We start from the raw sequence: 69,150 nt of genomic DNA on the forward strand, positions 1-69,150 counted from the left end.
GGCATGAAGCACCCACGGGAGCCGGAGCATGACGATGCAGAGTCTCGGTTCACAGGAGCCTGGGAAGAACATCCCGTACGGAACCCTTTACCCGAAAACATCCGAACCGCACATGCTCGCGACAGTCCTGCCGTTAGAGAATGCACCGTGCACGCGACCGAGTAAGGCCACTCAGAGACATCCATTTCCCAGGTATATGCCCCCTACGCACTTTTGGTGGCGCAACTCGCACGAATAGTCCCACCTCGACCCCGTAAACAAGCTTTTTTGCCTCGAAGAGTTCGTCGGAGACGAAGAAGCAACCTTCAGTGCAAACGTAGCACTCTTTTGTGCAACCGCCCAAACAACGCCCCCTCTACCCTCTGTCGAAACACTCGGCATTGCTGCTCCCTAAGGTGAGCTTCTCCTCATAGGCAATTCCGCTCTTATCCGGTCACGTTTGTGTGCCCGAATTTCGCAAGGCAACCTCCATGGGACATGGAAAAGACTCGAGAAGAGAGCTCGCTCACGGGAGAGAGAAGCCAAGGAGACCACGAGAGTGCTGAGAGTGGGACAGCGCTGAATAGGCGGGAGAAGCCTGCGCGTATAAACGGAGATATATATCCAATTGCAACGAAGGAACGTGCCAAAGATCGAGAACAATGGCAGAAATGCTAGTAACGTGCACTTCGGGACCAACGCATCACCGGAAGACAACCGCCAAACATCGAAAGAGTCGCGATGCTCCGCAACCTACGTGCAAAGCGGTCGCACACCGGGTAAGGGAGTGAGAGCCCCAAACATAGCTGGGCGAGGCGCTCACTCCGCTCTTTAATATCTCGTTAATACCGCCAAGGAAATGGCACAAGCACACACACACAAGCATCCTCGGAAGAGGACAGTTCGAGTGACAGGTCAAATCCAAGAGTTCCGAAGACTACCTCCAGGAACAATCGGGAACAAGACCGATTACAAGTCGTCGAGTCTGTTACTGGGCGAACACGAGATGCGCACAGGAAATCGATCAGCCCTCACAATGGCCCAAGGCCAGAGATCGGACTGCTACGATTTACCCCAACAATCATCGTGCCACTCTTCGCAGAGAGGTGATAGACGCCAACGAGCCCGCGCATAGCAATCGAGGTGTAAAAAGGGCGTTGAAGGCAGGAAGCCTGGACGAAAGAGGCTACGAGGTCACCTCGAAGCGGTCTAAGAATCGGGCGCACTTGGGGCGACTACCAGTGCCAACCCCTTATCCCGCGGTGCGTCCGACACACAGAAATTTCCAAGGCGGCCAAGGAGCCTCCCCGCATAGCAATCGGGGTGTGAGGTTACGGATGCAGCATTGATAGCAATCGAGGTGTGAGGCGAAGGATGCAGAAGTGAGAGCCGAGGGATGTAGCAGAGATAGCAATCGGGGTGTGTGATGCAGAAGAGATAGCAATCGAGGTGTACGGTGGGAAGGGCCCAGCAGCCAGAATGCATGAAGCGACGGATGAAGCAGTGATGACAACCGGGCTGTGAGGAGAGGAGGGATGCAGCCAAGAAAGCAATCAGGGCTCGAGGCAAGGGATGCATCAAGGATAGCAATCATGTTGTGAGGCGAGATTCCAAAGGCTAAACGTGAGAGGCTGCAGGGTCGACTCAGAGAGGTCTATGCATGTGAGAGGCTGAAAGCAAGGTCGACTCGGAGCGGTCTATGCATCGGGCGCGCTTGGGGCGACTACCAGTGCCAACCCCTTATCCCGCGACGCGTCCGACAAAGAGAACGTTCCAAGGCGGCAGAGGAGGTTACCAGCCGAAGGATGCAGTAGCAATAACAGGTATAGTTCCACGGCGGCCGAGAAGACTCACCGCATAGGAATCGGGATGCGAGGCGAGGGATGCGGCGGGAAGGCCCCGACGGCTAAACGGAAGAGGCTGCAGGGCCGCCTCGGAATGGTCCAAGCATCGGATGCGATTGGGACGACTACCAGTGCCAACCCCTTATCCCGCGATGCGTCCGATACACAGATAGTTCCAAGGCGGCCGAGGAGCCTCACCGCATATCAATCGGGGTGCGAGGCGAGGGATGGGGCGGGAAGGCCCCAACGGCTAGACGGAAGAGGCTTCAGGGCCACCTCGGAATGGTCCAAGCATCGGACGCGCTTGGGGCGACTGCCAGTGCCAACCCCTTATCCCGCGATGCGTCCGATACACAGATGGTTCCAAGGCGGCCGAGGAGCCTCACCGCATAGCAATCGGGGGTGCGAGGCGAGGGATGGGGCGGGAAGGCCCCAACGGCTAGACGGAAGAGGCTTCAGGGCCGCCTAGGAATGGTCCAAGCATCGGACACGCTTGGGGCGACTACCAGTGACAGCCCCCTATCCCGCGATGCGTCCGATACGAAGATGGTTCCAAGGCGGCCGAGGAGCCTCACCGCATAGCAATCGGGGTGCGAGGTGGGGGATGCGGCGAGATGGCCCCAACGGCTAGACGGAAGAGGCCACAGGGCCGCGTCGGAATAGTCCAAGCATCGGACGCGCTTGGGGCGACTACCAGTGACAACCCCTTATCCCGCGATGCGTCCGATACGAAGATAGTTCCAAGGCGGCCGAGGAGCCTCACCGCATAGCAATCGGGGTGCGAGGTGGGGGATGCGGCGAGATGGCCCCAACGGCTAGACGGAAGAGGCTGCAGGGCCGCCTCGGAATAGTCCAAGCATCGGACGCGCTTGGGGCCACTACCAGTGACAACCCCTTATCCCGCAATGCGTCCGATACGAAGATAGTTCCAAGGCGGCCGAAGAGCCTCACCGCATAGCAATCGGGGTGCGAGGTGGGGGATGCGGCGAGATGGCCCCAACGGCTAGACGGAAGAGGCCACAGGGCCGCCTCGGAATAGTCCAAGCATCGGACGCGCTTGGGGCGACTACCAGTGACAACCCCTTATCCCGCGATGCGTCCGATACGAAGATAGTTCCCAGGCGGCCGAGGAGCCTCACCGCATAGCAATCGGGGTGCGAGGCGAGGGATGCGGCGAGATGGCCCCAAAGGCTAGACGGAAGAGGCTGCAGGGCTGCCTCGGAATAGTCCAAGCATCGGACGCGCTTGGGGCGACTACCACTGCCAACCCCTTATCCCGCGATGCGTCCGATACACAGATAGTTCCGAGGCGGCCGAGGAGGTGGGGGATGCAGCGAGATGGCCCCAACGGCTAGACGGAAGAGGCTGCAGGGCCGCCTCGGAATAGTCCAAGCATCGGACGCGCTTGGGGCGACTACCAGTGACAACCCCTTATCCCGCGATGCGTCCGATACACAGATAGTTCCGAGGCGGCCAAGGAGCCTCACCGCATAGCAATCGTGGTGCGAGGTGGGGGATGCGGCGAGATGGCCCCAACGGCTAGACGGAAGAGGCTGCAGGGCCGCCTCGGAATGGTCCAAGCATCGGATGCGCTTGGGGCGACTACCACTGCCAACCCCTTATCCCGCGATGCGTCCGATACACAGATAGTTCCAAGGCGGCCGAGGAGCCTCACAGCATAGCAATCGGGGTGCGAGGCGAGGGATGCGGCGAGAAAGCCCCAACGGCTAGAGGGAAGAGGCTTCAGGTCCGCCTCGGAATGGTCCAAGCATCGGACGCGCTTGGGGCGACTACCAGTGACAACCCCTTATCCCGCGACGCGTCCGATACACAGATAGTTCCAAGGCGGCCGAGGAGCCTCACCGCATAGCAATCGGGGTGCGAGGCGAGGGATGCGGCGAGAAGGACCCAACGGCTACACGGAAGAGGCTTCGGGGCCGCCTCGGAATGGTCCAAGCATCGGACGCGCTTGGGGCGACTACCAGTGACAACCCCTTATCCCGCGACGCGTCCGATACACAGATAGTTCCAAGGCGGCCGAGGAGCCTCACCGCATAGCAATCGGGGTGCGAGGCGAGGGATGCGGCGAGAAGGACCCAACGGCTACACGGAAGAGGCTTCGGGGCCGCCTCGGAATGGTCCAAGCATCGGACGCGCTTGGGGCGACTACCAGTGACAACCCCTTATCCCGCGACGCGTCCGATACACAGATAGTTCCAAGGCGGCCGAGGAGCCTCACCGCATAGCAATCGGGGTGCGAGGCGAGGGATGCGGCGAGAAGGACCCAACGGCTAGACGGAAGAGGCTTCGGGTCCGCCTCGGAATGGTCCAAGCATCGGACGCGCTTGGGGCGACTACCAGTGACAACCCCTTATCCCGCGACGCGTCCGATACACAGATAGTTCCAAGGCGGCCGAGGAGCCTCACCGCATAGCAATCGGGGTGCGAGGCGAGGGATGCGGCGAGAAGGACCCAACGGCTAGACGGAAGAGGCTTCGGGTCCGCCTCGGAATGGTCCAAGCATCGGACGCGCTTGGGGCGACTACCAGTGACAACCCCTTATCCCGCGACGCGTCCGATACACAGATAGTTCCAAGGCGGCCGAGGAGCCTCACCGCATAGCAATCGGGGTGCGAGGCGAGGGATGCGGCGAGAAGGACCCAACGGCTAGACGGAAGAGGCTTCGGGTCCGCCTCGGAATGGTCCAAGCATCGGACGCGCTTGGGGCGACTACCAGTGACAACCCCTTATCCCGCGACGCGTCCGATACACAGATAGTTCCGAGGCGGCCGAGGAGCCTCACCGCATAGCAATCGGGGTGCGAGGCGAAGGATGCGGCGAGAAGGACCCAACGGCTAGACGGAAGAGGCTTCGGGTCCGCCTCGGAATGGTCTAAGCATCGGACGCGCTTGGGGCGACTACCAGTGACAACCCCTTATCCCGCGACGCGTCCGATACACAGATAGTTCCAAGGCGGCCGAGGAGCCTCACCGCATAGCAATCGGGGTGCGAGGCGAGGGATGCGGCGAGAAGGACCCAACGGCTAGACGGAAGAGGCTTCAGGGCCGCCTCGGAATGGTCCAAGCATCGGACGCGCTTGGGGCGACTACCAATGACAACCCCTTATCCCGCGACGCGTCCGATACACAGATAGTTCCGAGGCGGCCGAGGAGCCTCACCGCATAGCAATCGGGGTGCGAGGCGAGGGATGCGGCGAGAAGGACCCAACGGCTAGACGGAAGAGGCTTCAGGGCCGCCTCGGAATGGTCCAAGCATCGGACGCGCTTGGGGCGACTACCAGTGACAACCCCTTATCCCGCGACGCGTCCGATACACAGATAGTTCCGAGGCGGCCGAGGAGCCTCACCGCATAGCAATCGGGGTGCGAGGCGAGGGATGCGGCGAGAAGGACCCAACGGCTAGACGGAAGAGGCTTCAGGGCCGCCTCGGAATGGTCCAAGCATCGGACGCGCTTGGGGCGACTACCGTTGCCAACCCCTTATCCCGCGATGCGTCTGATACACAGATAGTTCCGAGGCGGCCGAGGAGCCTCACCGCATAGCAATCGGGTTGCGAGGCAGATTATTGGGAAGGGAACCCCCTGGGATGCGGCTCAAGCAGTGCCCAAAGGGACTGGAATGCGGAATCACATCGAGAGACCCAAATGCTATACGAGGGCTCAAATCGAATTATCGATTTGGCCACGACATGGACGCATCGGAACGACTACCTTTGCCGAACCACTCGCAATTGCATCCATACCGAAACCAATAGACATTTCCGTTAGAGCCCTCGCATAGCATTCGGGAATCTCGCATGCCCCTCTAAATCGACCAATGCTGGCGCTCAATGAAAATCCGAGCGCTACCACCGTTCGAGCGCCAGCATTGGTCGAGTTAGAGGGGCACGGGGGAGAATGCTCCAGTCAACACCTCCCCTATATAAGTTATTTGTCCGATTCTCGCACAACCGTAGTCTGCCTCGTCGAATCAAACAACGGTCCCAGATTCCGACTTCCGTTCCGTAGAGACCCAAAAGCTAGATGGAGGCTCGCAAGAAAGAGAGTCGGCGCATAGCAATCGGGTTTCTCGAACGTTTAGGGACCGAGCTCACTTGCGGATAGGGCAAAATCCGCCAAGCAACCCAAAAGCTAGACGGGGGCTCGAATCGAATCGCCTAGGCGGCCACAACAACGACGTGTTGGATCGACTACCAGTGCCAAACCATTCAGCAAGACTAGTCTGTGTCGAGGCCGGATAGAGATTCTCAGAGAGCGCCCGCATAGCATTTAGGAGACCTGCCGCGTCCCTCACACTCGACAAATGGTGGTGCACGTTTATAAATCCGAGCGATCCCAACCCTTTCAAGCACCAACATCGGTCGAGATAGAGGGGCACGGAGGGGGCTGCGTGAGACAACACAGTCCCCTATATAAGTTATTTGTCCGATTCTCACACATCCGAAGAATGGTCATCAAATCGGACAACAGCCCAAACTTCCGACTTCCGTCCCAGAAAGCCCAAGAGCTATCTAAAACGTTCATGGCCGGAACTCGATCGCGGCTATACCAGTCCGCCAAGCAACCCAAAAGCTAGACTGGAGCTCTAGTCGAATCACCTCTGTGGCCATTGCAAGGACGTGTTGGAGCGACTACCATTGCCGAACCATTCCGCAGGTCGAGTCCATACCAAGGCCGCATAGAGATTCACGATGAGCTCCTGCATAGCAATCAGGAGACTTGCCGTGTCCATCACAATCGATAAATCCTGGTGCAAGATTTTTGCATCCGAGCGCTCCAACCAGTCGAGCACCAGCATCAATCGACATAAACGGGCACGGGGGGAGGATGCTCGAGAACACTACCTCCCCTATATAAGTTATTTGTCCGATTCTCAAGCAGCCGAAGTCTGGTCATCGAATCGGGTCAAAGACCACAACTTCCGACTTTACCCACAATGCAAGTCATCGAATCGAACATCGGCCCCCGAGTCGGACTCCATGCGTATGTCAGGTCATCGGACCCAAATTCCGCCTTCCTGCGCATGGCGGGCCATCAATATCAACTCGGTCATCGGACCCAAACTCCGCCTTTTTGCGTATGGCACGCCTTCAAATCGGTCATCGGACCCAAATTCCGCCTTCCTGTGCATGGCGGGCCATCAACATCAACTCGGTCATCGGACCCAAATTCCGCCTTTCTGCGCATGGCACGCCATCAACTCGGTCATCGGACCCAAATTCCGCCTTCCTGCGCATGGCAGGTCATCGGACACAAATTCAGACCTCGCCAATATGCCTACGTATCGAATCGGTCATCGGACCCAACTTCCGACTTCATCCATACTGTAGGGTCTTTGAGGTTGGCGCGGTGCGCTCAACCCAGGGAGTCGACCCATCGAAGCATACACCTCCCCTATATAAGCTATTTGTCCGATTCCCACACCTGTGTAGTTTGCACCTCTGACCAGGACATCGACCCCAACTTCCGAACTCGACTGCAACGACGGCACCAGCGCCTTGGTGCGCACCTTGCGACGCACAGTCCCAACATTCGCCTTCCTGCACATGGCAGGTCATCGGACCCAAATTCCGACCTCGCGAGTATGCCTACATATCGAATCGGTCATCGGACCCAACTTCCGACTTCATCCATACCGTAGGGTCTTTGAGGTTGGCGCGGTGCGCTCAACCCGGGGAGTCGACCCAACGAAGCATACACCTCCCCTATATAAGCTATTTGTCCGATTCCCACACCTGTGTAGTTTGCACCTCCGATCAAGACATCGACCCCAACTTCCGAACTCGCCTCCAACGACCGAACCAGCGCCTTGGTGCGCACCTTGCAACGCACAGTGCCAACATTCGCCTTCCTGCACGTGGCAGGTCATCGGACCCAAATTCCGACCTCGCGAGTATGCCTACATATCGAATCGGTCATCGGACCCAACTTCCGACTTCATCCATACCGTAGGGTCTTTGAGGTTGGCGCGGTGCGCTCAACCCGGGGAGTCGACCCAACGAAGCATACACCTCCCCTATATAAGCTATTTGTCCGATTCCCACACCTGTGTAGCTTGCACCTCCGATCAGGACATCGACCCCAACTTCCGAACTCGACTAAAAAGACCGCACCAGCGCCTTGGTGTGCACCTTGCAACGCACAGTGTCAACATTCGCCTTCCTGCACATGGCAGGTCATCGGACCCAAATTCCGACCTCATGAGCATACCTACTAATCGAATGGGTCATCGGACCCAACTTCCGACTTCATCCATACCGTAGGGTCTTTGAGGTTGGCGCGGTGCGCTCAACCTGGGGAGTCGACCCATCGAAGCATACACCTCCCCTATATAAGCTATTTGTCCGATTCCGACACCTGTGTAGTTTGCACCTCCGCTCAGGACATCGACCCCAACTTCCGAACTCGCCTGCAACGACCGAACCAGCGCCTTGGTGCGCACCAAAAGTGCGCACTTTTGGAGGGCACTTTTGTGCGCTCCAAAGGTGCGCACTTTTGGAGGGCACTTTTCTGCGCTCCAAAGGTGCGCACTTTTGGAGGGCACTTTTTGGAGGGCACTTTTCTGCGCTCCAAAGGTGCGCACTTTTGGAGGGCACTTTTTGGAGGGCACTTTTCTGCGCTCCAAAGGTGCGCACTTTTGGAGGGCACTTTTTGGAGGGCACTTTTCTGCGCTCCAAAGGTGCGCACTTTTGGAGGGCACTTTTTGGAGGGCACTTTTCTGCGCTCCAAAGGTGCGCACTTTTGGAGGGCACTTTTTGGAGGGCACTTTTCTGCGCTCCAAAGGTGCGCACTTTTGGAGGGCACTTTTCTGCGCTCCAAAGGTGCGCACTTTTGGAGGGCACTTTTTGGAGGGCACTTTTCTGCGCTCCAAAGGTGCGCACTTTTGGAGGGCACTTTTTGGAGGGCACTTTTCTGCGCTCCAAAGGTGCGCACTTTTGGAGGGCACTTTTTGGAGGGCACTTTTCTGCGCTCCAAAGGTGCGCACTTTTGGAGGGCACTTTTGTGCACTCCAAAGGTGCGCACTTTTGGAGGGCACTTTTCCTGTGCTCCAAAGGTGCACACCTAGGTGAGCACCTTCGACCACACCTTGTAGCACACCAAACTCTGACTTTCGACTTCATCCGCAATGCAGGGTCTTTGAGGTTGGCGCAATGCGCACAACCAGGGGAGTCGACCCATCAAACCCAACACCTCCCCTATATAAGCTATTTGTCTGATTCTCATACATGCGTAGCCTGCAGGAGCAATTAGGACATCGACCCCAACTTTCGGCTTCTAAACGAAAACAAGGTCTTTGAGGTTGGTGTAATGCGAACAACTAGGGGAGTCAACCCATCAAACCCAACACCTCCCCTATATAAGCTATTTGTCTGATTCTCATACATGTGTAGTCTACAGGAGCAATTAGGACATCGACCCCAACTTTTGACTTCTTAACGAAAACAAGGTCTTTGAGGTTGACGTAATGCGCACAACCAGGGGAGTCGACCCATCAAACCCAACACCTCCCCTATATAAGCTATTTGTCCGATTCTCATACATGTGTAGCCTGCAGGAGCCATTAGGACATTGACCCCAACTTTTGACTTCTTAACGAAAACAAGGTCTTTGAGGTTGGCGTAATGCGCACAACCAAGGGAGTTGACCCATCAAACCCAACACCTCCCCTATATAAGCTATTTGTCTGATTCTCATACATGTGTAGCCTGCAACAACGATTAGGACATCCACCCCAACTTCTGAATTCGTCTGCGTTGACCGCACCAAAGGTGCACGCCTTGGTGCTCACCAAAATCCGACTTCCGACTTCTTCTGCTATGCGGGGTCTTTGAGGTTGGCGCAGTGCGCACAACCAGGGGAGTCAACCCACCGAATGCAACACCTCCCCTATATAAGCTATTTGTCTGATTCTCATACATGCGTAGACTGCAGCAATGATTAGGACATCCACCCCAACTTTTGACTTCTTAAACAAGACAGGGTCTTTGAAGTTGGTGCAGTGCACACAACCAGGGGAGTCGACCCATCAAACGCAACACCTCCCCTATATAAAGCTATTTGTCCGATTCTCATACGTGTAGTCTGCAGCAGCGATTAGGACATCGACCCCAACTTCCGAATTCGTTTGCATTGACCGCACCAAAGGTGCACGCCTTGGTGTGCACCCTGGAGTGCACTTTGGTGCTCACCTCGGTGCACACTTTGGTGTGCACCTCGGTGTGCACCAAAGGTGCGCACCTTGGAGCGCACCAAAGGTGTACACTTTGGAGCGCACCACATAGGGTCTTTGAGAGGTTGGCGCAGTGCGCACACCAAGGTGGGTGTTGAGGTGCGTGCCGAGGTGGGTGGGTGCTAGGGTGCGCTCCATGGTGGGTGCCAGGGTGGGTGCGTGCTAGGGTGGATTCCAAAGAGGGTCATAGGGTGGGTGCCAAGGTGGGTTGGTGATATAGTGGGTTCAAAGGTGGGTACTAGGGTGGGTTCCAAGGTGGGTCACAAGTTGGGTGCCAGGATGCGTGGGTGTTAGGTTGGGTGCCAAGGTGGGCTCCTGCGTGGGTGGGTGCTAGGGTGGGTTTCAAGGTGGACGCGAGGGCGGGTGCCAAGGTGGGTAACAAGTTGGGTGTTAGGATGGGTGAGTGCTAGAGTGGGTGCCAAGGTGGGTGGGTGCTAAGGTGGATGCCAAGGTGGTTCACAGGGTGGGTGGGTTCTAGGGTGAGTTCCAAGGTGGGTCACAGGTTCAGTGCTAGGGTGGGTGTCAAGGCGGGTGTCGAGGTGCCTGGGTGCTAGGGTGTGGATGCCAATGTGGGTCATAGGGTGGGTACTAGGGTGGGCTGCAATGTGGGTGCCAAGGTGGGTAACATGCTCGGTGGGTTCTAAATTGGGTGCCAGGGTGGGTGTGCACCCACCTTGCCCGAGGTGGGTGCCAAGGTGCCAGTGTGGGTGGGTGCTAAGGTGGATGCCAAGGTGGGTGAGAAGGTGGGTGATAGGTTGAGTGGTAGGATGGGTGGGTGCCAAGATGGGTCACAGGGTGGGTGCAAGGGTGGGTAGGTGCTAGGGTTGGTGTCAGGGTGGGTGGGTGCTAGGTTGGGTTCCAAGGTGGGTGCGAGGGTGAGTGTCAAGGTGGGTCACAGGTTAGGTGCTAGGATGGGTGAGTGCTAGGGTGCAAAGGTGCCAGGGTGGGTGCTAGGATGGGTCGATGCTAGGGTGAGTGGCAAGGTGGGTCCACAAGTGTCAAGGTGGGTGCCGAGGTGGGTGCCAAGTCGGCGACTGCTATGGTGGATGCCAAGGTGGGTCACGGGGTGGGTGCCAAGTTGCTAGGTTGGGTTCCAAGGTGGGTGCCAACGTGGGTGCTAGGGTGCGTGGGTTAAAGGGTGTGTCACAACGTGGGTGCCAGGATGGGTGCGCACCCACACTGGCCAAGACGGGTGCGGGTGCAAGGTTGGGTTCCAAGCCCGGTCACAGGCTGGGTGCTAGGATGGGTGGGTGCCAAGGTGGGCACCAGGGTGGGTGCACCCACCCTGGCCAAGGTGGGTCACGGGGTGGGTCCTAGGGTGGGTAACGGGGTGGGTACTAAGGTGCGTGCCAAGGTGGGTCATAGGGTGGGTGCCAAGGTGGGCACCAGGGTGGGTGTGCACCAACCCTAGCCAGGGTAGGTCACGGGGTGGTTGTCGGGGTGGGCGTCAAGGAGCCAAGGTGGGTGGCAAGTAGCCAAGTTGCGTGCCAAGGTGGGTGTCGGGGTGGGTGCCAAGGATCCAAGGTGGGTGCCAAGGAACCAAGGTGGGTGTCTGGGTGGGTGCCGAGGTGGGAGCCAGGGTGGGTCCCAAGGTGAGTGCAAAGGTGGGTGCCAGGGTCAAGGTGAGTGCCAATGTGGGTTCCAAGGTGCCAGGGTCAGGGTGAGTGCCAATGTGGGTTCAAAGGTGCTAAGTTGGGTGCGAGGTTGGGTGCGAGGGTGGGTGGGTGCCAAGGTGTGCTAGGTGGAAGCCCGGGTGGGTCGGCATCCCATGGGTGTCGAGTTGGGTGCCTGATGGGTGCTTCTTGTCAAGTTTTAGTCGTCGGGACTCATTTCGAGCCTTAGAGGTCGTTTCTTGTCCGGTTGCCCTGTCTTCGACCTGGGAACCCAATTTTGGTCCTCGGGTCCCATTTTTTTTTGTCTCGCATCCCACTTTTGGCCTGTGGCCTTTTCGGGGTCGATTCTCGTTTTGGGCATCAGAGCATGTTTCTTCTCCTAAAACCCAATATTTGTTTATTAAGTCTCGGAACACATTTTTGTTCTCGTGGACCCATCATGGGTCTTGGAACGCATTTGTGGTCCTTGGGTCCCATTTTGCATCCCGAAACTTGTGTTTTGGTGCTTGATCCCTATTTTGGGTGCCCACCTTGCACCAAGTGCGCACCCGGGGCAAACCGAGCGCCTTGGTGCACCAGGGCAAGATCGAGCGTGCACCCGAGGCGCCCCGAACATGCACCAAGGTGCACTCGGCCCACATGTGAGCGCAGGTCGTTGCGCCCGAGGTGGTGTGTGGGCACCGCGTTGCAGACGGGACACTGCACGCACACGACGCCCCCTCCAGGTGCACGCACGTAGGCCGGGCCGGGTGCACACCCGACGCCCTAGCAAGGTGCGCGCACCCGGGCAGGGCTCACACTTGGCGAACGGGGCGCACTTCGCGAGGGAGGGTGTGCACCTCGACGGGGGTGGGTGGCCGGGGTGGATTCGCACGTGGGTCGCGGTTTGCTAAGTACACACTGCGACAAGCTCATAACGGGTGCGATCATACCAGCGTTAGTGCACCGGATCCCATCAGAACTCCGCAGTTAAGCGCGCTTGGGCCGGAGTAGTACTGGGATGGGTGACCTCCCGGGAAGTCCCGGTGTTGCACCCTTTTTTAGTTTTTCGCCGGGCGTCGCAATGCTATTTGAATAAACCTTTTGCCCGTTTGCGTTCTCGTCGGGGCCGGGCCGGGCCGGGGTGCGCTGCCCGCACTACCGCGCGCTGCGGGGGCGACACCGAGCGCGCACCCGAGGCGCCCCGAGCACACAGGCCACGGTGCAACCCGGGCGTTGTGCGCGCACCCCGGTGCGCCCGAGGTGCTGCGCGCGCACCCAGGTGAAATCGGTGTGCACCTCGGCCAGTGCGCGCTCGGTCGAGTCGCGCACGTTGGCCAAGGTGCACGGTGATGTTTCTTACTCTAAGGTTCCGCACCAGACGCCCGGGACAGGTGAGCGAAGCTGGGCGGGGCCGGGTGCGCGGCCGGGGCAGGTGCACGCAGCTGGAGAGAGCTTTGGAGCACACTTCGGAGCGCACCAATGATGCGCTCCATTCAAAAGTTTCCTGAAAAGGCAAAAAAAGTTGAGATTATAGAATTTCCCACTTGAGAGATTGTAAAAAAAAAAAATTTAAAATGAAGGAAACGCGGGTGCCAAGGTGTGCGCAGCCCAGCCAAGGTGTGCGCACCAAGGCGCCCACCCTGGCGAAGGTGCACGCAAGGTGCGCACCCGAGGCAAACCGGACAATTAACCCAACTTTCGACTTCGCGCGCACCTTGGAGCGCACTTCGGAGCGCTCCTTGGTGCGCACCAATCTTGGGCACCTCGGAGTGCACCATGGCGCCCACCAAGGTGCGCACCCGGGGCAAACCGAGCTCCGACTTCGTGCGCACCTTGGAGCGCACGAAAGGTGCGCACCATGGCGCCCACCAAGGTGCGCAGCCCAGCCAAGGCGTGCGCATCAAGGTGCGCACCCTGGCGAAGGTGCGCACCCGGGGCAAACCGAGCTCCGACTTCGTGCGCACCTTGGAGCGCACAAAAGGTGCGCAACCCAGCCAAGGTGTGCGCACCCCGGTCAAACCGAGCTCCGAATCGTGCGCACCAGAGGTGCACGCCATCGTGCGCACCTTGGAGCACACTTCGGAGCCCTCCTTGGTGCGCGCCGATGTTGCGCACCTCGGAGCGCACCCGGGGAAAACAATGCAATTAACCCGACTTTCGACTTCGTGGGCACCTCGGAGCGCTCTCGGGTTCGCACCTCGGAGCACACCGAGGTGCGCACCTTTGATGCGCTGCCTTCACCAATTTCCAGAAAAGGCAAGAAAACATTGAGAAGGTGTGCGCACCGAGGTGCCCACCCTGGCGAAGGTGCACGCGAGGTGCGCACCCGGGGCAAACCGGGCTCCGACTTCGTGCACGCCGCACCTTGGAGCACACTTCGGAGCGCTCCTTGGTGCGCACCAGGGCGCGCAACCCAGCCGAGGTGCCCACCCCGGCGAAGGTGCACGCGAGGTGCGCACCCGGGGCAAACCGGGCTCCGACTTCGTGCACGCCATGGTGCCCACCGCGGCGAAGGTGCACGCGAGGTGCGCACCCGGGGCAAACCGGGCTCCGACTTCGTGCACGCCGCACCTTGGAGCACACTTCGGAGCGCTCCTTGGTGCGCACCATGGTGCCCACCAGGGCGCGCAACCCCGCCGAAGGTGCACGCGAGGTGCGCACCCGGGGCAAACCGGGCTCCGACTTCGTGCACGCCGCACCTTGGAGCACACTTCGGAGCGCTCCTTGGTGCGCACCATGGTGCCCACCAGGGCGCGCAACCCCGCCGAAGGTGCACGCGAGGTGCGCACCCGGGGCAAACCGGGCTCCGACTTCGTGCACGCCATGGTGCGCACCGCGGCGAAGGTGCGCACCCGGGGCAAACCGGGCTCCGACTTCGTGCACGCCGCACCTTGGAGCACACTTCGGAGCGCTCCTTGGTGCGCACCAGGGCGCGCAACCCAGCCGAGGTGCCCACCCCGGCGAAGGTGCACGCGAGGTGCGTACCCGGGGCAAACCGGGCTCCGACTTCGTGCACGCCGCACCTTGGAGCACACTTCGGAGCGCTCCTTGGTGCGCACCATGGTGCCCACCAGGCCGCGCAACCCAGCCAAGGTGTGCGCACCAAGGTGCACGCGAGGTGCGCACCCGGGGCAAACCGGGGTCCGACTTCGTGCACGCCGCACCTTGGAGCACACATCGGGGCGCTCCCGGGTTCGCACCGGCGTTGCGCACCGTGGTGGGCACCTCGGAGCACACCAAGGTGGGCAGCGAGGTGCGCACCTTTGATGCGATGCCTTCACTAATTTCCATAAAAGGCAAAAAAAAAACGAGATTTTAAAATTTCCGTTTTGAAAGATAGTGAGAAAAAGGGAATGCTGGTGCCATCTTGAGCCCGCCCTGGTGCGCAGCCCAGCCAAGGTGTGCGCACCAAGGTGCCCACCCTGGCGAAGGTGCGCGCCCGGGCAATTAACCCAACTTCCAACTTCGCGCGCGCCAGGGTGGGAGCGCACCCAACAACCGGGCCTGGGAAGAGCCAATGCGAGAAACCCCACCAAACGCTCTGACAAAAAAAGAGGGGGCGCTCCAGTAACCCCGCTTCGGAGCGCACCCTGGGCAAACCCAGCCAAGGTGCCCACCCCGGCCAAGGTGCAGGCGAGGTGCGCACCCGGGGCAAACCGGGCTCCGACAACGTGCACGCCGCACCTTGGAGCACACTTCGTAGCGCTCCCGGGTGCGCACCTCAGAGCACACCAAGGTGGGCAGCGAGGTGCGCACCTTTGATGCGCTGCCTTCACTAATTTCCAGAAAAGGCAAAAAAAAAAGGAGATTTTAAAATTTCCGTTTTGAAAGATAGTGAAAAAAACGGAACGCGCGTGCCATCTTGAGCCCGCCCTGGTGCGCAGCCCAGGTAAGGTGCCCACCCTGGCAAAGGTGCGCACCCGGGCAATTAACCCTACTTCCGACTTCGTGCGCGCCAGGGTGGCAACCGGGCCTCGGAAGAGCCAATGCGAGAAACCCCACCAAACGCTCCGACAAAAAAAGAGGCGGCGCTCCAATAACCCCGCTTCGGAGCGCAGCCGGGGCAAACCCAGCCAAGGTGCCCACCCCGACGAAGGTGCACGCGAGGTGCGCACCCGGGGCAAACCGGGCTCCGACAACGTGCACGCAGCACCTTGGAGCACACTTCGAAGCACTCCCGGGTGCCCACCGGCGTTGCGCACCGTGGTGGGCAGCGAGGTGCGCACCTTTGATGCGCTGCCTTCACTAATTTCCAGAAAAAGGCAAAAAAAAATGAGATTTTAAAATTTCCGTTTTGAAAGATAGTGAAAAAAAAGGAACGCGGGTGCCATCTTGAGCCCGCCCTGGTGCGCAGCCCAGGCAAGGCATGCGCACCAAGGTGCCCACCCGAGGTGCACACCCGGGGCAAACCGGGCTCCGACTTCGTGCAGGCCGCACCTTGGAGCACACTTCGGAGCGCTCCTTGGTGCGCACCATGGTGCCCACCAGGGCGCGCAACCCAGCCAAGGTCTGCACACTAAGGTGCCCACCCCGGCGAAGGTGCACGCGAGGTGCGCACCCGGGGCAAACCGGGCTCCGACTTCGTGCACGCCATGGTGCCCACCGCGGCGAAGGTGCACGCGAGGTGCGCACCCGGGGCAAACCGGGCTCCGACTTCGTGCACGCCGCACCTTGGAGCACACTTCGGAGCGCTCCTTGGTGCGCACCATGGTGCCCACCAGGGCGCGCAACCCAGCCAAGGTGTGCGCACCAAGGTGCACGCGAGGTGCGCACCCGGGGCAAACCGGGGTCCGACTTCGTGCACGCCGCACCTTGGAGCACACATCGGAGCGCTCCCAGGTTCGCACCAGCGTTGCGCACCTTTGATGCGCTGCCTTCACTAATTTCCAGAAAAGGCAAAAAAAAACGATATTTTAAAATTTCCGTTCTGAAAGATAGTGAAAAAAACGGAACGCGGGTGCCATCTTGAGCCCTTCCTGGTGCGCAGCCCAGGCAAGTTGTGCGCACCAAGGTGCCCACCCTGGCGGAGGTGCGCGCCCGGGGCAAACCGGGCTCCGACTTCGTGCACTGCATGGTGCCCACCAAGGCGCGCAACCCAGCCAAGGTGCCCACCGCAGCGAAGGTGCACGCGAGGTGCACACCCGGGGCAAACCGGGCTCCGACTTCGTGCACGCCGCACCTTGGAGCACACTTCAGAGCGCTCCTTGGTGCGCACCAGGGCGCGCAACCCAGCCGAGGTGCCCACCCCGGCGAAGGTGCACGCGAGGTGCGCACCCGGGGCAAACCGGGCTCCGACTTCGTGCACGCCATGGTGCCCACCGCGGCGAAGGTGCGCACCCGGGGCAAACCGGGCTCCGACTTCGTGCACGCCGCACCTTGGAGCACACTTCGGAGCGCTCCTTGGTGCGCACCATGGTGCCCACCAGGCCGCGCAACCCAGCCAAGGTGTGCGCACCAAGGTGCACGCGAGGTGCGCACCCGGGGCAAACCGGGGTCCGACTTCGTGCACGCCGCACCTTGGAGCACACATCGGGGCGCTCCCGGGTTCGCACCGGCGTTGCGCACCGTGGTGGGCACCTCGGAGCACACCAAGGTGGGCAGCGAGGTGCGCACCTTTGATGCGATGCCTTCACTAATTTCCATAAAAGGCAAAAAAAAAACGAGATTTTAAAATTTCCGTTTTGAAAGATAGTGAGAAAAAGGGAATGCTGGTGCCATCTTGAGCCCGCCCTGGTGCGCAGCCCAGCCAAGGTTTGCGCACCAAGGTGCCCACCCTGGCGAAGGTGCGCGCCCGGGCAATTAACCCAACTTCCAACTTCGCGCGCGCCAGGGTGGGAGCGCACCCAACAACCGGGCCTGGGAAGAGCCAATGCGAGAAACCCCACCAAACTCTCTGACAAAAAAAGAGGGGGCGCTCCAGTAACCCCGCTTCGGAGCGCACCCTGGGCAAACCCAGCCAAGGTGCCCACCCCGGCCAAGGTGCAGGCGAGGTGCGCACCCGGGGCAAACCGGGCTCCGACAACGTGCACGCCGCACCTTGGAGCACACTTCGTAGCGCTCCCGGGTGCGCACCTCAGAGCACACCAAGGTGGGCAGCGAGGTGCGCACCTTTGATGCGCTGCCTTCACTAATTTCCAGAAAAGGCAAAAAAAAAAGGAGATTTTAAAATTTCCGTTTTGAAAGATAGTGAAAAAAACGGAACGCGCGTGCCATCTTGAGCCCGCCCTGGTGCGCAGCCCAGGTAAGGTGCCACCCTGGCAAAGGTGCGCACCCGGGCAATTAACCCTACTTCCGACTTCGTGCGCGCCAGGGTGGCAACCGGGCCTCGGAAGAGCCAATGCGAGAAACCCCACCAAACGCTCCGACAAAAAAAGAGGCGGCGCTCCAATAACCCCGCTTCGGAGCGCAGCCGGGGCAAACCAAGCCAAGGTGCCCACCCCGACGAAGGTGCACGCGAGGTGCGCACCCGGGGCAAACCGGGCTCCGACAACGTGCACGCAGCACCTTGGAGCACACTTCGAAGCACTCCCGGGTGCCCACCGGCGTTGCGCACCGTGGTGGGCAGCGAGGTGCGCACCTTTGATGCGCTGCCTTCACTAATTTCCAGAAAAAGGCAAAAAAAAATGAGATTTTAAAATTTCCGTTTTGAAAGATAGTGAAAAAAAAGGAACGCGGGTGCCATCTTGAGCCCGCCCTGGTGCGCAGCCCAGGCAAGGCATGCGCACCAAGGTGCCCACCCGAGGTGCACACCCGGGGCAAACCGGGCTCCGACTTCGTGCAGGCCGCACCTTGGAGCACACTTCGGAGCGCTCCTTGGTGCGCACCATGGTGCCCACCAGGGCGCACCCGAGGCAAACCGGGCTCCGACTTCGTGCACGCCGCACCTTGGAGCACACATCGGAGCGCTCCCAGGTTCGCACCAGCGTTGCGCACCTTTGATGCGCTGCCTTCACTAATTTCCAGAAAAGGCAAAAAAAAACGATATTTTAAAATTTCCGTTCTGAAAGATAGTGAAAAAAACGGAACGCGGGTGCCATCTTGAGCCCTTCCTGATGCGCAGCCCAGGCAAGTTGTGCGCACCAAGGTGCCCACCCTGGCGGAGGTGCGCGCCCGGGGCAAACCGGGCTCCGACTTCGTGCACTGCATGGTGCCCACCAAGGCGCGCAACCCAGCCAAGGTGCCCACCGCAGCGAAGGTGCACGCGAGGTGCGCACCCGAGGTGCACACCCGGGGCAAACCGGGCTCCGACTTCGTGCACGCCGCACCTTGGAGCACACTTCAGAGCGCTCCTTGGTACGCACCAGGGCGCGCAACCCAGCCAAGGTGCTCACCCCGGCGAAGGTGCACGCGAGGTGCGCACCCGGGGCAAACCGGGCTCGGACTTCGTGCACGCCGCACCTTGGAGCACACATCGGAGCGCTCCCGGGTTCGCACCAGCATTGCGCACCTTTGATGCGCTGCCTTCACTAATTTCCAGAAAAGGCAAAAAAAAGAAAAAAATGAGATTTTAAAATTTCCGTTTTGAAAGATAGTGAAAAAAACGGAACGCGGGTGCCATCTTGAGCCCGCCCTGGTGTGCAGCCCAGGCAAGTTGTGCGCACCAAGGCACCCACCCTGGCCAAGGTGGGTCACGGGGTGGGTCCTAGGGTGGGTAACGGGGTGGGTACTAAGGTGCGTGCCAAGGTGGGTCATAGGGTGGGTGCCAAGGTGGGCACCAGGGTGGGTGTGCACCAACCCTAGCCAGGGTAGGTCACGGGGTGGTTGTCGGGGTGGGCGTCAAGGAGCCAAGGTGGGTGGCAAGTAGCCAAGTTGCGTGCCAAGGTGGGTGTCGGGGTGGGTGCCAAGGATCCAAGGTGGGTGCCAAGGAACCAAGGTGGGTGTCTGGGTGGGTGCCGAGGTGGGAGCCAGGGTGGGTCCCAAGGTGAGTGCAAAGGTGGGTGCCAGGGTCAAGGTGAGTGCCAATGTGGGTTCCAAGGTGCCAGGGTCAGGGTGAGTGCCAATGTGGGTTCAAAGGTGCTAAGTTGGGTGCGAGGTTGGGTGCGAGGGTGGGTGGGTGCCAAGGTGTGCTAGGTGGAAGCCCGGGTGGGTCGGCATCCCATGGGTGTCGAGTTGGGTGCCTGATGGGTGCTTCTTGTCAAGTTTTAGTCGTCGGGACTCATTTCGAGCCTTAGAGGTCGTTTCTTGTCCGGTTGCCCTGTCTTCGACCTGGGAACCCAATTTTGGTCCTCGGGTCCCATTTTTTTTTGTCTCGCATCCCACTTTTGGCCTGTGGCCTTTTCGGGGTCGATTCTCGTTTTGGGCATCAGAGCATGTTTCTTCTCCTAAAACCCAATATTTGTTTATTAAGTCTCGGAACACATTTTTGTTCTCGTGGACCCATCATGGGTCTTGGAACGCATTTGTGGTCCTTGGGTCCCATTTTGCATCCCGAAACTTGTGTTTTGGTGCTTGATCCCTATTTTGGGTGCCCACCTTGCACCAAGTGCGCACCCGGGGCAAACCGAGCGCCTTGGTGCACCGGGGCAAGATCGAGCGTGCACCCGAGGCGCCCCGAACATGCACCAAGGTGCACTCGGCCCACATGTGAGCGCAGGTCGTTGCGCCCGAGGTGGTGTGTGGGCACCGCGTTGCAGACGGGACACTGCACGCACACGACGCCCCCTCCAGGTGCACGCACGTAGGCCGGGCCGGGTGCACACCCGACGCCCTAGCAAGGTGCGCGCACCCGGGCAGGGCTCACACTTGGCGAACGGGGCGCACTTCGCGAGGGAGGGTGTGCACCTCGACGGGGGTGGGTGGCCGGGGTGGATTCGCACGTGGGTCGCGGTTTGCTAAGTACACACTGCGACAAGCTCATAACGGGTGCGATCATACCAGCGTTAGTGCACCGGATCCCATCAGAACTCCGCAGTTAAGCGCGCTTGGGCCGGAGTAGTACTGGGATGGGTGACCTCCCGGGAAGTCCCGGTGTTGCACCCTTTTTTAGTTTTTCGCCGGGCGTCGCAATGCTATTTGAATAAACCTTTTGCCCGTTTGCGTTCTCGTCGGGGCCGGGCCGGGCCGGGGTGCGCTGCCCGCACTACCGCGCGCGCGGGGGCGACACCGAGCGCGCACCCGAGGCGCCCCGAGCACACAGGCCACGGTGCAACCCGGGCGTTGTGCGCGCACCCCGGTGCGCCCGAGGTGCTGCGCGCGCACCCAGGTGAAATCGGTGTGCACCTCGGCCAGTGCGCGCTCGGTCGAGTCGCGCACGTTGGCCAAGGTGCACGGTGATGTTTCTTACTCTAAGGTTCCGCACCAGACGCCCGGGACAGGTGAGCGAAGCTGGGCGGGGCCGGGTGCGCGGCCGGGGCAGGTGCACGCAGCTGGAGAGAGCTTTGGAGCACACTTCGGAGCGCACCAATGATGCGCTCCATTCAAAAGTTTCCTGAAAAGGCAAAAAAAGTTGAGATTATAGAATTTCCCACTTGAGAGATTGTAAAAAAAAAAAATTTAAAATGAAGGAAACGCGGGTGCCAAGGTGTGCGCAGCCCAGCCAAGGTGTGCGCACCAAGGCGCCCACCCTGGCGAAGGTGCACGCAAGGTGCGCACCCGAGGCAAACCGGACAATTAACCCAACTTTCGACTTCGCGCGCACCTTGGAGCGCACTTCGGAGCGCTCCTTGGTGCGCACCAATCTTGGGCACCTCGGAGTGCACCATGGCGCCCACCAAGGTGCGCACCCGGGGCAAACCGAGCTCCGACTTCGTGCGCACCTTGGAGCGCACGAAAGGTGCGCACCATGGCGCCCACCAAGGTGCGCAGCCCAGCCAAGGCGTGCGCATCAAGGTGCGCACCCTGGCGAAGGTGCGCACCCGGGGCAAACCGAGCTCCGACTTCGTGCGCACCTTGGAGCGCACAAAAGGTGCGCAACCCAGCCAAGGTGTGCGCACCCCGGTCAAACCGAGCTCCGAATCGTGCGCACCAGAGGTGCACGCCATCGTGCGCACCTTGGAGCACACTTCGGAGCCCTCCTTGGTGCGCGCCGATGTTGCGCACCTCGGAGCGCACCCGGGGAAAACAATGCAATTAACCCGACTTTCGACTTCGTGGGCACCTCGGAGCGCTCTCGGGTTCGCACCTCGGAGCACACCGAGGTGCGCACCTTTGATGCGCTGCCTTCACCAATTTCCAGAAAAGGCAAGAAAACATTGAGAAGGTGTGCGCACCGAGGTGCCCACCCTGGCGAAGGTGCACGCGAGGTGCGCACCCGGGGCAAACCGGGCTCCGACTTCGTGCACGCCGCACCTTGGAGCACACTTCGGAGCGCTCCTTGGTGCGCACCAGGGCGCGCAACCCAGCCGAGGTGCCCACCCCGGCGAAGGTGCACGCGAGGTGCGCACCCGGGGCAAACCGGGCTCCGACTTCGTGCACGCCATGGTGCCCACCGCGGCGAAGGTGCACGCGAGGTGCGCACCCGGGGCAAACCGGGCTCCGACTTCGTGCACGCCGCACCTTGGAGCACACTTCGGAGCGCTCCTTGGTGCGCACCATGGTGCCCACCAGGGCGCGCAACCCCGCCGAAGGTGCACGCGAGGTGCGCACCCGGGGCAAACCGGGCTCCGACTTCGTGCACGCCGCACCTTGGAGCACACTTCGGAGCGCTCCTTGGTGCGCACCATGGTGCCCACCAGGGCGCGCAACCCCGCCGAAGGTGCACGCGAGGTGCGCACCCGGGGCAAACCGGGCTCCGACTTCGTGCACGCCATGGTGCGCACCGCGGCGAAGGTGCGCACCCGGGGCAAACCGGGCTCCGACTTCGTGCACGCCGCACCTTGGAGCACACTTCGGAGCGCTCCTTGGTGCGCACCAGGGCGCGCAACCCAGCCGAGGTGCCCACCCCGGCGAAGGTGCACGCGAGGTGCGTACCCGGGGCAAACCGGGCTCCGACTTCGTGCACGCCGCACCTTGGAGCACACTTCGGAGCGCTCCTTGGTGCGCACCATGGTGCCCACCAGGCCGCGCAACCCAGCCAAGGTGTGCGCACCAAGGTGCACGCGAGGTGCGCACCCGGGGCAAACCGGGGTCCGACTTCGTGCACGCCGCACCTTGGAGCACACATCGGGGCGCTCCCGGGTTCGCACCGGCGTTGCGCACCGTGGTGGGCACCTCGGAGCACACCAAGGTGGGCAGCGAGGTGCGCACCTTTGATGCGATGCCTTCACTAATTTCCATAAAAGGCAAAAAAAAAACGAGATTTTAAAATTTCCGTTTTGAAAGATAGTGAGAAAAAGGGAATGCTGGTGCCATCTTGAGCCCGCCCTGGTGCGCAGCCCAGCCAAGGTGTGCGCACCAAGGTGCCCACCCTGGCGAAGGTGCGCGCCCGGGCAATTAACCCAACTTCCAACTTCGCGCGCGCCAGGGTGGGAGCGCACCCAACAACCGGGCCTGGGAAGAGCCAATGCGAGAAACCCCACCAAACGCTCTGACAAAAAAAGAGGGGGCGCTCCAGTAACCCCGCTTCGGAGCGCACCCTGGGCAAACCCAGCCAAGGTGCCCACCCCGGCCAAGGTGCAGGCGAGGTGCGCACCCGGGGCAAACCGGGCTCCGACAACGTGCACGCCGCACCTTGGAGCACACTTCGTAGCGCTCCCGGGTGCGCACCTCAGAGCACACCAAGGTGGGCAGCGAGGTGCGCACCTTTGATGCGCTGCCTTCACTAATTTCCAGAAAAGGCAAAAAAAAAAGGAGATTTTAAAATTTCCGTTTTGAAAGATAGTGAAAAAAACGGAACGCGCGTGCCATCTTGAGCCCGCCCTGGTGCGCAGCCCAGGTAAGGTGCCCACCCTGGCAAAGGTGCGCACCCGGGCAATTAACCCTACTTCCGACTTCGTGCGCGCCAGGGTGGCAACCGGGCCTCGGAAGAGCCAATGCGAGAAACCCCACCAAACGCTCCGACAAAAAAAGAGGCGGCGCTCCAATAACCCCGCTTCGGAGCGCAGCCGGGGCAAACCCAGCCAAGGTGCCCACCCCGACGAAGGTGCACGCGAGGTGCGCACCCGGGGCAAACCGGGCTCCGACAACGTGCACGCAGCACCTTGGAGCACACTTCGAAGCACTCCCGGGTGCCCACCGGCGTTGCGCACCGTGGTGGGCAGCGAGGTGCGCACCTTTGATGCGCTGCCTTCACTAATTTCCAGAAAAAGGCAAAAAAAAATGAGATTTTAAAATTTCCGTTTTGAAAGATAGTGAAAAAAAAGGAACGCGGGTGCCATCTTGAGCCCGCCCTGGTGCGCAGCCCAGGCAAGGCATGCGCACCAAGGTGCCCACCCGAGGTGCACACCCGGGGCAAACCGGGCTCCGACTTCGTGCAGGCCGCACCTTGGAGCACACTTCGGAGCGCTCCTTGGTGCGCACCATGGTGCCCACCAGGGCGCGCAACCCAGCCAAGGTCTGCACACTAAGGTGCCCACCCCGGCGAAGGTGCACGCGAGGTGCGCACCCGGGGCAAACCGGGCTCCGACTTCGTGCACGCCATGGTGCCCACCGCGGCGAAGGTGCACGCGAGGTGCGCACCCGGGGCAAACCGGGCTCCGACTTCGTGCACGCCGCACCTTGGAGCACACTTCGGAGCGCTCCTTGGTGCGCACCATGGTGCCCACCAGGGCGCGCAACCCAGCCAAGGTGTGCGCACCAAGGTGCACGCGAGGTGCGCACCCGGGGCAAACCGGGGTCCGACTTCGTGCACGCCGCACCTTGGAGCACACATCGGAGCGCTCCCAGGTTCGCACCAGCGTTGCGCACCTTTGATGCGCTGCCTTCACTAATTTCCAGAAAAGGCAAAAAAAAACGATATTTTAAAATTTCCGTTCTGAAAGATAGTGAAAAAAACGGAACGCGGGTGCCATCTTGAGCCCTTCCTGGTGCGCAGCCCAGGCAAGTTGTGCGCACCAAGGTGCCCACCCTGGCGGAGGTGCGCGCCCGGGGCAAACCGGGCTCCGACTTCGTGCACTGCATGGTGCCCACCAAGGCGCGCAACCCAGCCAAGGTGCCCACCGCAGCGAAGGTGCACGCGAGGTGCACACCCGGGGCAAACCGGGCTCCGACTTCGTGCACGCCGCACCTTGGAGCACACTTCAGAGCGCTCCTTGGTGCGCACCAGGGCGCGCAACCCAGCCGAGGTGCCCACCCCGGCGAAGGTGCACGCGAGGTGCGCACCCGGGGCAAACCGGGCTCCGACTTCGTGCACAGCCATGGTGCCCACCGCGGCGAAGGTGCGCACCCGGGGCAAACCGGGCTCCGACTTCGTGCACGCCGCACCTTGGAGCACACTTCGGAGCGCTCCTTGGTGCGCACCATGGTGCCCACCAGGCCGCGCAACCCAGCCAAGGTGTGCGCACCAAGGTGCACGCGAGGTGCGCACCCGGGGCAAACCGGGGTCCGACTTCGTGCACGCCGCACCTTGGAGCACACATCGGGGCGCTCCCGGGTTCGCACCGGCGTTGCGCACCGTGGTGGGCACCTCGGAGCACACCAAGGTGGGCAGCGAGGTGCGCACCTTTGATGCGATGCCTTCACTAATTTCCATAAAAGGCAAAAAAAAAACGAGATTTTAAAATTTCCGTTTTGAAAGATAGTGAGAAAAAGGGAATGCTGGTGCCATCTTGAGCCCGCCCTGGTGCGCAGCCCAGCCAAGGTTTGCGCACCAAGGTGCCCACCCTGGCGAAGGTGCGCGCCCGGGCAATTAACCCAACTTCCAACTTCGCGCGCGCCAGGGTGGGAGCGCACCCAACAACCGGGCCTGGGAAGAGCCAATGCGAGAAACCCCACCAAACTCTCTGACAAAAAAAGAGGGGGCGCTCCAGTAACCCCGCTTCGGAGCGCACCCTGGGCAAACCCAGCCAAGGTGCCCACCCCGGCCAAGGTGCAGGCGAGGTGCGCACCCGGGGCAAACCGGGCTCCGACAACGTGCACGCCGCACCTTGGAGCACACTTCGTAGCGCTCCCGGGTGCGCACCTCAGAGCACACCAAGGTGGGCAGCGAGGTGCGCACCTTTGATGCGCTGCCTTCACTAATTTCCAGAAAAGGCAAAAAAAAAAGGAGATTTTAAAATTTCCGTTTTGAAAGATAGTGAAAAAAACGGAACGCGCGTGCCATCTTGAGCCCGCCCTGGTGCGCAGCCCAGGTAAGGTGCCACCCTGGCAAAGGTGCGCACCCGGGCAATTAACCCTACTTCCGACTTCGTGCGCGCCAGGGTGGCAACCGGGCCTCGGAAGAGCCAATGCGAGAAACCCCACCAAACGCTCCGACAAAAAAAGAGGCGGCGCTCCAATAACCCCGCTTCGGAGCGCAGCCGGGGCAAACCAAGCCAAGGTGCCCACCCCGACGAAGGTGCACGCGAGGTGCGCACCCGGGGCAAACCGGGCTCCGACAACGTGCACGCAGCACCTTGGAGCACACTTCGAAGCACTCCCGGGTGCCCACCGGCGTTGCGCACCGTGGTGGGCAGCGAGGTGCGCACCTTTGATGCGCTGCCTTCACTAATTTCCAGAAAAAGGCAAAAAAAAATGAGATTTTAAAATTTCCGTTTTGAAAGATAGTGAAAAAAAAGGAACGCGGGTGCCATCTTGAGCCCGCCCTGGTGCGCAGCCCAGGCAAGGCATGCGCACCAAGGTGCCCACCCGAGGTGCACACCCGGGGCAAACCGGGCTCCGACTTCGTGCAGGCCGCACCTTGGAGCACACTTCGGAGCGCTCCTTGGTGCGCACCATGGTGCCCACCAGGGCGCACCCGAGGCAAACCGGGCTCCGACTTCGTGCACGCCGCACCTTGGAGCACACATCGGAGCGCTCCCAGGTTCGCACCAGCGTTGCGCACCTTTGATGCGCTGCCTTCACTAATTTCCAGAAAAGGCAAAAAAAAACGATATTTTAAAATTTCCGTTCTGAAAGATAGTGAAAAAAACGGAACGCGGGTGCCATCTTGAGCCCTTCCTGATGCGCAGCCCAGGCAAGTTGTGCGCACCAAGGTGCCCACCCTGGCGGAGGTGCGCGCCCGGGGCAAACCGGGCTCCGACTTCGTGCACTGCATGGTGCCCACCAAGGCGCGCAACCCAGCCAAGGTGCCCACCGCAGCGAAGGTGCACGCGAGGTGCGCACCCGAGGTGCACACCCGGGGCAAACCGGGCTCCGACTTCGTGCACGCCGCACCTTGGAGCACACTTCAGAGCGCTCCTTGGTACGCACCAGGGCGCGCAACCCAGCCAAGGTGCTCACCCCGGCGAAGGTGCACGCGAGGTGCGCACCCGGGGCAAACCGGGCTCGGACTTCGTGCACGCCGCACCTTGGAGCACACATCGGAGCGCTCCCGGGTTCGCACCAGCATTGCGCACCTTTGATGCGCTGCCTTCACTAATTTCCAGAAAAGGCAAAAAAAAGAAAAAAATGAGATTTTAAAATTTCCGTTTTGAAAGATAGTGAAAAAAACGGAACGCGGGTGCCATCTTGAGCCCGCCCTGGTGTGCAGCCCAGGCAAGTTGTGCGCACCAAGGCACCCACCCTGGCCAAGGTGGGTCACGGGGTGGGTCCTAGGGTGGGTAACGGGGTGGGTACTAAGGTGCGTGCCAAGGTGGGTCATAGGGTGGGTGCCAAGGTGGGCACCAGGGTGGGTGTGCACCAACCCTAGCCAGGGTAGGTCACGGGGTGGTTGTCGGGGTGGGCGTCAAGGAGCCAAGGTGGGTGGCAAGTAGCCAAGTTGCGTGCCAAGGTGGGTGTCGGGGTGGGTGCCAAGGATCCAAGGTGGGTGCCAAGGAACCAAGGTGGGTGTCTGGGTGGGTGCCGAGGTGGGAGCCAGGGTGGGTCCCAAGGTGAGTGCAAAGGTGGGTGCCAGGGTCAAGGTGAGTGCCAATGTGGGTTCCAAGGTGCCAGGGTCAGGGTGAGTGCCAATGTGGGTTCAAAGGTGCTAAGTTGGGTGCGAGGTTGGGTGCGAGGGTGGGTGGGTGCCAAGGTGTGCTAGGTGGAAGCCCGGGTGGGTCGGCATCCCATGGGTGTCGAGTTGGGTGCCTGATGGGTGCTTCTTGTCAAGTTTTAGTCGTCGGGACTCATTTCGAGCCTTAGAGGTCGTTTCTTGTCCGGTTGCCCTGTCTTCGACCTGGGAACCCAATTTTGGTCCTCGGGTCCCATTTTTTTTTGTCTCGCATCCCACTTTTGGCCTGTGGCCTTTTCGGGGTCGATTCTCGTTTTGGGCATCAGAGCATGTTTCTTCTCCTAAAACCCAATATTTGTTTATTAAGTCTCGGAACACATTTTTGTTCTCGTGGACCCATCATGGGTCTTGGAACGCATTTGTGGTCCTTGGGTCCCATTTTGCATCCCGAAACTTGTGTTTTGGTGCTTGATCCCTATTTTGGGTGCCCACCTTGCACCAAGTGCGCACCCGGGGCAAACCGAGCGCCTTGGTGCACCGGGGCAAGATCGAGCGTGCACCCGAGGCGCCCCGAACATGCACCAAGGTGCACTCGGCCCACATGTGAGCGCAGGTCGTTGCGCCCGAGGTGGTGTGTGGGCACCGCGTTGCAGACGGGACACTGCACGCACACGACGCCCCCTCCAGGTGCACGCACGTAGGCCGGGCCGGGTGCACACCCGACGCCCTAGCAAGGTGCGCGCACCCGGGCAGGGCTCACACTTGGCGAACGGGGCGCACTTCGCGAGGGAGGGTGTGCACCTCGACGGGGGTGGGTGGCCGGGGTGGATTCGCACGTGGGTCGCGGTTTGCTAAGTACACACTGCGACAAGCTCATAACGGGTGCGATCATACCAGCGTTAGTGCACCGGATCCCATCAGAACTCCGCAGTTAAGCGCGCTTGGGCCGGAGTAGTACTGGGATGGGTGACCTCCCGGGAAGTCCCGGTGTTGCACCCTTTTTTAGTTTTTCGCCGGGCGTCGCAATGCTATTTGAATAAACCTTTTGCCCGTTTGCGTTCTCGTCGGGGCCGGGCCGGGCCGGGGTGCGCTGCCCGCACTACCGCGCGCGCGGGGGCGACACCGAGCGCGCACCCGAGGCGCCCCGAGCACACAGGCCACGGTGCAACCCGGGCGTTGTGCGCGCACCCCGGTGCGCCCGAGGTGCTGCGCGCGCACCCAGGTGAAATCGGTGTGCACCTCGGCCAGTGCGCGCTCGGTCGAGTCGCGCACGTTGGCCAAGGTGCACGGTGATGTTTCTTACTCTAAGGTTCCGCACCAGACGCCCGGGACAGGTGAGCGAAGCTGGGCGGGGCCGGGTGCGCGGCCGGGGCAGGTGCACGCAGCTGGAGAGAGCTTTGGAGCACACTTCGGAGCGCACCAATGATGCGCTCCATTCAAAAGTTTCCTGAAAAGGCAAAAAAAGTTGAGATTATAGAATTTCCCACTTGAGAGATTGTAAAAAAAAAAAATTTAAAATGAAGGAAACGCGGGTGCCAAGGTGTGCGCAGCCCAGCCAAGGTGTGCGCACCAAGGCGCCCACCCTGGCGAAGGTGCACGCAAGGTGCGCACCCGAGGCAAACCGGACAATTAACCCAACTTTCGACTTCGCGCGCACCTTGGAGCGCACTTCGGAGCGCTCCTTGGTGCGCACCAATCTTGGGCACCTCGGAGTGCACCATGGCGCCCACCAAGGTGCGCACCCGGGGCAAACCGAGCTCCGACTTCGTGCGCACCTTGGAGCGCACGAAAGGTGCGCACCATGGCGCCCACCAAGGTGCGCAGCCCAGCCAAGGCGTGCGCATCAAGGTGCGCACCCTGGCGAAGGTGCGCACCCGGGGCAAACCGAGCTCCGACTTCGTGCGCACCTTGGAGCGCACAAAAGGTGCGCAACCCAGCCAAGGTGTGCGCACCCCGGTCAAACCGAGCTCCGAATCGTGCGCACCAGAGGTGCACGCCATCGTGCGCACCTTGGAGCACACTTCGGAGCCCTCCTTGGTGCGCGCCGATGTTGCGCACCTCGGAGCGCACCCGGGGAAAACAATGCAATTAACCCGACTTTCGACTTCGTGGGCACCTCGGAGCGCTCTCGGGTTCGCACCTCGGAGCACACCGAGGTGCGCACCTTTGATGCGCTGCCTTCACCAATTTCCAGAAAAGGCAAGAAAACATTGAGAAGGTGTGCGCACCGAGGTGCCCACCCTGGCGAAGGTGCACGCGAGGTGCGCACCCGGGGCAAACCGGGCTCCGACTTCGTGCACGCCGCACCTTGGAGCACACTTCGGAGCGCTCCTTGGTGCGCACCAGGGCGCGCAACCCAGCCGAGGTGCCCACCCCGGCGAAGGTGCACGCGAGGTGCGCACCCGGGGCAAACCGGGCTCCGACTTCGTGCACGCCATGGTGCCCACCGCGGCGAAGGTGCACGCGAGGTGCGCACCCGGGGCAAACCGGGCTCCGACTTCGTGCACGCCGCACCTTGGAGCACACTTCGGAGCGCTCCTTGGTGCGCACCATGGTGCCCACCAGGGCGCGCAACCCCGCCGAAGGTGCACGCGAGGTGCGCACCCGGGGCAAACCGGGCTCCGACTTCGTGCACGCCGCACCTTGGAGCACACTTCGGAGCGCTCCTTGGTGCGCACCATGGTGCCCACCAGGGCGCGCAACCCCGCCGAAGGTGCACGCGAGGTGCGCACCCGGGGCAAACCGGGCTCCGACTTCGTGCACGCCATGGTGCGCACCGCGGCGAAGGTGCGCACCCGGGGCAAACCGGGCTCCGACTTCGTGCACGCCGCACCTTGGAGCACACTTCGGAGCGCTCCTTGGTGCGCACCAGGGCGCGCAACCCAGCCGAGGTGCCCACCCCGGCGAAGGTGCACGCGAGGTGCGTACCCGGGGCAAACCGGGCTCCGACTTCGTGCACGCCGCACCTTGGAGCACACTTCGGAGCGCTCCTTGGTGCGCACCATGGTGCCCACCAGGCCGCGCAACCCAGCCAAGGTGTGCGCACCAAGGTGCACGCGAGGTGCGCACCCGGGGCAAACCGGGGTCCGACTTCGTGCACGCCGCACCTTGGAGCACACATCGGGGCGCTCCCGGGTTCGCACCGGCGTTGCGCACCGTGGTGGGCACCTCGGAGCACACCAAGGTGGGCAGCGAGGTGCGCACCTTTGATGCGATGCCTTCACTAATTTCCATAAAAGGCAAAAAAAAAACGAGATTTTAAAATTTCCGTTTTGAAAGATAGTGAGAAAAAGGGAATGCTGGTGCCATCTTGAGCCCGCCCTGGTGCGCAGCCCAGCCAAGGTGTGCGCACCAAGGTGCCCACCCTGGCGAAGGTGCGCGCCCGGGCAATTAACCCAACTTCCAACTTCGCGCGCGCCAGGGTGGGAGCGCACCCAACAACCGGGCCTGGGAAGAGCCAATGCGAGAAACCCCACCAAACGCTCTGACAAAAAAAGAGGGGGCGCTCCAGTAACCCCGCTTCGGAGCGCACCCTGGGCAAACCCAGCCAAGGTGCCCACCCCGGCCAAGGTGCAGGCGAGGTGCGCACCCGGGGCAAACCGGGCTCCGACAACGTGCACGCCGCACCTTGGAGCACACTTCGTAGCGCTCCCGGGTGCGCACCTCAGAGCACACCAAGGTGGGCAGCGAGGTGCGCACCTTTGATGCGCTGCCTTCACTAATTTCCAGAAAAGGCAAAAAAAAAAGGAGATTTTAAAATTTCCGTTTTGAAAGATAGTGAAAAAAACGGAACGCGCGTGCCATCTTGAGCCCGCCCTGGTGCGCAGCCCAGGTAAGGTGCCCACCCTGGCAAAGGTGCGCACCCGGGCAATTAACCCTACTTCCGACTTCGTGCGCGCCAGGGTGGCAACCGGGCCTCGGAAGAGCCAATGCGAGAAACCCCACCAAACGCTCCGACAAAAAAAGAGGCGGCGCTCCAATAACCCCGCTTCGGAGCGCAGCCGGGGCAAACCCAGCCAAGGTGCCCACCCCGACGAAGGTGCACGCGAGGTGCGCACCCGGGGCAAACCGGGCTCCGACAACGTGCACGCAGCACCTTGGAGCACACTTCGAAGCACTCCCGGGTGCCCACCGGCGTTGCGCACCGTGGTGGGCAGCGAGGTGCGCACCTTTGATGCGCTGCCTTCACTAATTTCCAGAAAAAGGCAAAAAAAAATGAGATTTTAAAATTTCCGTTTTGAAAGATAGTGAAAAAAAAGGAACGCGGGTGCCATCTTGAGCCCGCCCTGGTGCGCAGCCCAGGCAAGGCATGCGCACCAAGGTGCCCACCCGAGGTGCACACCCGGGGCAAACCGGGCTCCGACTTCGTGCAGGCCGCACCTTGGAGCACACTTCGGAGCGCTCCTTGGTGCGCACCATGGTGCCCACCAGGGCGCGCAACCCAGCCAAGGTCTGCACACTAAGGTGCCCACCCCGGCGAAGGTGCACGCGAGGTGCGCACCCGGGGCAAACCGGGCTCCGACTTCGTGCACGCCATGGTGCCCACCGCGGCGAAGGTGCACGCGAGGTGCGCACCCGGGGCAAACCGGGCTCCGACTTCGTGCACGCCGCACCTTGGAGCACACTTCGGAGCGCTCCTTGGTGCGCACCATGGTGCCCACCAGGGCGCGCAACCCAGCCAAGGTGTGCGCACCAAGGTGCACGCGAGGTGCGCACCCGGGGCAAACCGGGGTCCGACTTCGTGCACGCCGCACCTTGGAGCACACATCGGAGCGCTCCCAGGTTCGCACCAGCGTTGCGCACCTTTGATGCGCTGCCTTCACTAATTTCCAGAAAAGGCAAAAAAAAACGATATTTTAAAATTTCCGTTCTGAAAGATAGTGAAAAAAACGGAACGCGGGTGCCATCTTGAGCCCTTCCTGGTGCGCAGCCCAGGCAAGTTGTGCGCACCAAGGTGCCCACCCTGGCGGAGGTGCGCGCCCGGGGCAAACCGGGCTCCGACTTCGTGCACTGCATGGTGAAGGCGCGCAACCCAGCCAAGGTGCCCACCGCAGCGAAGGTGCACGCGAGGTGCACACCCGGGGCAAACCGGGCTCCGACTTCGTGCACGCCGCACCTTGGAGCACACTTCAGAGCGCTCCTTGGTGCGCACCAGGGCGCGCAACCCAGCCGAGGTGCCCACCCCGGCGAAGGTGCACGCGAGGTGCGCACCCGGGGCAAACCGGGCTCCGACTTCGTGCACGCCATGGTGCCCACCGCGGCGAAGGTGCGCACCCGGGGCAAACCGGGCTCCGACTTCGTGCACGCCGCACCTTGGAGCACACTTCGGAGCGCTCCTTGGTGCGCACCATGGTGCCCACCAGGCCGCGCAACCCAGCCAAGGTGTGCGCACCAAGGTGCACGCGAGGTGCGCACCCGGGGCAAACCGGGGTCCGACTTCGTGCACGCCGCACCTTGGAGCACACATCGGGGCGCTCCCGGGTTCGCACCGGCGTTGCGCACCGTGGTGGGCACCTCGGAGCACACCAAGGTGGGCAGCGAGGTGCGCACCTTTGATGCGATGCCTTCACTAATTTCCATAAAAGGCAAAAAAAAAACGAGATTTTAAAATTTCCGTTTTGAAAGATAGTGAGAAAAAGGGAATGCTGGTGCCATCTTGAGCCCGCCCTGGTGCGCAGCCCAGCCAAGGTTTGCGCACCAAGGTGCCCACCCTGGCGAAGGTGCGCGCCCGGGCAATTAACCCAACTTCCAACTTCGCGCGCGCCAGGGTGGGAGCGCACCCAACAACCGGGCCTGGGAAGAGCCAATGCGAGAAACCCCACCAAACTCTCTGACAAAAAAAGAGGGGGCGCTCCAGTAACCCCGCTTCGGAGCGCACCCTGGGCAAACCCAGCCAAGGTGCCCACCCCGGCCAAGGTGCAGGCGAGGTGCGCACCCGGGGCAAACCGGGCTCCGACAACGTGCACGCCGCACCTTGGAGCACACTTCGTAGCGCTCCCGGGTGCGCACCTCAGAGCACACCAAGGTGGGCAGCGAGGTGCGCACCTTTGATGCGCTGCCTTCACTAATTTCCAGAAAAGGCAAAAAAAAAAGGAGATTTTAAAATTTCCGTTTTGAAAGATAGTGAAAAAAACGGAACGCGCGTGCCATCTTGAGCCCGCCCTGGTGCGCAGCCCAGGTAAGGTGCCACCCTGGCAAAGGTGCGCACCCGGGCAATTAACCCTACTTCCGACTTCGTCGCGCGCCAGGGTGGCAACCGGGCCTCGGAAGAGCCAATGCGAGAAACCCCACCAAACGCTCCGACAAAAAAAGAGGCGGCGCTCCAATAACCCCGCTTCGGAGCGCAGCCGGGGCAAACCAAGCCAAGGTGCCCACCCCGACGAAGGTGCACGCGAGGTGCGCACCCGGGGCAAACCGGGCTCCGACAACGTGCACGCAGCACCTTGGAGCACACTTCGAAGCACTCCCGGGTGCCCACCGGCGTTGCGCACCGTGGTGGGCAGCGAGGTGCGCACCTTTGATGCGCTGCCTTCACTAATTTCCAGAAAAAGGCAAAAAAAAATGAGATTTTAAAATTTCCGTTTTGAAAGATAGTGAAAAAAAAGGAACGCGGGTGCCATCTTGAGCCCGCCCTGGTGCGCAGCCCAGGCAAGGCATGCGCACCAAGGTGCCCACCCGAGGTGCACACCCGGGGCAAACCGGGCTCCGACTTCGTGCAGGCCGCACCTTGGAGCACACTTCGGAGCGCTCCTTGGTGCGCACCATGGTGCCCACCAGGGCGCACCCGAGGCAAACCGGGCTCCGACTTCGTGCACGCCGCACCTTGGAGCACACATCGGAGCGCTCCCAGGTTCGCACCAGCGTTGCGCACCTTTGATGCGCTGCCTTCACTAATTTCCAGAAAAGGCAAAAAAAAACGATATTTTAAAATTTCCGTTCTGAAAGATAGTGAAAAAAACGGAACGCGGGTGCCATCTTGAGCCCTTCCTGATGCGCAGCCCAGGCAAGTTGTGCGCACCAAGGTGCCCACCCTGGCGGAGGTGCGCGCCCGGGGCAAACCGGGCTCCGACTTCGTGCACTGCATGGTGCCCACCAAGGCGCGCAACCCAGCCAAGGTGCCCACCGCAGCGAAGGTGCACGCGAGGTGCGCACCCGAGGTGCACACCCGGGGCAAACCGGGCTCCGACTTCGTGCACGCCGCACCTTGGAGCACACTTCAGAGCGCTCCTTGGTACGCACCAGGGCGCGCAACCCAGCCAAGGTGCTCACCCCGGCGAAGGTGCACGCGAGGTGCGCACCCGGGGCAAACCGGGCTCGGACTTCGTGCACGCCGCACCTTGGAGCACACATCGGAGCGCTCCCGGGTTCGCACCAGCATTGCGCACCTTTGATGCGCTGCCTTCACTAATTTCCAGAAAAGGCAAAAAAAAGAAAAAAATGAGATTTTAAAATTTCCGTTTTGAAAGATAGTGAAAAAAACGGAACGCGGGTGCCATCTTGAGCCCGCCCTGGTGTGCAGCCCAGGCAAGTTGTGCGCACCAAGGCACCCACCCTGGCCAAGGTGGGTCACGGGGTGGGTCCTAGGGTGGGTAACGGGGTGGGTACTAAGGTGCGTGCCAAGGTGGGTCATAGGGTGGGTGCCAAGGTGGGCACCAGGGTGGGTGTGCACCAACCCTAGCCAGGGTAGGTCACGGGGTGGTTGTCGGGGTGGGCGTCAAGGAGCCAAGGTGGGTGGCAAGTAGCCAAGTTGCGTGCCAAGGTGGGTGTCGGGGTGGGTGCCAAGGATCCAAGGTGGGTGCCAAGGAACCAAGGTGGGTGTCTGGGTGGGTGCCGAGGTGGGAGCCAGGGTGGGTCCCAAGGTGAGTGCAAAGGTGGGTGCCAGGGTCAAGGTGAGTGCCAATGTGGGTTCCAAGGTGCCAGGGTCAGGGTGAGTGCCAATGTGGGTTCAAAGGTGCTAAGTTGGGTGCGAGGTTGGGTGCGAGGGTGGGTGGGTGCCAAGGTGTGCTAGGTGGAAGCCCGGGTGGGTCGGCATCCCATGGGTGTCGAGTTGGGTGCCTGATGGGTGCTTCTTGTCAAGTTTTAGTCGTCGGGACTCATTTCGAGCCTTAGAGGTCGTTTCTTGTCCGGTTGCCCTGTCTTCGACCTGGGAACCCAATTTTGGTCCTCGGGTCCCATTTTTTTTTGTCTCGCATCCCACTTTTGGCCTGTGGCCTTTTCGGGGTCGATTCTCGTTTTGGGCATCAGAGCATGTTTCTTCTCCTAAAACCCAATATTTGTTTATTAAGTCTCGGAACACATTTTTGTTCTCGTGGACCCATCATGGGTCTTGGAACGCATTTGTGGTCCTTGGGTCCCATTTTGCATCCCGAAACTTGTGTTTTGGTGCTTGATCCCTATTTTGGGTGCCCACCTTGCACCAAGTGCGCACCCGGGGCAAACCGAGCGCCTTGGTGCACCGGGGCAAGATCGAGCGTGCACCCGAGGCGCCCCGAACATGCACCAAGGTGCACTCGGCCCACATGTGAGCGCAGGTCGTTGCGCCCGAGGTGGTGTGTGGGCACCGCGTTGCAGACGGGACACTGCACGCACACGACGCCCCCTCCAGGTGCACGCACGTAGGCCGGGCCGGGTGCACACCCGACGCCCTAGCAAGGTGCGCGCACCCGGGCAGGGCTCACACTTGGCGAACGGGGCGCACTTCGCGAGGGAGGGTGTGCACCTCGACGGGGGTGGGTGGCCGGGGTGGATTCGCACGTGGGTCGCGGTTTGCTAAGTACACACTGCGACAAGCTCATAACGGGTGCGATCATACCAGCGTTAGTGCACCGGATCCCATCAGAACTCCGCAGTTAAGCGCGCTTGGGCCGGAGTAGTACTGGGATGGGTGACCTCCCGGGAAGTCCCGGTGTTGCACCCTTTTTTAGTTTTTCGCCGGGCGTCGCAATGCTATTTGAATAAACCTTTTGCCCGTTTGCGTTCTCGTCGGGGCCGGGCCGGGCCGGGGTGCGCTGCCCGCACTACCGCGCGCGCGGGGGGCGACACCGAGCGCGCACCCGAGGCGCCCCGAGCACACAGGCCACGGTGCAACCCGGGCGTTGTGCGCGCACCCCGGTGCGCCCGAGGTGCTGCGCGCGCACCCAGGTGAAATCGGTGTGCACCTCGGCCAGTGCGCGCTCGGTCGAGTCGCGCACGTTGGCCAAGGTGCACGGTGATGTTTCTTACTCTAAGGTTCCGCACCAGACGCCCGGGACAGGTGAGCGAAGCTGGGCGGGGCCGGGTGCGCGGCCGGGGCAGGTGCACGCAGCTGGAGAGAGCTTTGGAGCACACTTCGGAGCGCACCAATGATGCGCTCCATTCAAAAGTTTCCTGAAAAGGCAAAAAAAGTTGAGATTATAGAATTTCCCACTTGAGAGATTGTAAAAAAAAAAAATTTAAAATGAAGGAAACGCGGGTGCCAAGGTGTGCGCAGCCCAGCCAAGGTGTGCGCACCAAGGCGCCCACCCTGGCGAAGGTGCACGCAAGGTGCGCACCCGAGGCAAACCGGACAATTAACCCAACTTTCGACTTCGCGCGCACCTTGGAGCGCACTTCGGAGCGCTCCTTGGTGCGCACCAATCTTGGGCACCTCGGAGTGCACCATGGCGCCCACCAAGGTGCGCACCCGGGGCAAACCGAGCTCCGACTTCGTGCGCACCTTGGAGCGCACGAAAGGTGCGCACCATGGCGCCCACCAAGGTGCGCAGCCCAGCCAAGGCGTGCGCATCAAGGTGCGCACCCTGGCGAAGGTGCGCACCCGGGGCAAACCGAGCTCCGACTTCGTGCGCACCTTGGAGCGCACAAAAGGTGCGCAACCCAGCCAAGGTGTGCGCACCCCGGTCAAACCGAGCTCCGAATCGTGCGCACCAGAGGTGCACGCCATCGTGCGCACCTTGGAGCACACTTCGGAGCCCTCCTTGGTGCGCGCCGATGTTGCGCACCTCGGAGCGCACCCGGGGAAAACAATGCAATTAACCCGACTTTCGACTTCGTGGGCACCTCGGAGCGCTCTCGGGTTCGCACCTCGGAGCACACCGAGGTGCGCACCTTTGATGCGCTGCCTTCACCAATTTCCAGAAAAGGCAAGAAAACATTGAGAAGGTGTGCGCACCGAGGTGCCCACCCTGGCGAAGGTGCACGCGAGGTGCGCACCCGGGGCAAACCGGGCTCCGACTTCGTGCACGCCGCACCTTGGAGCACACTTCGGAGCGCTCCTTGGTGCGCACCAGGGCGCGCAACCCAGCCGAGGTGCCCACCCCGGCGAAGGTGCACGCGAGGTGCGCACCCGGGGCAAACCGGGCTCCGACTTCGTGCACGCCATGGTGCCCACCGCGGCGAAGGTGCACGCGAGGTGCGCACCCGGGGCAAACCGGGCTCCGACTTCGTGCACGCCGCACCTTGGAGCACACTTCGGAGCGCTCCTTGGTGCGCACCATGGTGCCCACCAGGGCGCGCAACCCCGCCGAAGGTGCACGCGAGGTGCGCACCCGGGGCAAACCGGGCTCCGACTTCGTGCACGCCGCACCTTGGAGCACACTTCGGAGCGCTCCTTGGTGCGCACCATGGTGCCCACCAGGGCGCGCAACCCCGCCGAAGGTGCACGCGAGGTGCGCACCCGGGGCAAACCGGGCTCCGACTTCGTGCACGCCATGGTGCGCACCGCGGCGAAGGTGCGCACCCGGGCAAACCGGGCTCCGACTTCGTGCACGCCGCACCTTGGAGCACACTTCGGAGCGCTCCTTGGTGCGCACCAGGGCGCGCAACCCAGCCGAGGTGCCCACCCCGGCGAAGGTGCACGCGAGGTGCGTACCCGGGGCAAACCGGGGCTCCGACTTCGTGCACGCCGCACCTTGGAGCACACTTCGGAGCGCTCCTTGGTGCGCACCATGGTGCCCACCAGGCCGCGCAACCCAGCCAAGGTGTGCGCACCAAGGTGCACGCGAGGTGCGCACCCGGGGCAAACCGGGGTCCGACTTCGTGCACGCCGCACCTTCGCGAGGTGCGCACCCGGGGCAAACCGGGGTCCGACTTCGTGCACGCCGCACCTTGGAGCACACATCGGGGCGCTCCCGGGTTCGCACCGGCGTTGCGCACCGTGGTGGGCACCTCGGAGCACACCAAGGTGGGCAGCGAGGTGCGCACCTTTGATGCGATGCCTTCACTAATTTCCATAAAAGGCAAAAAAAAAACGAGATTTTAAAATTTCCGTTTTGAAAGATAGTGAGAAAAAGGGAATGCTGGTGCCATCTTGAGCCCGCCCTGGTGCGCAGCCCAGCCAAGGTGTGCGCACCAAGGTGCCCACCCTGGCGAAGGTGCGCGCCCGGGCAATTAACCCAACTTCCAACTTCGCGCGCGCCAGGGTGGGAGCGCACCCAACAACCGGGCCTGGGAAGAGCCAATGCGAGAAACCCCACCAAACGCTCTGACAAAAAAAGAGGGGGCGCTCCAGTAACCCCGCTTCGGAGCGCACCCTGGGCAAACCCAGCCAAGGTGCCCACCCCGGCCAAGGTGCAGGCGAGGTGCGCACCCGGGGCAAACCGGGCTCCGACAACGTGCACGCCGCACCTTGGAGCACACTTCGTAGCGCTCCCGGGTGCGCACCTCAGAGCACACCAAGGTGGGCAGCGAGGTGCGCACCTTTGATGCGCTGCCTTCACTAATTTCCAGAAAAGGCAAAAAAAAAAGGAGATTTTAAAATTTCCGTTTTGAAAGATAGTGAAAAAAACGGAACGCGCGTGCCATCTTGAGCCCGCCCTGGTGCGCAGCCCAGGTAAGGTGCCCACCCTGGCAAAGGTGCGCACCCGGGCAATTAACCCTACTTCCGACTTCGTGCGCGCCAGGGTGGCAACCGGGCCTCGGAAGAGCCAATGCGAGAAACCCCACCAAACGCTCCGACAAAAAAAGAGGCGGCGCTCCAATAACCCCGCTTCGGAGCGCAGCCGGGGCAAACCCAGCCAAGGTGCCCACCCCGACGAAGGTGCACGCGAGGTGCGCACCCGGGGCAAACCGGGCTCCGACAACGTGCACGCAGCACCTTGGAGCACACTTCGAAGCACTCCCGGGTGCCCACCGGCGTTGCGCACCGTGGTGGGCAGCGAGGTGCGCACCTTTGATGCGCTGCCTTCACTAATTTCCAGAAAAAGGCAAAAAAAAATGAGATTTTAAAATTTCCGTTTTGAAAGATAGTGAAAAAAAAGGAACGCGGGTGCCATCTTGAGCCCGCCCTGGTGCGCAGCCCAGGCAAGGCATGCGCACCAAGGTGCCCACCCGAGGTGCACACCCGGGGCAAACCGGGCTCCGACTTCGTGCAGGCCGCACCTTGGAGCACACTTCGGAGCGCTCCTTGGTGCGCACCATGGTGCCCACCAGGGCGCGCAACCCAGCCAAGGTCTGCACACTAAGGTGCCCACCCCGGCGAAGGTGCACGCGAGGTGCGCACCCGGGGCAAACCGGGCTCCGACTTCGTGCACGCCATGGTGCCCACCGCGGCGAAGGTGCACGCGAGGTGCGCACCCGGGGCAAACCGGGCTCCGACTTCGTGCACGCCGCACCTTGGAGCACACTTCGGAGCGCTCCTTGGTGCGCACCATGGTGCCCACCAGGGCGCGCAACCCAGCCAAGGTGTGCGCACCAAGGTGCACGCGAGGTGCGCACCCGGGGCAAACCGGGGTCCGACTTCGTGCACGCCGCACCTTGGAGCACACATCGGAGCGCTCCCAGGTTCGCACCAGCGTTGCGCACCTTTGATGCGCTGCCTTCACTAATTTCCAGAAAAGGCAAAAAAAAACGATATTTTAAAATTTCCGTTCTGAAAGATAGTGAAAAAAACGGAACGCGGGTGCCATCTTGAGCCCTTCCTGGTGCGCAGCCCAGGCAAGTTGTGCGCACCAAGGTGCCCACCCTGGCGGAGGTGCGCGCCCGGGGCAAACCGGGCTCCGACTTCGTGCACTGCATGGTGCCCACCAAGGCGCGCAACCCAGCCAAGGTGCCCACCGCAGCGAAGGTGCACGCGAGGTGCACACCCGGGGCAAACCGGGCTCCGACTTCGTGCACGCCGCACCTTGGAGCACACTTCAGAGCGCTCCTTGGTGCGCACCAGGGCGCGCAACCCAGCCGAGGTGCCCACCCCGGCGAAGGTGCACGCGAGGTGCGCACCCGGGGCAAACCGGGCTCCGACTTCGTGCACGCCATGGTGCCCACCGCGGCGAAGGTGCGCACCCGGGGCAAACCGGGCTCCGACTTCGTGCACGCCGCACCTTGGAGCACACTTCGGAGCGCTCCTTGGTGCGCACCATGGTGCCCACCAGGCCGCGCAACCCAGCCAAGGTGTGCGCACCAAGGTGCACGCGAGGTGCGCACCCGGGGCAAACCGGGGTCCGACTTCGTGCACGCCGCACCTTGGAGCACACATCGGGGCGCTCCCGGGTTCGCACCGGCGTTGCGCACCGTGGTGGGCACCTCGGAGCACACCAAGGTGGGCAGCGAGGTGCGCACCTTTGATGCGATGCCTTCACTAATTTCCATAAAAGGCAAAAAAAAAACGAGATTTTAAAATTTCCGTTTTGAAAGATAGTGAGAAAAAGGGAATGCTGGTGCCATCTTGAGCCCGCCCTGGTGCGCAGCCCAGCCAAGGTTTGCGCACCAAGGTGCCCACCCTGGCGAAGGTGCGCGCCCGGGCAATTAACCCAACTTCCAACTTCGCGCGCGCCAGGGTGGGAGCGCACCCAACAACCGGGCCTGGGAAGAGCCAATGCGAGAAACCCCACCAAACTCTCTGACAAAAAAAGAGGGGGCGCTCCAGTAACCCCGCTTCGGAGCGCACCCTGGGCAAACCCAGCCAAGGTGCCCACCCCGGCCAAGGTGCAGGCGAGGTGCGCACCCGGGGCAAACCGGGCTCCGACAACGTGCACGCCGCACCTTGGAGCACACTTCGTAGCGCTCCCGGGTGCGCACCTCAGAGCACACCAAGGTGGGCAGCGAGGTGCGCACCTTTGATGCGCTGCCTTCACTAATTTCCAGAAAAGGCAAAAAAAAAAGGAGATTTTAAAATTTCCGTTTTGAAAGATAGTGAAAAAAACGGAACGCGCGTGCCATCTTGAGCCCGCCCTGGTGCGCAGCCCAGGTAAGGTGCCACCCTGGCAAAGGTGCGCACCCGGGCAATTAACCCTACTTCCGACTTCGTGCGCGCCAGGGTGGCAACCGGGCCTCGGAAGAGCCAATGCGAGAAACCCCACCAAACGCTCCGACAAAAAAAGAGGCGGCGCTCCAATAACCCCGCTTCGGAGCGCAGCCGGGGCAAACCAAGCCAAGGTGCCCACCCCGACGAAGGTGCACGCGAGGTGCGCACCCGGGGCAAACCGGGCTCCGACAACGTGCACGCAGCACCTTGGAGCACACTTCGAAGCACTCCCGGGTGCCCACCGGCGTTGCGCACCGTGGTGGGCAGCGAGGTGCGCACCTTTGATGCGCTGCCTTCACTAATTTCCAGAAAAAGGCAAAAAAAAATGAGATTTTAAAATTTCCGTTTTGAAAGATAGTGAAAAAAAAGGAACGCGGGTGCCATCTTGAGCCCGCCCTGGTGCGCAGCCCAGGCAAGGCATGCGCACCAAGGTGCCCACCCGAGGTGCACACCCGGGGCAAACCGGGCTCCGACTTCGTGCAGGCCGCACCTTGGAGCACACTTCGGAGCGCTCCTTGGTGCGCACCATGGTGCCCACCAGGGCGCACCCGAGGCAAACCGGGCTCCGACTTCGTGCACGCCGCACCTTGGAGCACACATCGGAGCGCTCCCAGGTTCGCACCAGCGTTGCGCACCTTTGATGCGCTGCCTTCACTAATTTCCAGAAAAGGCAAAAAAAAAACGATATTTTAAAATTTCCGTTCTGAAAGATAGTGAAAAAAACGGAACGCGGGTGCCATCTTGAGCCCTTCCTGATGCGCAGCCCAGGCAAGTTGTGCGCACCAAGGTGCCCACCCTGGCGGAGGTGCGCGCCCGGGGCAAACCGGGCTCCGACTTCGTGCACTGCATGGTGCCCACCAAGGCGCGCAACCCAGCCAAGGTGCCCACCGCAGCGAAGGTGCACGCGAGGTGCGCACCCGAGGTGCACACCCGGGGCAAACCGGGCTCCGACTTCGTGCACGCCGCACCTTGGAGCACACTTCAGAGCGCTCCTTGGTACGCACCAGGGCGCGCAACCCAGCCAAGGTGCTCACCCCGGCGAAGGTGCACGCGAGGTGCGCACCCGGGGCAAACCGGGCTCGGACTTCGTGCACGCCGCACCTTGGAGCACACATCGGAGCGCTCCCGGGTTCGCACCAGCATTGCGCACCTTTGATGCGCTGCCTTCACTAATTTCCAGAAAAGGCAAAAAAAAGAAAAAAATGAGATTTTAAAATTTCCGTTTTGAAAGATAGTGAAAAAAACGGAACGCGGGTGCCATCTTGAGCCCGCCCTGGTGTGCAGCCCAGGCAAGTTGTGCGCACCAAGGCACCCACCCTGGCCAAGGTGGGTCACGGGGTGGGTCCTAGGGTGGGTAACGGGGTGGGTACTAAGGTGCGTGCCAAGGTGGGTCATAGGGTGGGTGCCAAGGTGGGCACCAGGGTGGGTGTGCACCAACCCTAGCCAGGGTAGGTCACGGGGTGGTTGTCGGGGTGGGCGTCAAGGAGCCAAGGTGGGTGGCAAGTAGCCAAGTTGCGTGCCAAGGTGGGTGTCGGGGTGGGTGCCAAGGATCCAAGGTGGGTGCCAAGGAACCAAGGTGGGTGTCTGGGTGGGTGCCGAGGTGGGAGCCAGGGTGGGTCCCAAGGTGAGTGCAAAGGTGGGTGCCAGGGTCAAGGTGAGTGCCAATGTGGGTTCCAAGGTGCCAGGGTCAGGGTGAGTGCCAATGTGGGTTCAAAGGTGCTAAGTTGGGTGCGAGGTTGGGTGCGAGGGTGGGTGGGTGCCAAGGTGTGCTAGGTGGAAGCCCGGGTGGGTCGGCATCCCATGGGTGTCGAGTTGGGTGCCTGATGGGTGCTTCTTGTCAAGTTTTAGTCGTCGGGACTCATTTCGAGCCTTAGAGGTCGTTTCTTGTCCGGTTGCCCTGTCTTCGACCTGGGAACCCAATTTTGGTCCTCGGGTCCCATTTTTTTTTGTCTCGCATCCCACTTTTGGCCTGTGGCCTTTTCGGGGTCGATTCTCGTTTTGGGCATCAGAGCATGTTTCTTCTCCTAAAACCCAATATTTGTTTATTAAGTCTCGGAACACATTTTTGTTCTCGTGGACCCATCATGGGTCTTGGAACGCATTTGTGGTCCTTGGGTCCCATTTTGCATCCCGAAACTTGTGTTTTGGTGCTTGATCCCTATTTTGGGTGCCCACCTTGCACCAAGTGCGCACCCGGGGCAAACCGAGCGCCTTGGTGCACCGGGGCAAGATCGAGCGTGCACCCGAGGCGCCCCGAACATGCACCAAGGTGCACTCGGCCCACATGTGAGCGCAGGTCGTTGCGCCCGAGGTGGTGTGTGGGCACCGCGTTGCAGACGGGACACTGCACGCACACGACGCCCCCTCCAGGTGCACGCACGTAGGCCGGGCCGGGTGCACACCCGACGCCCTAGCAAGGTGCGCGCACCCGGGCAGGGCTCACACTTGGCGAACGGGGCGCACTTCGCGAGGGAGGGTGTGCACCTCGACGGGGGTGGGTGGCCGGGGTGGATTCGCACGTGGGTCGCGGTTTGCTAAGTACACACTGCGACAAGCTCATAACGGGTGCGATCATACCAGCGTTAGTGCACCGGATCCCATCAGAACTCCGCAGTTAAGCGCGCTTGGGCCGGAGTAGTACTGGGATGGGTGACCTCCCGGGAAGTCCCGGTGTTGCACCCTTTTTTAGTTTTTCGCCGGGCGTCGCAATGCTATTTGAATAAACCTTTTGCCCGTTTGCGTTCTCGTCGGGGCCGGGCCGGGCCGGGGTGCGCTGCCCGCACTACCGCGCGCGCGGGGGCGACACCGAGCGCGCACCCGAGGCGCCCCGAGCACACAGGCCACGGTGCAACCCGGGCGTTGTGCGCGCACCCCGGTGCGCCCGAGGTGCTGCGCGCGCACCCAGGTGAAATCGGTGTGCACCTCGGCCAGTGCGCGCTCGGTCGAGTCGCGCACGTTGGCCAAGGTGCACGGTGATGTTTCTTACTCTAAGGTTCCGCACCAGACGCCCGGGACAGGTGAGCGAAGCTGGGCGGGGCCGGGTGCGCGGCCGGGGCAGGTGCACGCAGCTGGAGAGAGCTTTGGAGCACACTTCGGAGCGCACCAATGATGCGCTCCATTCAAAAGTTTCCTGAAAAGGCAAAAAAAGTTGAGATTATAGAATTTCCCACTTGAGAGATTGTAAAAAAAAAAAATTTAAAATGAAGGAAACGCGGGTGCCAAGGTGTGCGCAGCCCAGCCAAGGTGTGCGCACCAAGGCGCCCACCCTGGCGAAGGTGCACGCAAGGTGCGCACCCGAGGCAAACCGGACAATTAACCCAACTTTCGACTTCGCGCGCACCTTGGAGCGCACTTCGGAGCGCTCCTTGGTGCGCACCAATCTTGGGCACCTCGGAGTGCACCATGGCGCCCACCAAGGTGCGCACCCGGGGCAAACCGAGCTCCGACTTCGTGCGCACCTTGGAGCGCACGAAAGGTGCGCACCATGGCGCCCACCAAGGTGCGCAGCCCAGCCAAGGCGTGCGCATCAAGGTGCGCACCCTGGCGAAGGTGCGCACCCGGGGCAAACCGAGCTCCGACTTCGTGCGCACCTTGGAGCGCACAAAAGGTGCGCAACCCAGCCAAGGTGTGCGCACCCCGGTCAAACCGAGCTCCGAATCGTGCGCACCAGAGGTGCACGCCATCGTGCGCACCTTGGAGCACACTTCGGAGCCCTCCTTGGTGCGCGCCGATGTTGCGCACCTCGGAGCGCACCCGGGGAAAACAATGCAATTAACCCGACTTTCGACTTCGTGGGCACCTCGGAGCGCTCTCGGGTTCGCACCTCGGAGCACACCGAGGTGCGCACCTTTGATGCGCTGCCTTCACCAATTTCCAGAAAAGGCAAGAAAACATTGAGAAGGTGTGCGCACCGAGGTGCCCACCCTGGCGAAGGTGCACGCGAGGTGCGCACCCGGGGCAAACCGGGCTCCGACTTCGTGCACGCCGCACCTTGGAGCACACTTCGGAGCGCTCCTTGGTGCGCACCAGGGCGCGCAACCCAGCCGAGGTGCCCACCCCGGCGAAGGTGCACGCGAGGTGCGCACCCGGGGCAAACCGGGCTCCGACTTCGTGCACGCCATGGTGCCCACCGCGGCGAAGGTGCACGCGAGGTGCGCACCCGGGGCAAACCGGGCTCCGACTTCGTGCACGCCGCACCTTGGAGCACACTTCGGAGCGCTCCTTGGTGCGCACCATGGTGCCCACCAGGGCGCGCAACCCCGCCGAAGGTGCACGCGAGGTGCGCACCCGGGGCAAACCGGGCTCCGACTTCGTGCACGCCGCACCTTGGAGCACACTTCGGAGCGCTCCTTGGTGCGCACCATGGTGCCCACCAGGGCGCGCAACCCCGCCGAAGGTGCACGCGAGGTGCGCACCCGGGGCAAACCGGGCTCCGACTTCGTGCACGCCATGGTGCGCACCGCGGCGAAGGTGCGCACCCGGGGCAAACCGGGCTCCGACTTCGTGCACGCCGCACCTTGGAGCACACTTCGGAGCGCTCCTTGGTGCGCACCAGGGCGCGCAACCCAGCCGAGGTGCCCACCCCGGCGAAGGTGCACGCGAGGTGCGTACCCGGGGCAAACCGGGCTCCGACTTCGTGCACGCCGCACCTTGGAGCACACTTCGGAGCGCTCCTTGGTGCGCACCATGGTGCCCACCAGGCCGCGCAACCCAGCCAAGGTGTGCGCACCAAGGTGCACGCGAGGTGCGCACCCGGGGCAAACCGGGGTCCGACTTCGTGCACGCCGCACCTTGGAGCACACATCGGGGCGCTCCCGGGTTCGCACCGGCGTTGCGCACCGTGGTGGGCACCTCGGAGCACACCAAGGTGGGCAGCGAGGTGCGCACCTTTGATGCGATGCCTTCACTAATTTCCATAAAAGGCAAAAAAAAAACGAGATTTTAAAATTTCCGTTTTGAAAGATAGTGAGAAAAAGGGAATGCTGGTGCCATCTTGAGCCCGCCCTGGTGCGCAGCCCAGCCAAGGTGTGCGCACCAAGGTGCCCACCCTGGCGAAGGTGCGCGCCCGGGCAATTAACCCAACTTCCAACTTCGCGCGCGCCAGGGTGGGAGCGCACCCAACAACCGGGCCTGGGAAGAGCCAATGCGAGAAACCCCACCAAACGCTCTGACAAAAAAAGAGGGGGCGCTCCAGTAACCCCGCTTCGGAGCGCACCCTGGGCAAACCCAGCCAAGGTGCCCACCCCGGCCAAGGTGCAGGCGAGGTGCGCACCCGGGGCAAACCGGGCTCCGACAACGTGCACGCCGCACCTTGGAGCACACTTCGTAGCGCTCCCGGGTGCGCACCTCAGAGCACACCAAGGTGGGCAGCGAGGTGCGCACCTTTGATGCGCTGCCTTCACTAATTTCCAGAAAAGGCAAAAAAAAAAGGAGATTTTAAAATTTCCGTTTTGAAAGATAGTGAAAAAAACGGAACGCGCGTGCCATCTTGAGCCCGCCCTGGTGCGCAGCCCAGGTAAGGTGCCCACCCTGGCAAAGGTGCGCACCCGGGCAATTAACCCTACTTCCGACTTCGTGCGCGCCAGGGTGGCAACCGGGCCTCGGAAGAGCCAATGCGAGAAACCCCACCAAACGCTCCGACAAAAAAAGAGGCGGCGCTCCAATAACCCCGCTTCGGAGCGCAGCCGGGGCAAACCCAGCCAAGGTGCCCACCCCGACGAAGGTGCACGCGAGGTGCGCACCCGGGGCAAACCGGGCTCCGACAACGTGCACGCAGCACCTTGGAGCACACTTCGAAGCACTCCCGGGTGCCCACCGGCGTTGCGCACCGTGGTGGGCAGCGAGGTGCGCACCTTTGATGCGCTGCCTTCACTAATTTCCAGAAAAAGGCAAAAAAAAATGAGATTTTAAAATTTCCGTTTTGAAAGATAGTGAAAAAAAAGGAACGCGGGTGCCATCTTGAGCCCGCCCTGGTGCGCAGCCCAGGCAAGGCATGCGCACCAAGGTGCCCACCCGAGGTGCACACCCGGGGCAAACCGGGCTCCGACTTCGTGCAGGCCGCACCTTGGAGCACACTTCGGAGCGCTCCTTGGTGCGCACCATGGTGCCCACCAGGGCGCGCAACCCAGCCAAGGTCTGCACACTAAGGTGCCCACCCCGGCGAAGGTGCACGCGAGGTGCGCACCCGGGGCAAACCGGGCTCCGACTTCGTGCACGCCATGGTGCCCACCGCGGCGAAGGTGCACGCGAGGTGCGCACCCGGGGCAAACCGGGCTCCGACTTCGTGCACGCCGCACCTTGGAGCACACTTCGGAGCGCTCCTTGGTGCGCACCATGGTGCCCACCAGGGCGCGCAACCCAGCCAAGGTGTGCGCACCAAGGTGCACGCGAGGTGCGCACCCGGGGCAAACCGGGGTCCGACTTCGTGCACGCCGCACCTTGGAGCACACATCGGAGCGCTCCCAGGTTCGCACCAGCGTTGCGCACCTTTGATGCGCTGCCTTCACTAATTTCCAGAAAAGGCAAAAAAAAACGATATTTTAAAATTTCCGTTCTGAAAGATAGTGAAAAAAACGGAACGCGGGTGCCATCTTGAGCCCTTCCTGGTGCGCAGCCCAGGCAAGTTGTGCGCACCAAGGTGCCCACCCTGGCGGAGGTGCGCGCCCGGGGCAAACCGGGCTCCGACTTCGTGCACTGCATGGTGCCCACCAAGGCGCGCAACCCAGCCAAGGTGCCCACCGCAGCGAAGGTGCACGCGAGGTGCACACCCGGGGCAAACCGGGCTCCGACTTCGTGCACGCCGCACCTTGGAGCACACTTCAGAGCGCTCCTTGGTGCGCACCAGGGCGCGCAACCCAGCCGAGGTGCCCACCCCGGCGAAGGTGCACGCGAGGTGCGCACCCGGGGCAAACCGGGCTCCGACTTCGTGCACGCCATGGTGCCCACCGCGGCGAAGGTGCGCACCCGGGGCAAACCGGGCTCCGACTTCGTGCACGCCGCACCTTGGAGCACACTTCGGAGCGCTCCTTGGTGCGCACCATGGTGCCCACCAGGCCGCGCAACCCAGCCAAGGTGTGCGCACCAAGGTGCACGCGAGGTGCGCACCCGGGGCAAACCGGGGTCCGACTTCGTGCACGCCGCACCTTGGAGCACACATCGGGGCGCTCCCGGGTTCGCACCGGCGTTGCGCACCGTGGTGGGCACCTCGGAGCACACCAAGGTGGGCAGCGAGGTGCGCACCTTTGATGCGATGCCTTCACTAATTTCCATAAAAGGCAAAAAAAAAACGAGATTTTAAAATTTCCGTTTTGAAAGATAGTGAGAAAAAGGGAATGCTGGTGCCATCTTGAGCCCGCCCTGGTGCGCAGCCCAGCCAAGGTTTGCGCACCAAGGTGCCCACCCTGGCGAAGGTGCGCGCCCGGGCAATTAACCCAACTTCCAACTTCGCGCGCGCCAGGGTGGGAGCGCACCCAACAACCGGGCCTGGGAAGAGCCAATGCGAGAAACCCCACCAAACTCTCTGACAAAAAAAGAGGGGGCGCTCCAGTAACCCCGCTTCGGAGCGCACCCTGGGCAAACCCAGCCAAGGTGCCCACCCCGGCCAAGGTGCAGGCGAGGTGCGCACCCGGGGCAAACCGGGCTCCGACAACGTGCACGCCGCACCTTGGAGCACACTTCGTAGCGCTCCCGGGTGCGCACCTCAGAGCACACCAAGGTGGGCAGCGAGGTGCGCACCTTTGATGCGCTGCCTTCACTAATTTCCAGAAAAGGCAAAAAAAAAAGGAGATTTTAAAATTTCCGTTTTGAAAGATAGTGAAAAAAACGGAACGCGCGTGCCATCTTGAGCCCGCCCTGGTGCGCAGCCCAGGTAAGGTGCCACCCTGGCAAAGGTGCGCACCCGGGCAATTAACCCTACTTCCGACTTCGTGCGCGCCAGGGTGGCAACCGGGCCTCGGAAGAGCCAATGCGAGAAACCCCACCAAACGCTCCGACAAAAAAAGAGGCGGCGCTCCAATAACCCCGCTTCGGAGCGCAGCCGGGGCAAACCAAGCCAAGGTGCCCACCCCGACGAAGGTGCACGCGAGGTGCGCACCCGGGGCAAACCGGGCTCCGACAACGTGCACGCAGCACCTTGGAGCACACTTCGAAGCACTCCCGGGTGCCCACCGGCGTTGCGCACCGTGGTGGGCAGCGAGGTGCGCACCTTTGATGCGCTGCCTTCACTAATTTCCAGAAAAAGGCAAAAAAAAATGAGATTTTAAAATTTCCGTTTTGAAAGATAGTGAAAAAAAAGGAACGCGGGTGCCATCTTGAGCCCGCCCTGGTGCGCAGCCCAGGCAAGGCATGCGCACCAAGGTGCCCACCCGAGGTGCACACCCGGGGCAAACCGGGCTCCGACTTCGTGCAGGCCGCACCTTGGAGCACACTTCGGAGCGCTCCTTGGTGCGCACCATGGTGCCCACCAGGGCGCACCCGAGGCAAACCGGGCTCCGACTTCGTGCACGCCGCACCTTGGAGCACCATCGGAGCGCTCCCAGGTTCGCACCAGCGTTGCGCACCTTTGATGCGCTGCCTTCACTAATTTCCAGAAAAGGCAAAAAAAAACGATATTATTTTAAAATTTCCGTTCTGAAAGATAGTGAAAAAAACGGAACGCGGGTGCCATCTTGAGCCCTTCCTGATGCGCAGCCCAGGCAAGTTGTGCGCACCAAGGTGCCCACCCTGGCGGAGGTGCGCGCCCGGGGCAAACCGGGCTCCGACTTCGTGCACTGCATGGTGCCCACCAAGGCGCGCAACCCAGCCAAGGTGCCCACCGCAGCGAAGGTGCACGCGAGGTGCGCACCCGAGGTGCACACCCGGGGCAAACCGGGCTCCGACTTCGTGCACGCCGCACCTTGGAGCACACTTCAGAGCGCTCCTTGGTACGCACCAGGGCGCGCAACCCAGCCAAGGTGCTCACCCCGGCGAAGGTGCACGCGAGGTGCGCACCCGGGGCAAACCGGGCTCGGACTTCGTGCACGCCGCACCTTGGAGCACACATCGGAGCGCTCCCGGGTTCGCACCAGCATTGCGCACCTTTGATGCGCTGCCTTCACTAATTTCCAGAAAAGGCAAAAAAAAGAAAAAAATGAGATTTTAAAATTTCCGTTTTGAAAGATAGTGAAAAAAACGGAACGCGGGTGCCATCTTGAGCCCGCCCTGGTGTGCAGCCCAGGCAAGTTGTGCGCACCAAGGCACCCACCCTGGCCAAGGTGGGTCACGGGGTGGGTCCTAGGGTGGGTAACGGGGTGGGTACTAAGGTGCGTGCCAAGGTGGGTCATAGGGTGGGTGCCAAGGTGGGCACCAGGGTGGGTGTGCACCAACCCTAGCCAGGGTAGGTCACGGGGTGGTTGTCGGGGTGGGCGTCAAGGAGCCAAGGTGGGTGGCAAGTAGCCAAGTTGCGTGCCAAGGTGGGTGTCGGGGTGGGTGCCAAGGATCCAAGGTGGGTGCCAAGGAACCAAGGTGGGTGTCTGGGTGGGTGCCGAGGTGGGAGCCAGGGTGGGTCCCAAGGTGAGTGCAAAGGTGGGTGCCAGGGTCAAGGTGAGTGCCAATGTGGGTTCCAAGGTGCCAGGGTCAGGGTGAGTGCCAATGTGGGTTCAAAGGTGCTAAGTTGGGTGCGAGGTTGGGTGCGAGGGTGGGTGGGTGCCAAGGTGTGCTAGGTGGAAGCCCGGGTGGGTCGGCATCCCATGGGTGTCGAGTTGGGTGCCTGATGGGTGCTTCTTGTCAAGTTTTAGTCGTCGGGACTCATTTCGAGCCTTAGAGGTCGTTTCTTGTCCGGTTGCCCTGTCTTCGACCTGGGAACCCAATTTTGGTCCTCGGGTCCCATTTTTTTTTGTCTCGCATCCCACTTTTGGCCTGTGGCCTTTTCGGGGTCGATTCTCGTTTTGGGCATCAGAGCATGTTTCTTCTCCTAAAACCCAATATTTGTTTATTAAGTCTCGGAACACATTTTTGTTCTCGTGGACCCATCATGGGTCTTGGAACGCATTTGTGGTCCTTGGGTCCCATTTTGCATCCCGAAACTTGTGTTTTGGTGCTTGATCCCTATTTTGGGTGCCCACCTTGCACCAAGTGCGCACCCGGGGCAAACCGAGCGCCTTGGTGCACCGGGGCAAGATCGAGCGTGCACCCGAGGCGCCCCGAACATGCACCAAGGTGCACTCGGCCCACATGTGAGCGCAGGTCGTTGCGCCCGAGGTGGTGTGTGGGCACCGCGTTGCAGACGGGACACTGCACGCACACGACGCCCCCTCCAGGTGCACGCACGTAGGCCGGGCCGGGTGCACACCCGACGCCCTAGCAAGGTGCGCGCACCCGGGCAGGGCTCACACTTGGCGAACGGGGCGCACTTCGCGAGGGAGGGTGTGCACCTCGACGGGGGTGGGTGGCCGGGGTGGATTCGCACGTGGGTCGCGGTTTGCTAAGTACACACTGCGACAAGCTCATAACGGGTGCGATCATACCAGCGTTAGTGCACCGGATCCCATCAGAACTCCGCAGTTAAGCGCGCTTGGGCCGGAGTAGTACTGGGATGGGTGACCTCCCGGGAAGTCCCGGTGTTGCACCCTTTTTTAGTTTTTCGCCGGGCGTCGCAATGCTATTTGAATAAACCTTTTGCCCGTTTGCGTTCTCGTCGGGGCCGGGCCGGGCCGGGGTGCGCTGCCCGCACTACCGCGCGCGCGGGGGCGACACCGAGCGCGCACCCGAGGCGCCCCGAGCACACAGGCCACGGTGCAACCCGGGCGTTGTGCGCGCACCCCGGTGCGCCCGAGGTGCTGCGCGCGCACCCAGGTGAAATCGGTGTGCACCTCGGCCAGTGCGCGCTCGGTCGAGTCGCGCACGTTGGCCAAGGTGCACGGTGATGTTTCTTACTCTAAGGTTCCGCACCAGACGCCCGGGACAGGTGAGCGAAGCTGGGCGGGGCCGGGTGCGCGGCCGGGGCAGGTGCACGCAGCTGGAGAGAGCTTTGGAGCACACTTCGGAGCGCACCAATGATGCGCTCCATTCAAAAGTTTCCTGAAAAGGCAAAAAAAGTTGAGATTATAGAATTTCCCACTTGAGAGATTGTAAAAAAAAAAAATTTAAAATGAAGGAAACGCGGGTGCCAAGGTGTGCGCGCAGCCAAGGTGTGCGCACCAAGGCGCCCACCCTGGCGAAGGTGCACGCAAGGTGCGCACCCGAGGCAAACCGGACAATTAACCCAACTTTCGACTTCGCGCGCACCTTGGAGCGCACTTCGGAGCGCTCCTTGGTGCGCACCAATCTTGGGCACCTCGGAGTGCACCATGGCGCCCACCAAGGTGCGCACCCGGGGCAAACCGAGCTCCGACTTCGTGCGCACCTTGGAGCGCACGAAAGGTGCGCACCATGGCGCCCACCAAGGTGCGCAGCCCAGCCAAGGCGTGCGCATCAAGGTGCGCACCCTGGCGAAGGTGCGCACCCGGGGCAAACCGAGCTCCGACTTCGTGCGCACCTTGGAGCGCACAAAAGGTGCGCAACCCAGCCAAGGTGTGCGCACCCCGGTCAAACCGAGCTCCGAATCGTGCGCACCAGAGGTGCACGCCATCGTGCGCACCTTGGAGCACACTTCGGAGCCCTCCTTGGTGCGCGCCGATGTTGCGCACCTCGGAGCGCACCCGGGGAAAACAATGCAATTAACCCGACTTTCGACTTCGTGGGCACCTCGGAGCGCTCTCGGGTTCGCACCTCGGAGCACACCGAGGTGCGCACCTTTGATGCGCTGCCTTCACCAATTTCCAGAAAAGGCAAGAAAACATTGAGAAGGTGTGCGCACCGAGGTGCCCACCCTGGCGAAGGTGCACGCGAGGTGCGCACCCGGGGCAAACCGGGCTCCGACTTCGTGCACGCCGCACCTTGGAGCACACTTCGGAGCGCTCCTTGGTGCGCACCAGGGCGCGCAACCCAGCCGAGGTGCCCACCCCGGCGAAGGTGCACGCGAGGTGCGCACCCGGGGCAAACCGGGCTCCGACTTCGTGCACGCCATGGTGCCCACCGCGGCGAAGGTGCACGCGAGGTGCGCACCCGGGGCAAACCGGGCTCCGACTTCGTGCACGCCGCACCTTGGAGCACACTTCGGAGCGCTCCTTGGTGCGCACCATGGTGCCCACCAGGGCGCGCAACCCCGCCGAAGGTGCACGCGAGGTGCGCACCCGGGGCAAACCGGGCTCCGACTTCGTGCACGCCGCACCTTGGAGCACACTTCGGAGCGCTCCTTGGTGCGCACCATGGTGCCCACCAGGGCGCGCAACCCCGCCGAAGGTGCACGCGAGGTGCGCACCCGGGGCAAACCGGGCTCCGACTTCGTGCACGCCATGGTGCGCACCGCGGCGAAGGTGCGCACCCGGGGCAAACCGGGCTCCGACTTCGTGCACGCCGCACCTTGGAGCACACTTCGGAGCGCTCCTTGGTGCGCACCAGGGCGCGCAACCCAGCCGAGGTGCCCACCCCGGCGAAGGTGCACGCGAGGTGCGTACCCGGGGCAAACCGGGCTCCGACTTCGTGCACGCCGCACCTTGGAGCACACTTCGGAGCGCTCCTTGGTGCGCACCATGGTGCCCACCAGGCCGCGCAACCCAGCCAAGGTGTGCGCACCAAGGTGCACGCGAGGTGCGCACCCGGGGCAAACCGGGGTCCGACTTCGTGCACGCCGCACCTTGGAGCACACATCGGGGCGCTCCCGGGTTCGCACCGGCGTTGCGCACCGTGGTGGGCACCTCGGAGCACACCAAGGTGGGCAGCGAGGTGCGCACCTTTGATGCGATGCCTTCACTAATTTCCATAAAAGGCAAAAAAAAAACGAGATTTTAAAATTTCCGTTTTGAAAGATAGTGAGAAAAAGGGAATGCTGGTGCCATCTTGAGCCCGCCCTGGTGCGCAGCCCAGCCAAGGTGTGCGCACCAAGGTGCCCACCCTGGCGAAGGTGCGCGCCCGGGCAATTAACCCAACTTCCAACTTCGCGCGCGCCAGGGTGGGAGCGCACCCAACAACCGGGCCTGGGAAGAGCCAATGCGAGAAACCCCACCAAACGCTCTGACAAAAAAAGAGGGGGCGCTCCAGTAACCCCGCTTCGGAGCGCACCCTGGGCAAACCCAGCCAAGGTGCCCACCCCGGCCAAGGTGCAGGCGAGGTGCGCACCCGGGGCAAACCGGGCTCCGACAACGTGCACGCCGCACCTTGGAGCACACTTCGTAGCGCTCCCGGGTGCGCACCTCAGAGCACACCAAGGTGGGCAGCGAGGTGCGCACCTTTGATGCGCTGCCTTCACTAATTTCCAGAAAAGGCAAAAAAAAAAGGAGATTTTAAAATTTCCGTTTTGAAAGATAGTGAAAAAAACGGAACGCGCGTGCCATCTTGAGCCCGCCCTGGTGCGCAGCCCAGGTAAGGTGCCCACCCTGGCAAAGGTGCGCACCCGGGCAATTAACCCTACTTCCGACTTCGTGCGCGCCAGGGTGGCAACCGGGCCTCGGAAGAGCCAATGCGAGAAACCCCACCAAACGCTCCGACAAAAAAAGAGGCGGCGCTCCAATAACCCCGCTTCGGAGCGCAGCCGGGGCAAACCCAGCCAAGGTGCCCACCCCGACGAAGGTGCACGCGAGGTGCGCACCCGGGGCAAACCGGGCTCCGACAACGTGCACGCAGCACCTTGGAGCACACTTCGAAGCACTCCCGGGTGCCCACCGGCGTTGCGCACCGTGGTGGGCAGCGAGGTGCGCACCTTTGATGCGCTGCCTTCACTAATTTCCAGAAAAAGGCAAAAAAAAATGAGATTTTAAAATTTCCGTTTTGAAAGATAGTGAAAAAAAAGGAACGCGGGTGCCATCTTGAGCCCGCCCTGGTGCGCAGCCCAGGCAAGGCATGCGCACCAAGGTGCCCACCCGAGGTGCACACCCGGGGCAAACCGGGCTCCGACTTCGTGCAGGCCGCACCTTGGAGCACACTTCGGAGCGCTCCTTGGTGCGCACCATGGTGCCCACCAGGGCGCGCAACCCAGCCAAGGTCTGCACACTAAGGTGCCCACCCCGGCGAAGGTGCACGCGAGGTGCGCACCCGGGGCAAACCGGGCTCCGACTTCGTGCACGCCATGGTGCCCACCGCGGCGAAGGTGCACGCGAGGTGCGCACCCGGGGCAAACCGGGCTCCGACTTCGTGCACGCCGCACCTTGGAGCACACTTCGGAGCGCTCCTTGGTGCGCACCATGGTGCCCACCAGGGCGCGCAACCCAGCCAAGGTGTGCGCACCAAGGTGCACGCGAGGTGCGCACCCGGGGCAAACCGGGGTCCGACTTCGTGCACGCCGCACCTTGGAGCACACATCGGAGCGCTCCCAGGTTCGCACCAGCGTTGCGCACCTTTGATGCGCTGCCTTCACTAATTTCCAGAAAAGGCAAAAAAAAACGATATTTTAAAATTTCCGTTCTGAAAGATAGTGAAAAAAACGGAACGCGGGTGCCATCTTGAGCCCTTCCTGGTGCGCAGCCCAGGCAAGTTGTGCGCACCAAGGTGCCCACCCTGGCGGAGGTGCGCGCCCGGGGCAAACCGGGCTCCGACTTCGTGCACTGCATGGTGCCCACCAAGGCGCGCAACCCAGCCAAGGTGCCCACCGCAGCGAAGGTGCACGCGAGGTGCACACCCGGGGCAAACCGGGCTCCGACTTCGTGCACGCCGCACCTTGGAGCACACTTCAGAGCGCTCCTTGGTGCGCACCAGGGCGCGCAACCCAGCCGAGGTGCCCACCCCGGCGAAGGTGCACGCGAGGTGCGCACCCGGGGCAAACCGGGCTCCGACTTCGTGCACGCCATGGTGCCCACCGCGGCGAAGGTGCGCACCCGGGGCAAACCGGGCTCCGACTTCGTGCACGCCGCACCTTGGAGCACACTTCGGAGCGCTCCTTGGTGCGCACCATGGTGCCCACCAGGCCGCGCAACCCAGCCAAGGTGTGCGCACCAAGGTGCACGCGAGGTGCGCACCCGGGGCAAACCGGGGTCCGACTTCGTGCACGCCGCACCTTGGAGCACACATCGGGGCGCTCCCGGGTTCGCACCGGCGTTGCGCACCGTGGTGGGCACCTCGGAGCACACCAAGGTGGGCAGCGAGGTGCGCACCTTTGATGCGATGCCTTCACTAATTTCCATAAAAGGCAAAAAAAAAACGAGATTTTAAAATTTCCGTTTTGAAAGATAGTGAGAAAAAGGGAATGCTGGTGCCATCTTGAGCCCGCCCTGGTGCGCAGCCCAGCCAAGGTTTGCGCACCAAGGTGCCCACCCTGGCGAAGGTGCGCGCCCGGGCAATTAACCCAACTTCCAACTTCGCGCGCGCCAGGGTGGGAGCGCACCCAACAACCGGGCCTGGGAAGAGCCAATGCGAGAAACCCCACCAAACTCTCTGACAAAAAAAGAGGGGGCGCTCCAGTAACCCCGCTTCGGAGCGCACCCTGGGCAAACCCAGCCAAGGTGCCCACCCCGGCCAAGGTGCAGGCGAGGTGCGCACCCGGGGCAAACCGGGCTCCGACAACGTGCACGCCGCACCTTGGAGCACACTTCGTAGCGCTCCCGGGTGCGCACCTCAGAGCACACCAAGGTGGGCAGCGAGGTGCGCACCTTTGATGCGCTGCCTTCACTAATTTCCAGAAAAGGCAAAAAAAAAAGGAGATTTTAAAATTTCCGTTTTGAAAGATAGTGAAAAAAACGGAACGCGCGTGCCATCTTGAGCCCGCCCTGGTGCGCAGCCCAGGTAAGGTGCCACCCTGGCAAAGGTGCGCACCCGGGCAATTAACCCTACTTCCGACTTCGTGCGCGCCAGGGTGGCAACCGGGCCTCGGAAGAGCCAATGCGAGAAACCCCACCAAACGCTCCGACAAAAAAAGAGGCGGCGCTCCAATAACCCCGCTTCGGAGCGCAGCCGGGGCAAACCAAGCCAAGGTGCCCACCCCGACGAAGGTGCACGCGAGGTGCGCACCCGGGGCAAACCGGGCTCCGACAACGTGCACGCAGCACCTTGGAGCACACTTCGAAGCACTCCCGGGTGCCCACCGGCGTTGCGCACCGTGGTGGGCAGCGAGGTGCGCACCTTTGATGCGCTGCCTTCACTAATTTCCAGAAAAAGGCAAAAAAAAATGAGATTTTAAAATTTCCGTTTTGAAAGATAGTGAAAAAAAAGGAACGCGGGTGCCATCTTGAGCCCGCCCTGGTGCGCAGCCCAGGCAAGGCATGCGCACCAAGGTGCCCACCCGAGGTGCACACCCGGGGCAAACCGGGCTCCGACTTCGTGCAGGCCGCACCTTGGAGCACACTTCGGAGCGCTCCTTGGTGCGCACCATGGTGCCCACCAGGGCGCACCCGAGGCAAACCGGGCTCCGACTTCGTGCACGCCGCACCTTGGAGCACACATCGGAGCGCTCCCAGGTTCGCACCAGCGTTGCGCACCTTTGATGCGCTGCCTTCACTAATTTCCAGAAAAGGCAAAAAAAAACGATATTTTAAAATTTCCGTTCTGAAAGATAGTGAAAAAAACGGAACGCGGGTGCCATCTTGAGCCCTTCCTGATGCGCAGCCCAGGCAAGTTGTGCGCACCAAGGTGCCCACCCTGGCGGAGGTGCGCGCCCGGGGCAAACCGGGCTCCGACTTCGTGCACTGCATGGTGCCCACCAAGGCGCGCAACCCAGCCAAGGTGCCCACCGCAGCGAAGGTGCACGCGAGGTGCGCACCCGAGGTGCACACCCGGGGCAAACCGGGCTCCGACTTCGTGCACGCCGCACCTTGGAGCACACTTCAGAGCGCTCCTTGGTACGCACCAGGGCGCGCAACCCAGCCAAGGTGCTCACCCCGGCGAAGGTGCACGCGAGGTGCGCACCCGGGGCAAACCGGGCTCGGACTTCGTGCACGCCGCACCTTGGAGCACACATCGGAGCGCTCCCGGGTTCGCACCAGCATTGCGCACCTTTGATGCGCTGCCTTCACTAATTTCCAGAAAAGGCAAAAAAAAGAAAAAAATGAGATTTTAAAATTTCCGTTTTGAAAGATAGTGAAAAAAACGGAACGCGGGTGCCATCTTGAGCCCGCCCTGGTGTGCAGCCCAGGCAAGTTGTGCGCACCAAGGCACCCACCCTGGCCAAGGTGGGTCACGGGGTGGGTCCTAGGGTGGGTAACGGGGTGGGTACTAAGGTGCGTGCCAAGGTGGGTCATAGGGTGGGTGCCAAGGTGGGCACCAGGGTGGGTGTGCACCAACCCTAGCCAGGGTAGGTCACGGGGTGGTTGTCGGGGTGGGCGTCAAGGAGCCAAGGTGGGTGGCAAGTAGCCAAGTTGCGTGCCAAGGTGGGTGTCGGGGTGGGTGCCAAGGATCCAAGGTGGGTGCCAAGGAACCAAGGTGGGTGTCTGGGTGGGTGCCGAGGTGGGAGCCAGGGTGGGTCCCAAGGTGAGTGCAAAGGTGGGTGCCAGGGTCAAGGTGAGTGCCAATGTGGGTTCCAAGGTGCCAGGGTCAGGGTGAGTGCCAATGTGGGTTCAAAGGTGCTAAGTTGGGTGCGAGGTTGGGTGCGAGGGTGGGTGGGTGCCAAGGTGTGCTAGGTGGAAGCCCGGGTGGGTCGGCATCCCATGGGTGTCGAGTTGGGTGCCTGATGGGTGCTTCTTGTCAAGTTTTAGTCGTCGGGACTCATTTCGAGCCTTAGAGGTCGTTTCTTGTCCGGTTGCCCTGTCTTCGACCTGGGAACCCAATTTTGGTCCTCGGGTCCCATTTTTTTTTGTCTCGCATCCCACTTTTGGCCTGTGGCCTTTTCGGGGTCGATTCTCGTTTTGGGCATCAGAGCATGTTTCTTCTCCTAAAACCCAATATTTGTTTATTAAGTCTCGGAACACATTTTTGTTCTCGTGGACCCATCATGGGTCTTGGAACGCATTTGTGGTCCTTGGGTCCCATTTTGCATCCCGAAACTTGTGTTTTGGTGCTTGATCCCTATTTTGGGTGCCCACCTTGCACCAAGTGCGCACCCGGGGCAAACCGAGCGCCTTGGTGCACCGGGGCAAGATCGAGCGTGCACCCGAGGCGCCCCGAACATGCACCAAGGTGCACTCGGCCCACATGTGAGCGCAGGTCGTTGCGCCCGAGGTGGTGTGTGGGCACCGCGTTGCAGACGGGACACTGCACGCACACGACGCCCCCTCCAGGTGCACGCACGTAGGCCGGGCCGGGTGCACACCCGACGCCCTAGCAAGGTGCGCGCACCCGGGCAGGGCTCACACTTGGCGAACGGGGCGCACTTCGCGAGGGAGGGTGTGCACCTCGACGGGGGTGGGTGGCCGGGGTGGATTCGCACGTGGGTCGCGGTTTGCTAAGTACACACTGCGACAAGCTCATAACGGGTGCGATCATACCAGCGTTAGTGCACCGGATCCCATCAGAACTCCGCAGTTAAGCGCGCTTGGGCCGGAGTAGTACTGGGATGGGTGACCTCCCGGGAAGTCCCGGTGTTGCACCCTTTTTTAGTTTTTCGCCGGGCGTCGCAATGCTATTTGAATAAACCTTTTGCCCGTTTGCGTTCTCGTCGGGGCCGGGCCGGGCCGGGGTGCGCTGCCCGCACTACCGCGCGCGCGGGGGCGACACCGAGCGCGCACCCGAGGCGCCCCGAGCACACAGGCCACGGTGCAACCCGGGCGTTGTGCGCGCACCCCGGTGCGCCCGAGGTGCTGCGCGCGCACCCAGGTGAAATCGGTGTGCACCTCGGCCAGTGCGCGCTCGGTCGAGTCGCGCACGTTGGCCAAGGTGCACGGTGATGTTTCTTACTCTAAGGTTCCGCACCAGACGCCCGGGACAGGTGAGCGAAGCTGGGCGGGGCCGGGTGCGCGGCCGGGGCAGGTGCACGCAGCTGGAGAGAGCTTTGGAGCACACTTCGGAGCGCACCAATGATGCGCTCCATTCAAAAGTTTCCTGAAAAGGCAAAAAAAGTTGAGATTATAGAATTTCCCACTTGAGAGATTGTAAAAAAAAAAAATTTAAAATGAAGGAAACGCGGGTGCCAAGGTGTGCGCAGCCCAGCCAAGGTGTGCGCACCAAGGCGCCCACCCTGGCGAAGGTGCACGCAAGGTGCGCACCCGAGGCAAACCGGACAATTAACCCAACTTTCGACTTCGCGCGCACCTTGGAGCGCACTTCGGAGCGCTCCTTGGTGCGCACCAATCTTGGGCACCTCGGAGTGCACCATGGCGCCCACCAAGGTGCGCACCCGGGGCAAACCGAGCTCCGACTTCGTGCGCACCTTGGAGCGCACGAAAGGTGCGCACCATGGCGCCCACCAAGGTGCGCAGCCCAGCCAAGGCGTGCGCATCAAGGTGCGCACCCTGGCGAAGGTGCGCACCCGGGGCAAACCGAGCTCCGACTTCGTGCGCACCTTGGAGCGCACAAAAGGTGCGCAACCCAGCCAAGGTGTGCGCACCCCGGTCAAACCGAGCTCCGAATCGTGCGCACCAGAGGTGCACGCCATCGTGCGCACCTTGGAGCACACTTCGGAGCCCTCCTTGGTGCGCGCCGATGTTGCGCACCTCGGAGCGCACCCGGGGAAAACAATGCAATTAACCCGACTTTCGACTTCGTGGGCACCTCGGAGCGCTCTCGGGTTCGCACCTCGGAGCACACCGAGGTGCGCACCTTTGATGCGCTGCCTTCACCAATTTCCAGAAAAGGCAAGAAAACATTGAGAAGGTGTGCGCACCGAGGTGCCCACCCTGGCGAAGGTGCACGCGAGGTGCGCACCCGGGGCAAACCGGGCTCCGACTTCGTGCACGCCGCACCTTGGAGCACACTTCGGAGCGCTCCTTGGTGCGCACCAGGGCGCGCAACCCAGCCGAGGTGCCCACCCCGGCGAAGGTGCACGCGAGGTGCGCACCCGGGGCAAACCGGGCTCCGACTTCGTGCACGCCATGGTGCCCACCGCGGCGAAGGTGCACGCGAGGTGCGCACCCGGGGCAAACCGGGCTCCGACTTCGTGCACGCCGCACCTTGGAGCACACTTCGGAGCGCTCCTTGGTGCGCACCATGGTGCCCACCAGGGCGTGCAACCCCGCCGAAGGTGCACGCGAGGTGCGCACCCGGGGCAAACCGGGCTCCGACTTCGTGCACGCCGCACCTTGGAGCACACTTCGGAGCGCTCCTTGGTGCGCACCATGGTGCCCACCAGGGCGCGCAACCCCGCCGAAGGTGCACGCGAGGTGCGCACCCGGGGCAAACCGGGCTCCGACTTCGTGCACGCCATGGTGCGCACCGCGGCGAAGGTGCGCACCCGGGGCAAACCGGGCTCCGACTTCGTGCACGCCGCACCTTGGAGCACACTTCGGAGCGCTCCTTGGTGCGCACCAGGGCGCGCAACCCAGCCGAGGTGCCCACCCCGGCGAAGGTGCACGCGAGGTGCGTACCCGGGGCAAACCGGGCTCCGACTTCGTGCACGCCGCACCTTGGAGCACACTTCGGAGCGCTCCTTGGTGCGCACCATGGTGCCCACCAGGCCGCGCAACCCAGCCAAGGTGTGCGCACCAAGGTGCACGCGAGGTGCGCACCCGGGGCAAACCGGGGTCCGACTTCGTGCACGCCGCACCTTGGAGCACACATCGGGGCGCTCCCGGGTTCGCACCGGCGTTGCGCACCGTGGTGGGCACCTCGGAGCACACCAAGGTGGGCAGCGAGGTGCGCACCTTTGATGCGATGCCTTCACTAATTTCCATAAAAGGCAAAAAAAAAACGAGATTTTAAAATTTCCGTTTTGAAAGATAGTGAGAAAAAGGGAATGCTGGTGCCATCTTGAGCCCGCCCTGGTGCGCAGCCCAGCCAAGGTGTGCGCACCAAGGTGCCCACCCTGGCGAAGGTGCGCGCCCGGGCAATTAACCCAACTTCCAACTTCGCGCGCGCCAGGGTGGGAGCGCACCCAACAACCGGGCCTGGGAAGAGCCAATGCGAGAAACCCCACCAAACGCTCTGACAAAAAAAGAGGGGGCGCTCCAGTAACCCCGCTTCGGAGCGCACCCTGGGCAAACCCAGCCAAGGTGCCCACCCCGGCCAAGGTGCAGGCGAGGTGCGCACCCGGGGCAAACCGGGCTCCGACAACGTGCACGCCGCACCTTGGAGCACACTTCGTAGCGCTCCCGGGTGCGCACCTCAGAGCACACCAAGGTGGGCAGCGAGGTGCGCACCTTTGATGCGCTGCCTTCACTAATTTCCAGAAAAGGCAAAAAAAAAAGGAGATTTTAAAATTTCCGTTTTGAAAGATAGTGAAAAAAACGGAACGCGCGTGCCATCTTGAGCCCGCCCTGGTGCGCAGCCCAGGTAAGGTGCCCACCCTGGCAAAGGTGCGCACCCGGGCAATTAACCCTACTTCCGACTTCGTGCGCGCCAGGGTGGCAACCGGGCCTCGGAAGAGCCAATGCGAGAAACCCCACCAAACGCTCCGACAAAAAAAGAGGCGGCGCTCCAATAACCCCGCTTCGGAGCGCAGCCGGGGCAAACCCAGCCAAGGTGCCCACCCCGACGAAGGTGCACGCGAGGTGCGCACCCGGGGCAAACCGGGCTCCGACAACGTGCACGCAGCACCTTGGAGCACACTTCGAAGCACTCCCGGGTGCCCACCGGCGTTGCGCACCGTGGTGGGCAGCGAGGTGCGCACCTTTGATGCGCTGCCTTCACTAATTTCCAGAAAAAGGCAAAAAAAAATGAGATTTTAAAATTTCCGTTTTGAAAGATAGTGAAAAAAAAGGAACGCGGGTGCCATCTTGAGCCCGCCCTGGTGCGCAGCCCAGGCAAGGCATGCGCACCAAGGTGCCCACCCGAGGTGCACACCCGGGGCAAACCGGGCTCCGACTTCGTGCAGGCCGCACCTTGGAGCACACTTCGGAGCGCTCCTTGGTGCGCACCATGGTGCCCACCAGGGCGCGCAACCCAGCCAAGGTCTGCACACTAAGGTGCCCACCCCGGCGAAGGTGCACGCGAGGTGCGCACCCGGGGCAAACCGGGCTCCGACTTCGTGCACGCCATGGTGCCCACCGCGGCGAAGGTGCACGCGAGGTGCGCACCCGGGGCAAACCGGGCTCCGACTTCGTGCACGCCGCACCTTGGAGCACACTTCGGAGCGCTCCTTGGTGCGCACCATGGTGCCCACCAGGGCGCGCAACCCAGCCAAGGTGTGCGCACCAAGGTGCACGCGAGGTGCGCACCCGGGGCAAACCGGGGTCCGACTTCGTGCACGCCGCACCTTGGAGCACACATCGGAGCGCTCCCAGGTTCGCACCAGCGTTGCGCACCTTTGATGCGCTGCCTTCACTAATTTCCAGAAAAGGCAAAAAAAAACGATATTTTAAAATTTCCGTTCTGAAAGATAGTGAAAAAAACGGAACGCGGGTGCCATCTTGAGCCCTTCCTGGTGCGCAGCCCAGGCAAGTTGTGCGCACCAAGGTGCCCACCCTGGCGGAGGTGCGCGCCCGGGGCAAACCGGGCTCCGACTTCGTGCACTGCATGGTGCCCACCAAGGCGCGCAACCCAGCCAAGGTGCCCACCGCAGCGAAGGTGCACGCGAGGTGCACACCCGGGGCAAACCGGGCTCCGACTTCGTGCACGCCGCACCTTGGAGCACACTTCAGAGCGCTCCTTGGTGCGCACCAGGGCGCGCAACCCAGCCGAGGTGCCCACCCCGGCGAAGGTGCACGCGAGGTGCGCACCCGGGGCAAACCGGGCTCCGACTTCGTGCACGCCATGGTGCCCACCGCGGCGAAGGTGCGCACCCGGGGCAAACCGGGCTCCGACTTCGTGCACGCCGCACCTTGGAGCACACTTCGGAGCGCTCCTTGGTGCGCACCATGGTGCCCACCAGGCCGCGCAACCCAGCCAAGGTGTGCGCACCAAGGTGCACGCGAGGTGCGCACCCGGGGCAAACCGGGGTCCGACTTCGTGCACGCCGCACCTTGGAGCACACATCGGGGCGCTCCCGGGTTCGCACCGGCGTTGCGCACCGTGGTGGGCACCTCGGAGCACACCAAGGTGGGCAGCGAGGTGCGCACCTTTGATGCGATGCCTTCACTAATTTCCATAAAAGGCAAAAAAAAAACGAGATTTTAAAATTTCCGTTTTGAAAGATAGTGAGAAAAAGGGAATGCTGGTGCCATCTTGAGCCCGCCCTGGTGCGCAGCCCAGCCAAGGTTTGCGCACCAAGGTGCCCACCCTGGCGAAGGTGCGCGCCCGGGCAATTAACCCAACTTCCAACTTCGCGCGCGCCAGGGTGGGAGCGCACCCAACAACCGGGCCTGGGAAGAGCCAATGCGAGAAACCCCACCAAACTCTCTGACAAAAAAAGAGGGGGCGCTCCAGTAACCCCGCTTCGGAGCGCACCCTGGGCAAACCCAGCCAAGGTGCCCACCCCGGCCAAGGTGCAGGCGAGGTGCGCACCCGGGGCAAACCGGGCTCCGACAACGTGCACGCCGCACCTTGGAGCACACTTCGTAGCGCTCCCGGGTGCGCACCTCAGAGCACACCAAGGTGGGCAGCGAGGTGCGCACCTTTGATGCGCTGCCTTCACTAATTTCCAGAAAAGGCAAAAAAAAAAGGAGATTTTAAAATTTCCGTTTTGAAAGATAGTGAAAAAAACGGAACGCGCGTGCCATCTTGAGCCCGCCCTGGTGCGCAGCCCAGGTAAGGTGCCACCCTGGCAAAGGTGCGCACCCGGGCAATTAACCCTACTTCCGACTTCGTGCGCGCCAGGGTGGCAACCGGGCCTCGGAAGAGCCAATGCGAGAAACCCCACCAAACGCTCCGACAAAAAAAGAGGCGGCGCTCCAATAACCCCGCTTCGGAGCGCAGCCGGGGCAAACCAAGCCAAGGTGCCCACCCCGACGAAGGTGCACGCGAGGTGCGCACCCGGGGCAAACCGGGCTCCGACAACGTGCACGCAGCACCTTGGAGCACACTTCGAAGCACTCCCGGGTGCCCACCGGCGTTGCGCACCGTGGTGGGCAGCGAGGTGCGCACCTTTGATGCGCTGCCTTCACTAATTTCCAGAAAAAGGCAAAAAAAAATGAGATTTTAAAATTTCCGTTTTGAAAGATAGTGAAAAAAAAGGAACGCGGGTGCCATCTTGAGCCCGCCCTGGTGCGCAGCCCAGGCAAGGCATGCGCACCAAGGTGCCCACCCGAGGTGCACACCCGGGGCAAACCGGGCTCCGACTTCGTGCAGGCCGCACCTTGGAGCACACTTCGGAGCGCTCCTTGGTGCGCACCATGGTGCCCACCAGGGCGCACCCGAGGCAAACCGGGCTCCGACTTCGTGCACGCCGCACCTTGGAGCACACATCGGAGCGCTCCCAGGTTCGCACCAGCGTTGCGCACCTTTGATGCGCTGCCTTCACTAATTTCCAGAAAAGGCAAAAAAAAACGATATTTTAAAATTTCCGTTCTGAAAGATAGTGAAAAAAACGGAACGCGGGTGCCATCTTGAGCCCTTCCTGATGCGCAGCCCAGGCAAGTTGTGCGCACCAAGGTGCCCACCCTGGCGGAGGTGCGCGCCCGGGGCAAACCGGGCTCCGACTTCGTGCACTGCATGGTGCCCACCAAGGCGCGCAACCCAGCCAAGGTGCCCACCGCAGCGAAGGTGCACGCGAGGTGCGCACCCGAGGTGCACACCCGGGGCAAACCGGGCTCCGACTTCGTGCACGCCGCACCTTGGAGCACACTTCAGAGCGCTCCTTGGTACGCACCAGGGCGCGCAACCCAGCCAAGGTGCTCACCCCGGCGAAGGTGCACGCGAGGTGCGCACCCGGGGCAAACCGGGCTCGGACTTCGTGCACGCCGCACCTTGGAGCACACATCGGAGCGCTCCCGGGTTCGCACCAGCATTGCGCACCTTTGATGCGCTGCCTTCACTAATTTCCAGAAAAGGCAAAAAAAAGAAAAAAATGAGATTTTAAAATTTCCGTTTTGAAAGATAGTGAAAAAAACGGAACGCGGGTGCCATCTTGAGCCCGCCCTGGTGTGCAGCCCAGGCAAGTTGTGCGCACCAAGGCACCCACCCTGGCCAAGGTGGGTCACGGGGTGGGTCCTAGGGTGGGTAACGGGGTGGGTACTAAGGTGCGTGCCAAGGTGGGTCATAGGGTGGGTGCCAAGGTGGGCACCAGGGTGGGTGTGCACCAACCCTAGCCAGGGTAGGTCACGGGGTGGTTGTCGGGGTGGGCGTCAAGGAGCCAAGGTGGGTGGCAAGTAGCCAAGTTGCGTGCCAAGGTGGGTGTCGGGGTGGGTGCCAAGGATCCAAGGTGGGTGCCAAGGAACCAAGGTGGGTGTCTGGGTGGGTGCCGAGGTGGGAGCCAGGGTGGGTCCCAAGGTGAGTGCAAAGGTGGGTGCCAGGGTCAAGGTGAGTGCCAATGTGGGTTCCAAGGTGCCAGGGTCAGGGTGAGTGCCAATGTGGGTTCAAAGGTGCTAAGTTGGGTGCGAGGTTGGGTGCGAGGGTGGGTGGGTGCCAAGGTGTGCTAGGTGGAAGCCCGGGTGGGTCGGCATCCCATGGGTGTCGAGTTGGGTGCCTGATGGGTGCTTCTTGTCAAGTTTTAGTCGTCGGGACTCATTTCGAGCCTTAGAGGTCGTTTCTTGTCCGGTTGCCCTGTCTTCGACCTGGGAACCCAATTTTGGTCCTCGGGTCCCATTTTTTTTTGTCTCGCATCCCACTTTTGGCCTGTGGCCTTTTCGGGGTCGATTCTCGTTTTGGGCATCAGAGCATGTTTCTTCTCCTAAAACCCAATATTTGTTTATTAAGTCTCGGAACACATTTTTGTTCTCGTGGACCCATCATGGGTCTTGGAACGCATTTGTGGTCCTTGGGTCCCATTTTGCATCCCGAAACTTGTGTTTTGGTGCTTGATCCCTATTTTGGGTGCCCACCTTGCACCAAGTGCGCACCCGGGGCAAACCGAGCGCCTTGGTGCACCGGGGCAAGATCGAGCGTGCACCCGAGGCGCCCCGAACATGCACCAAGGTGCACTCGGCCCACATGTGAGCGCAGGTCGTTGCGCCCGAGGTGGTGTGTGGGCACCGCGTTGCAGACGGGACACTGCACGCACACGACGCCCCCTCCAGGTGCACGCACGTAGGCCGGGCCGGGTGCACACCCGACGCCCTAGCAAGGTGCGCGCACCCGGGCAGGGCTCACACTTGGCGAACGGGGCGCACTTCGCGAGGGAGGGTGTGCACCTCGACGGGGGTGGGTGGCCGGGGTGGATTCGCACGTGGGTCGCGGTTTGCTAAGTACACACTGCGACAAGCTCATAACGGGTGCGATCATACCAGCGTTAGTGCACCGGATCCCATCAGAACTCCGCAGTTAAGCGCGCTTGGGCCGGAGTAGTACTGGGATGGGTGACCTCCCGGGAAGTCCCGGTGTTGCACCCTTTTTTAGTTTTTCGCCGGGCGTCGCAATGCTATTTGAATAAACCTTTTGCCCGTTTGCGTTCTCGTCGGGGCCGGGCCGGGCCGGGGTGCGCTGCCCGCACTACCGCGCGCGCGGGGGCGACACCGAGCGCGCACCCGAGGCGCCCCGAGCACACAGGCCACGGTGCAACCCGGGCGTTGTGCGCGCACCCCGGTGCGCCCGAGGTGCTGCGCGCGCACCCAGGTGAAATCGGTGTGCACCTCGGCCAGTGCGCGCTCGGTCGAGTCGCGCACGTTGGCCAAGGTGCACGGTGATGTTTCTTACTCTAAGGTTCCGCACCAGACGCCCGGGACAGGTGAGCGAAGCTGGGCGGGGCCGGGTGCGCGGCCGGGGCAGGTGCACGCAGCTGGAGAGAGCTTTGGAGCACACTTCGGAGCGCACCAATGATGCGCTCCATTCAAAAGTTTCCTGAAAAGGCAAAAAAAGTTGAGATTATAGAATTTCCCACTTGAGAGATTGTAAAAAAAAAAAATTTAAAATGAAGGAAACGCGGGTGCCAAGGTGTGCGCAGCCCAGCCAAGGTGTGCGCACCAAGGCGCCCACCCTGGCGAAGGTGCACGCAAGGTGCGCACCCGAGGCAAACCGGACAATTAACCCAACTTTCGACTTCGCGCGCACCTTGGAGCGCACTTCGGAGCGCTCCTTGGTGCGCACCAATCTTGGGCACCTCGGAGTGCACCATGGCGCCCACCAAGGTGCGCACCCGGGGCAAACCGAGCTCCGACTTCGTGCGCACCTTGGAGCGCACGAAAGGTGCGCACCATGGCGCCCACCAAGGTGCGCAGCCCAGCCAAGGCGTGCGCATCAAGGTGCGCACCCTGGCGAAGGTGCGCACCCGGGGCAAACCGAGCTCCGACTTCGTGCGCACCTTGGA

General features: G+C 62.0%; 8 non-coding genes across 8 annotated transcripts; all 8 read left to right on the forward strand.

Annotated features, from left to right (window-relative positions):
* Positions 1-12,603: 12,603 nt before the first annotated feature.
* On the forward strand, positions 12,604-12,722 carry LOC131864867 (5S ribosomal RNA). Its single transcript, XR_009363594.1, has one exon. It is a non-coding gene; the product is annotated as a 5S ribosomal RNA (ribosomal RNA).
* Positions 12,723-20,527: 7,805 nt separating this feature from the next.
* LOC131864868 (5S ribosomal RNA) lies at positions 20,528-20,646 on the forward strand. The gene has a single exon (XR_009363595.1). It is a non-coding gene; the product is annotated as a 5S ribosomal RNA (ribosomal RNA).
* A 7,805-nt stretch (positions 20,647-28,451) lies between these two features.
* Positions 28,452-28,570, forward strand: LOC131864869 (5S ribosomal RNA). Its single transcript, XR_009363596.1, has one exon. It is a non-coding gene; the product is annotated as a 5S ribosomal RNA (ribosomal RNA).
* A 7,799-nt stretch (positions 28,571-36,369) lies between these two features.
* LOC131864870 (5S ribosomal RNA) lies at positions 36,370-36,488 on the forward strand. The gene has a single exon (XR_009363597.1). It is a non-coding gene; the product is annotated as a 5S ribosomal RNA (ribosomal RNA).
* Positions 36,489-44,349: 7,861 nt separating this feature from the next.
* On the forward strand, positions 44,350-44,468 carry LOC131864871 (5S ribosomal RNA). Its single transcript, XR_009363598.1, has one exon. It is a non-coding gene; the product is annotated as a 5S ribosomal RNA (ribosomal RNA).
* Positions 44,469-52,274: 7,806 nt separating this feature from the next.
* On the forward strand, positions 52,275-52,393 carry LOC131864872 (5S ribosomal RNA). The gene has a single exon (XR_009363599.1). It is a non-coding gene; the product is annotated as a 5S ribosomal RNA (ribosomal RNA).
* Positions 52,394-60,194: 7,801 nt separating this feature from the next.
* LOC131864874 (5S ribosomal RNA) lies at positions 60,195-60,313 on the forward strand. The gene has a single exon (XR_009363601.1). It is a non-coding gene; the product is annotated as a 5S ribosomal RNA (ribosomal RNA).
* Positions 60,314-68,117: 7,804 nt separating this feature from the next.
* Positions 68,118-68,236, forward strand: LOC131864875 (5S ribosomal RNA). Its single transcript, XR_009363602.1, has one exon. It is a non-coding gene; the product is annotated as a 5S ribosomal RNA (ribosomal RNA).
* The last annotated feature ends 914 nt before the right edge of the window (positions 68,237-69,150 follow it).

The sequence above is a fragment of the Cryptomeria japonica genome, unplaced genomic scaffold (assembly GCF_030272615.1).
Source record: "Cryptomeria japonica unplaced genomic scaffold, Sugi_1.0 HiC_scaffold_97, whole genome shotgun sequence".
Taxonomy (NCBI): domain Eukaryota; kingdom Viridiplantae; phylum Streptophyta; class Pinopsida; order Cupressales; family Cupressaceae; genus Cryptomeria; species Cryptomeria japonica.